Source organism: Lactuca serriola, chromosome 2 (genome assembly GCF_051521515.1).
Source record: "Lactuca serriola cultivar US96UC23 chromosome 2, Lser_US96UC23_V15, whole genome shotgun sequence".
NCBI lineage: Eukaryota > Viridiplantae > Streptophyta > Magnoliopsida > Asterales > Asteraceae > Lactuca > Lactuca serriola.
The window spans coordinates 11,564,862-11,636,950 of record NC_136409.1 but is presented as its reverse complement, the minus strand read 5'-3'; the positions used below and the strand labels follow the sequence as shown (position 1 = coordinate 11,636,950).

Below are 72,089 nucleotides of genomic sequence, written 5' to 3'. Positions count from 1 at the left end.
TGTGAGATAAGCCCGATATTTCTACATAAAGTTGTAGTGGTCGAAACAAGGATTCCGAGGATATAAAGAACACCAAAATCCGAGTTATAACGAAGAAGTTATAGCCCGTCAAAGTTTTACGGCAAAACCGACACGACACCGGGAGACGTAAATAGTGAATTTACGATGAAGGGATTTTTAGCCTTATTGATCTAAACCAAAGTTGTAGTATATGTTAAACCGAGAACATCCATAAAAAGAACGCCCAAATCTGACTTCGTATGAGGAAGTTATGATTTTTCTAAGATTCGGCTTAGCAGTGCACGGCCCGAAACTCGAATTTTAGTTCGAGCGGTTTTTGGCTTACGCGACCTAAATGAGAGTTGAAGATCACATTAATAGGAACTCAACGGTAAAAAGACAGACGAAAACGGAGTCCGTATGACGGAGTTATGAATTCTTTGCGGTCATTTAACAGTCTAAACGCCTCCTACTGTTAAATTTGAGATCGGTTGAGAATTAGCCGACGGAGTCTAAACTAAAGTTGTAGAGAACATCAAAAACGGAGGTCGTATGTGAAAGTTACGGATTTTAGAAGTCGGAAGTTTGCTATGCGAAAATGGGTGATGTGGCACAATCTTGGCCATTGTTTTCTCCCCAAGGCTTGCCACCAGATGGTGACATGTGGCACCAAGTTCAGCCACATTTCACCCTATAAATACCACCTCTCCCACCCTTATTTTCTTTACACCTTTCCCATTCTTTCTTCTCTTTACTCTCTCTCTCTCTCTCTCTAGAACCTCTCTCTAGCTCCGAAATCCCCCGAAAGCCTAGGGAACCTCCCTAGCACGAGGCGGAAGCCCCGGAGTGCTCGACGGCTCCGAGAAGAAGAGTTTTTCGACTCGGAAACGCTTCTCCAAGCAAATCCTGGTTTTCTATAAAACCCGCTGTAAGTGAGCTACGCCTACGCTATTTTTAATATAGCTTTTATTTAATTATAGTAACGTTATTAGGAACTTATAATAAATACTTGGGCTATTATTATGGGTTATATAAGTATTTTTTGACGCTTATATAATAATAATAATAGCTAGACTATTAATTAGTCTCGACGAATAATAAACTAAACTCTAGTGGTAATAATACTAGGTTTCGTCGAAGAAAATTCTTTTTAAGAAGCGAAGCGCTGTTTGAGTTCGGAATCACCACCTTTTCAGGTGAGTGCATAGTTACTTTCAGCTTACACATAGATATGAAGTATTTAATATAAATTACGTGCTATGTGTGAATATTATCTGAATACTTGCTATCTATGCTGGATGAACGTTTTATACATGTTTTCAAAGATTTAAACTGTATATGTATTTTATATCAACAAAATGTGTTGGGTAAAACATGGGTAGATGTAATAGTTGCTGTGTGACAAAATAAAATAATGAGAGGCCTCGTTATAGATGTTATTGATGATCCAGTCATCTAGCGGAGTATAGATGACGACCACAAACTGTTTTAGACAGTCCAGTGGAACACTAGCAGGCTCGCAACCTGTAGGTGTTTATTTGAACTGTGTGTTTATTTGAACTGTGTGCTCACCAGATGTACTCCATCCCCCACATGGTTGCCTATTAGGACATTTATTGCTGAGGAATCCCCTTAGCAGTAGTGTCCGTCCCGATGATGATCCTTAGGCTAGGTCCCTTATGATAGGTGTTTAGGGACGTAACGTGAGGATAACGGGAACGGGTAATCGGGTTATTGTTGATTGATGAAATTAATAAACTTATTTATTGTGGGTTGAAAACCCTATGTGCTCACCAAGCTCCCAAGCATGACCCACTCAGTTTTATGTATTACAGGTAGTGGCGCTTGAGCATATATATGATGTTTGGACGAGGGATTACGGATATAGGCCTGTAGATATGAAATAATGTAGTAAGGCTTGTATTGTACTGTTTATGCTTTTGATCTGTACGAACATGACATCCCGAGTCTTTTAATGAAATACATTTCTATGGAAATGCTTTTGATAAATCTTTATCATGTTATTGTTTTGGGACAAATTCCGCAACACTTTTATTTAAAATGTTACTCTGATTTTTAAACAAAGCATAAAAAAACCGGTCTTTTCTGGCCGTGATTTTGGGGATGTCACAGTTGGTATTAGAGCATTAGTTTAAGAGAACTAGGAATTTGTAGGATTTCTAGACTTAAACTTAGAATGCTAAGCGATGATTGTGAGGTGTGAGCACTAGCTTATTTTAGGAATTGTGCCTAAAATGCTTTTATGTGCTAAATGCTTTATGCATGATATGCTGTTATTTTGTTCGGATCTATGGTCTGTTGCCGACCGGATCTGGAAACCTTATGTGTTTAGGATTCTAAACGTACGCCTACGATATTAGAACCAGCATGTAAACGTTTCGGAGTGATAAGGACGATTTAGAACGTCTCTCCTAAATGAAGATCTAAATTCACCTTATTCGGTGTATAGATCAAGATGGCAAGGACCCGAAGCGGAAACGTGAATGCAAATGGGAACAGAAACCAACCCCCAGTAATTGAGCAGATACCCATTGTGGTAGCCGCTGCTGAGCCAATAACAATGGCCGGAGTGCAAGCAATGATCCAGGCGATGATGGATCGTCAAATGGAGGAAACTAGACTCTTGCTCTAACAAAATTGAGAGGAAGCAAGTATTCAGATCGAACAGCCCGAGTGGAACGAAGGGCAGACTGAGGAGGGAAACTACAGTGGGACCGTTGGTCAAGCCAACCCACCAATAGTTCAACAAAACAACCAAGGTGACGAAGTCGAGAGGAATGGATGCAAGTACAAGGATTTTATGACTTGCAAGCCATCGACTTTCACGGGAAAAGAAGATCCAATCGGGGTCATGGATTGGATCTCGGAGATGGAGTTAGCTTTCATGACGTGCGGTTGCAGAGGAAAGCTACAGACCACGTTTGCAGTACGTCAGTTTCGAGGAGGCGCTGTACGTTGGTGGAATACCTTGGGGAAGACTTTAAGCCCCAACGAGCCCCTGCAACTGACATGGGCAAAATTTCTGATGCAATTCAAACGAAAATATTGCTCGGCTGAAAACCTGCTAGAGTTAGAGAACCAGTTTCTAATCCTGAAGAAGGGAAGCATGTCAATCGAGGAATACACGAACAACTTCATAGAAAAGATGGAGTTTGCCTTGCGTCTTGTTCTGGATGAGCTGACGAAAATTGATAAGTACGCAAAGGGACTTCCATGGGAGTACGCGGTGCCAGTACGTCAGGCACCTACTTTGGAGGCAGCTATCTGGGCTGCCAAGTCTGTAGAGGACATGATTAAGGGAAGAGCTGCCAATAAAATCAAGGTTGGCGAGAAAAGGAAATTTGAAGGGTCTGCTAAACCCAACAAAAAGAAGAGCAAGTTCGGTTCAAAAAAATTCGGGGGAGGAAACAAATTTAAATGGTGCGAGAAGTGCAAGAAGAAGCACTCGGGAAAATGTGTCGATGAAGTAACCTGCTACAAGTGTGGGAAAACGGGGAACTATGCCAATGAGTGCACCACCAACAAGAAGGTGTGCTACGAGTGTCGTGAAGAAGGGCATATTGCTAAGGATTGCCCAAAGAAGAAAGATGCGGGAAGGCCCAACATACCACCAAAGCCAAAGGCGAGAGCCTTTCAGATGACGCTCGAGGCTGCGAAGGAGGCAGCAGACGTCGCTTCAGGTACCTTTCTTGTAAATGGTTTGCCTGCATATATACTATTAGATTCCGGAGCCAATTACTCCTTTGTGTCGCATAAATTTGGTGGAAGATTAGCATTGCCTGTAGAAAAACTAGATAATGCCCTGATTGTAGAAGTTGCCAGTGGCAAATTCGTACCTGTTAGTAATCGTATTAGGAACATCGTCATTGACCTAAACGGAAACGATGAGGAACTATTACCCATAGAGTTAAACGGTTTCGACATCGTTTTGGGTATGGATTGGCTTAGCGCCAACAATGCTGAGATATTATGCCGAAAGAAGATAGTTAGGATAAACCCACCCGGAAAGGAATCATTTATGGTGTACGGGGACAAACACAGAGTGAATTCTAGAATCATCTCCCTGATGAAAGCCAGGAAATGTTTGTCCAAGGGATGTGCATCGTACTTGGCATTCGTAATCGATGCTAAGAAAGAAAAGAAAGAGGTGCAAATATACCGGTTGTGTATGATTATCTGGAAGTCTTTCCAGAAGATCTTCCCAGATTACCACCTGATAGACAAGTGGAGTTTTGTATAGACTTGTTACCAGGAACAACACCGATAGCAAAGGCACCTTACCGATTAGCACCGACGGAGATGAAGGAGCTCATGACGCAACTTCAGGAGCTGTTGGACAGCTGTTTCATTTGACCTAGTTCATCACCCTGGGGAGCTCCGATGTTATTCGTGAAGAAGAAGGACGGAAGCATGAGGATGTGCATAGACTACCGAGAGCTGAATAAGGCAACGGTGAAGAACAAGTATCCATTGCCGAGGATTGATGACCTATTCGATCAGCTGCAAGGTTCGAGCTACTTCTCAAAGATCAATCTTAGGTCAGGATATCATCAGCTGAAGGTGAGAGAGCAGGATATTGAGAAGACTGCATTCAGAACAAGATATGGACACTACGAGTTCTTGGTTATGTCATTCGGACTAACCAATGCTCCCGCGTCATTCATGGATTTGATGAATAGGGTTTGTAAACCATTCCTCGATAAATCTGTGATAGTGTTCATCGACGACATTCTCATTTACTCGAAAAGCCAGGAGGAGCATGGCAAGCATCTACGAGAAGTGTTGGAGGTGTTAAAGAAGGAGAAGCTTTTTGCAAAGTTCTCCAAATGCGACTTTTGGATACGGGAAGTCCAATTCTTGGGTCATGTTGTTAACCAAGAAGGAATAATGGTTGACCCCGCCAAGATCGAGGCTGTAATGAAGTGGGAACGTCCGAAGAGTCCCACGGAGGTTCGAAGCTTTCTAGGATTAGCCGGATATTACCGACGATTTATCCAAGGCTTTTCTTCGATAGCTGCTCCATTAACAGCTTTGACCCATAAAGGAGCTACGTATAGATGGAGTGAGAAACAAGATGAGGCGTTCGAGAAGCTAAAGAAGAAGTTATGTGAAGCACCGATACTTTCTCTACCCGATGGAGTTGAAGATTTCGTAGTTTATAGTGATGCATCTGGAGTCGGGTTGGGTTGTGTTCTGACCCAAAGAGAAAAGGTGATAGCATACGCATCTCGACAATTGAAAGAGCACGAAAAGAACTACCCGACTCATGATCTGGAGTTGGCAGCGGTAGTATTTGCCTTAAAGATATGGAGGAATTACCTCTATGGAACGAAGTGCAAGCTCTTCACTGATCATAAGAGTCTCCAGTATCTCTTTAATCAGAAGGAGTTGAACATGAGGCAACGATGCTGGCTAGAGCTTCTCAAGGACTACGACTGTGAGATACTTTACCACCCAGGTCAAGCAAATATTGTTGTTGATGCTCTCAGTTGGAAAGTCAATCTTGAAAGAAAAAGGCCAAGAGCGTTAAGAATTGAAGTCGTCTCGACGATTGTGGAAAGTATCAGGAAAGCTCAAGAAGAAGCCTTAGAAAAGAATGACCGAAAGGAAGAACGTTTGGGAAAAACGTTAGTGTTCGGTACAAACAGTCGAGGACTGAAGGTAATCCAAGATCGAATCTGGGTACCTAAGACGGGAGGAATAAGAGATCTTCTAATGGAAGAAGCACACAAGACCATGTACTCGATTCATCCCGGTAGCACTAAAATGTATAGGGACCTAAAACCCTACTAGTGGTGGCCGACGATGAAGCTCGATGTTGCGAAGTATGTGGCCGAGTGCGTAACATGCGCGAGGGTTAAGGCACAACATCAGAAAACGTATGGGAGTTTAGAACCTTTACTTGTACCCATGGGTAAATGGGAAGACATCACCATGGATTTTGTGACTAAACTGCCCAGAACGAAGAACGAACACGACATGATTTGGGTAGTCGTGGATCGTTTCACCAAGAGTGCACACTTCATAGCAGCCAACGAGAAGTGGTCTATGGATAAGCTCGCAAATGCTTACGTGAAGGAAATTGTAAGACTTCACGGTGTCCCTCTTTCGATTGTATCAGATCGTGATAGTCGTTTCACATCACGGTTTTGGAGGAGTCTACAAGAGGAGTTGGGTACAAAGTTGTGTTTGAGTACTGCTTACCATCTGCAAACTGATGGTCAGAGTGAAAGAACGATTCAGACGTTGGAAGATATGCTGAGAGCATGTACCCTCAAATTCCAAGGGAATTGGGACGAGCATTACCTCTAGTAGAATTTTCCTACAACAATAGTTTTCACTCGAGCATCAAGATGGCACCTTATCAAGCCTTGTATGGACAGAAGTGTCGTACACCATCTTGTTGGCTCGAAGCCGGAGAGAAGCAGTTTATGGGCCCCGAGATAGTCCATGAGACTGTTGAGAAATTAAAGGTGAATAGGGAAAGAATGTTAGCAGCTCAGGATCGTCAGAAGAGTTATGCCAACAAGAAAAGACGACCAATAACCTTCGAAGTTGGGGATTCCGTTTTGCTTAAAGTCTCACAGTGGAAGGGACTTATACGATTTGGGAAACGAGGAAAGTTGAGTCCAAGGTTTATTGGACCGTTCAAAGTTCTTTAGAAGATTGGGAACCAAGCTTACAAGCTGGAATTGCCCAAAGAACTCAATGGTATTCATAACACCTTCCATGTGTGTTATTTGAGGAAATTCATGGGAGATGTTCCCGACATAATTCCAATCTCAGAGTTAAGGATGGATGAGAATAAAAGGCTGATCGAAGAGCCCGAGGCAATTGTTGACCGTAAGACTAAGAAGTTACGACGCAAGATGGTCGACTTAGTGCTAGTCCGATGGAAACATTCGAATGGGCCGAATCTCACTTAGGAAACAGAGGACGACATAATGAGTCGCTATCCACATCTGTTTGCTGATGCATGATTCTGGGACGGAATCATCCTAAGGGGGAGAGAATTGTAACGCCCGGATTTCAGGGCTAAGAATTTTTGTCAATGTAATAGTCTAGGTCAACTATTGTAACTCTTTTTGAAGTAATAAAGATGAAATATTGAGTATTATGTGATTTTATGTGTGTTTATGTGTTTATTATTTAATTATAAATGTATAATTAATAAAGAATAAAAATAAGCGTCAAAATAAAAGTGTGAGATAAGCCCGATATCTCTACATAAAGTTGTAGTGGTTGAAACAAGGATTCTGAGGATATAAAGAACGCCAAAATCCGAGTTATAACGAAGAAGTTATAGCCCGTCGAAGTTTTACGGCAAAACCGACACGACACCTGGAGACGTAAATAGTGAATTTACGATGAAGGTATTTTTAGCCTTAGTGATCTAAACCAAAGTTTTAGTATATGTTAAACCGAGAACATCCATAAAAAGAACGCCCAAATCTGACTTCGTATGAGGAAGTTATGATTTTTCTAAGATTCGGCTTAGCAGTGCACGGCCCGAAACTCGAATTTTAGTTCGAGCGGTTTTTGGCTTACGCGACCTAAATGAGAGTTGAAGATCACATTAATAGGAACTCAACGGTAAAAAGACAGACGAAAACGGAGTCCGTATGACGGAGTTATGAATTCTTTGCGGTCCTTTAACAGTCTAAACGCCTCCTACTGTTAAATTTGAGATCGGTTGGGAATTAGCCGACGGAGTCTAAACTAAAGTTGTAGATCTTGATTTTACCTAAGCGTGGATATAAAGAACGTCAAAAACGGAGGTCGTATGTGAAAGTTACGGATTTTAGAAGTCAGAAGTGTGCTATGCGAAAATGGGTGATGTGGCACAATCTTGGCCATTGCTTTCTCCCCAAGGCTTGCCACCAGATGGTGACATGTGGCACCAAGTTCAGCCACATTTCACCCTATAAATACCACCTCTCCCACCCTTATTTTCTTCACACCTTTCCCATTCTTTCTTCTCTTTACTCTCTCTCTCTCTCTCTAGAACCTCTCTCTAGCTCCGAAATCCCCCGAAAAGCCTAGGGAACCTCCCTAGTACGAGGCAGAAGCCCCGGAGTGCTCGACGGCTCCGAGAAGAAGAGCTTTTCGACTCAGAAACGCTGCTCCAAGCAAATCCTGGTTTTCTATAAAACCCGCTGTAAGTGAGCTACGCCTACGCTATTTTTAATATAGCTTTTATTTAATTATAGTAACGTTATTAGGAACTTATAATAAATAATTGGGCTATTATTATGGGTTATATAAGTATTTTTTGACGCTTATATAATAATAATAATAGCTAGACTATTAATTAGTCTCGACGAATAATAAACTAAACTCTAGTGGTGATAATACTAGGTTTCGTCGAAGAAAATTCTTTTTAAGAAGCGAAGCGCTGTCTGAGTTCGGAATCACCACCTTTTCAGGTGAGTGCATAGTTACTTTCAGCTTACACATAGATATGAAGTATTTAATATAAATTACGTGCTATGTGTGAATATTATCTGAATACTTGCTATCTATGCTGGATGAACGTTTTATACATGTTTTCAAAGATTTAAACTATATATGTATTTTATATCAACAAAATGTGTTGGGTAAAACATGGGTAGATGTAATAGTTGCCGTGTGACAAAATAAAATAATGAGAGGCCTCGTTATAGATGTTATTGATGATCCAGTCATCTAGCGGAGTATAGATGACGACCACAGACTATTCTAGACAGTCCAGTGGAACACTAGCAGGCTCGCAACCTGTAGGTGTTTATTTGAACTGTGTGTTTATTTGAACTGTGTGCTCACCAGATGTACTCCATCCCCCACATGGTTGCCTATTAGGACATTTATTGCTGAGGAATCCCCTTAGCAGTAGTGTCCGTCCCGATGATGATCCTTAGGCTAGGTCCCTTATGATAGGTGTTTAGGGACGTAACGTGAGGATAACGGGAACGGGTAATCGGGTTATTGTTGATTGATGAAATTAATAAACTTATTTATTGTGGGTTGAAAACCCTATGTGCTCACCAAGCTCTCAAGCCTGACCCACTCAGTTTTATGTATTACAGGTAGTGGCGCTTGAGCATATATATGATGTTTGGACGAGGGATTACGGATATAGGCCTGTAGATATGAAATAATGTAGTAAGGCTTGTATTGTACTGTTTATGCTTTTGATCTGTACGAAGATGACATCCCGAGTCTTTTAATGAAATACATTTCTATGGAAATGCTTTTGATAAATCTTTATCATGTTATTGTTTTGGGACAAATTCCGCAACACTTTTATTTAAAATGTTACTCTGATTTTTAGACAAAGCATAAACAAACCAGTCTTTTATGGCCGTGATTTTGGGGATGTCACATGGCCCAAACCTCCCGTAGTATCCGACTCGACAGTCTCCCTAACATCACTAATTTGCGAAAAACAACTCGATCTATATACAACAAAACATACCTAAATAAATGAATATCAAATGCCGGGTGACCAAAATGTTGGAAAATTTAGTTCAATAATTGAACCGGTCACCCTTCTCAGATTTCTACAGCTAGGAATTTGCCTGCCTTTTTTTTTTCTTTTTCTTTTTTTTTTTTGTTTTTTTTGTTTTTTTTGTTTTTTTTGTTTTTGTTTTTGTTTTTGTTTTTTGTTTTTTGTTTTTTGTTTTTTGTTTTTTGTTTTTTTTTTTTTTTTTGTTTTTTTTGTTTTTTTTTTTGTTTTTTTTTTGTTTTTTGTTTTTTTTTGTTACCATACTTGAAGGTAATGTAGTAACAATCGAAATTTTTAACAAGAAAACCCTTTGACTCAAAATTTGGTTCCTAAGGTGTGTAAGTGGAACCGAAAGGGTAGTAATATAATCCGAATGGTCTAAGCGAGAAAATGACCATGTGTGGAGCATAAAGATGTAATGTAAGCTCCTTTTTCAAACTTGTGATTTTTTTTTTGTTAAGAACAATGAAAATGTCCACATGCGGACTAAAAGACTTCTCTAAAATCCTAAGAAAATCGCAAAAATATATGGTGATAGAAAGAGACCGGATATGGATTCTACTCGGGGACAAGCACTAGTGCTTCATCCTAACGATTCAAACATGATCAAGTGTGATCCTCTCGGCGGTAGTGATCGCAAGGCTAAGACATCCATTGCTATAGTATATCCTACAGTCATTAGTATTGTATGCATAATTCTTCATGAAAACTACCTGGCCATGATCACTTACCCCTTTAAGCTACCAGCATATGATCCCAAGTATGAAATCCCAAGCTGCAGCTAGTGGTCCCGATTCGATGGGTGAGATAGCAACAAGATCCTGGACCAATAATGATACAATAACTCTGAACCTGTTTCATGGAATCCAAGAGAGGTGAGAATAAACAGAAAACAAAAATGCATGAATGTTAATGCCCTAAGCTAAATGTTATGCAAAAATAAAAGATGAAAAAGAAGAAAATAAAATCTTTTTGGGGTTTTATATAAAAAAAAATGAATGCAATTTATACTAAAATGTTATGCAACTTAATTAAAATGCATGATAAATTAAAAAGAAAAAGGAATACCCCACCCCAAGCTTAGAAATAAGCATTGTCCTCAAAGCTCGGAGCGAGGCAAAAGTACCTAAACCGGGGGAACAGGAGGAGGATATGGGTATGGATTAATGGTATCTTGAGGGAGAAAGAATGCATAGAAAGTGGGAAACAACCGGCATGCTAATGAAGGAGAAGGGTTGCATGTCACTTATGTTATTTGGTCAAAAGTTAATGGAAGTCAAAGCTGGTCAACAAATCCACGCGGACAGTTTCTGGAGTACACGCGAACGATTTGTAGTACATGCGGACAAGGCATCGGGTACACGCGGTCCGTTTGTATAAACACGCGGACGACCCCTCGAGTACACTCGGACCGTGTAAAATGTTCTGTAAACCCCGAAATTTTGAAGTTGGACGCGGACATTTTTTGCGACCACACGCGGACCATTTGTTTATTAACACGGACTCATCCCCGAGTACACGCGGACCGCGTGTGTCCTGCTGCAACTTCTTAATTTCACCCTTTGACCAAAATGAATATCGGGGCTTAAAATCCAACACTCTTTTACTGCAAGAAGGAAGAATAAGAAATGTGAAATGCAAAAAGGATTTATCTAAGACATTTATTCAGAATTAGAAAAGACGAAAACACAATGTTTTCCAAAAATGCCCTTCTTTAACGTCTTTGGTGAAACGTACTTCCCTCTTAATTTCAGTATACTGGGGCATCCAAATAGATGACATCTAGGACATTTGCATTAAAACCTTCATAGAAAGGTTTCAAACGATGCCCATTGACTTTGAAGATTTTCCCCATGTCGACATTTTTGAATTCCTACACCTCCATTATGACTCTTTTCTTGTATTTGACTTTCTTTTTACGGGAGAACCATATCGGACTTAGACCTTTGATAATAGAAATCATCCAACCGTATTCTTTCTTGTACTTGTTTAGTAAGGTGACCAACTCTTTCCCCTTTGACATGGTGGTTGAGTAGATGACTGGTTGGGCGTTTTCTTTCTCGGGATACGTATCCTTTGAAAAGTCTGACAAATTTAGCATTTTCGGCTCTTGTGGTTGGTCTATCACTGGCGTTAGTTTCTCAATGATAATGGGTGGTTCAAACTTTCTTTTGTTAATCCCAAACACGTCCTCTATAGTTGCATTGACATGTTTCTCAATTTCCTCTTCCTCCTTGATAACCTCTTCCACTTCTAATTCTTCCTCTTCTCCATATGAAACTCTTGGTCCATCAAAACATTTCTCATCTTTCAAAGGAATGGTACATGTGCTATGCCATTGGATCTCTTCAAATGTTAGTTTGTCTTGAGCTTCCATCATACTTACTGTTTGAGCGAGTTGTGTTATTTTTTGCTCCAAGCTTTTGAGGCTAGCTTGCGTTGTTTCCTGGAAATTTTGGGTAGAAGTGGCAATGCTCTTCACAATCTCCTCTAAGGACATGCTTGGCGGTTTAGGTTGTTGAGGAAGTGGAGGACATGGATGTTGAAATTGTGGAGTTGGTTGGTATTGGTCATTTCTCCAAGCTTCGTATGGGATTTGGTATTTGTTGTATTCCCAAGCTTGGTTGTATTCCCACCATTGATCATGTTGAGGTTGATCATAACTCCATTGGTTTGACCAGTAGTAGCTTCCCTTTTCTTGTACTTCTTCCCATTCTCCTTGTAAATATGGAAACATATCGGAATGATGTCCATTTTGGGCACAATTATTGCGAGGAAGAGTTGTGGGTTGCACACTTTGGTCACTTCCAATCATCATAAATAACTGAGCTAGCTCAGAAAGTTGGTCTTTAATGTAAGGAATTTTCATTTCCAAACCATACGTTTTTTTTTTTTATCAATTTTTGAGTTTTAAACTAGAGTACATGCACAATGAGATCTAGGCATAGAGAAACAAACTGATTAAATATAAACCAATCCCCGGCAACGTCGCCAAAATTTGGTGGTTGTCGAGGCCAACAAAATTAATACACTAAATATTACACACTAAAATAGTGTATAGTGGTAAAGGGATCGAATCTACGAAGATTGGTTCAATTTATAACTCTATGAAAAATCTCTTTGTAAAAATACTTGGAATATGACAATAAATTGAAAATGGGGGTTTTGATGTTTGAAATACTTGAAACAAACTAGAATTAACTATGATTTAAATAGATAATTGAAACAAAAATAAGATTTTGATGTAAAATCAATAAGGGAAAGATGGTTGACTTTAGACTTTCATTTGTAAATAGATAATTGCCCAAAATTATTCCACCAACTTTCCCCATATAGAGGCAAAAGGCTAAAATTCGGATTCTTCACAGTGCGATCCACGCGGACCATTTGTAAATCCACGCGGACCGCGTGGATTCTGCTGAATGGGCTTTTTGGCCCATTTAATTGGCCTTCTAGATTACTCTTCTCATCCATTGTCCAGCCCGTTTGTGCAAGTTCTTGATAGCCCAATTATGCCTTCCAAACTCTTCCAAGATGCTCCAATGCTCCTTTAATCTTCTATAGCTCGAATTCTCGTCGTCCCGCCTGAAATTTAAGTCTGACGCGCTTCTTGCTTATATTGACACCAAGCCCAATTGCACCACTTCAAGTCCATGAACAAATTGCAAGCCTCCAATAGTCCCGCACTCCTTCCAAACCTCCAATAACAAATAGTCTTCAAAAAATCCTGCAAATAAGCTTAAAAGACTAGAAAGCACCCGGTGAAGGAGAAAAATGACAAAAAGAGAAAATATGCATGAAGATTGACTAAAATAAGATGTAATGTGCTAAAAAAAACTATAAAAAGAAGTAAATAAAATGAAGCTATCATGAGCAGACTGTAGGATAGTGGTTGTAGCCGACTTCAAGGATGAAGTCTAATATAAGTGGGGGAGAGTTGTAACACCCCTGATCCAGCAACACCAAGAAAGGAAAGGAAGACCCTAAGACAAGAGTCAACTCGTCGAGTCCTAGGAAGAACTCGACGAGTCGGAGCGAGTTCTGTGTCACAGATTAAGCGGCCGAATCAGCGAGTCGGGGGACTGACTCGGCGAGTCTTGTCTGGGTTGGGAAACCCTAATTTCAGGACTTAGTACACTATTTAAGCATCCTATTATCCTCTTTAGGGTTCCATTTTCCAGGCTCCACTGTCCAGAGCATGAACCACGAAACCCTAGTGTCTCCTTGAGCTTGTGAGCCATTTGTGAGTAATTTTAGATGCTTTTGAAGACTAGAAGAAGGAGAAGGAGTTGGAAGATTCAAGGAGAAGTTGTAGATCTAGAAGTAGCTTCTTATCCTTATCATTTTCTGGTAATCAAGTTCCTACCTTGACCTATGGTTTCTTAGATCTTTTTATGTCCCTTTTATGAGAGTTTTGGTCCATGGAGCTTGACCTTTGGGATAAGGACATCCCAAGTAGATATCTAGGCACTCTTGAGCTTGAGAATCCCAGGGTTGCCAGCTTTATCCAGCTAGTGCTCCATTTTATGGCTTAGACCTTCATTTTGACTTGGATTAAGTGTTCTAGCTTCATATCACCTTGCATGTGTGTAAAGTTAGCAACTTTACGTGTAATGCTAGCCTTAAGGGTCCAGATCTATGAGTTGGAAGCATTGGAATGATTGTAATCGACTGAATGGAGATGTCACAAAGAAGACTCGGTGAGTTGATTCATGGACTCGGTGAGTCAGGTCGTAAACCCTAATCCCTCTTGGATGTGAGTTGAATCAGTGAGTTGAGGTGGTGACTCAGTGGGTTGGACAGGACTAGAACTCAGAGGTTGAAGGACTCGACGATTCATGAGGTGACTTGGCGAGTCGAGTCGCAAGTTGTAGGGTTTTTAAGTTTAAGAACTCGGCGAATCAATTGGCTGACTCGACGAGTAGAGTCAACCTGGAAGGTTGACTATGACTAGGACTTTAACTTTGACCAGAGTTGACTTAGCTTGACTTCTGGAAGGAAGTTTGGGACTAAGTGTTGTGTGTTGGTATTGGTAGCTCGGGGAGCTAAAGTAGCAGTTGTTTGGGAGTTGTCGTATATCAGCTAGAGGAGTTTCAGTGGCATTTCAGCAGTGCAAGGTGAGTCTCCTCACTGTGTGAATGGGTCTAAGGCCACAATGCTAGCCCATGTAGTTATGAGTAGGAAGACCCAGGGGTTAGCCTAGGCACTGTATGCTAGTATGATATTCCGGACCAAGGTCTGATGCCGGTCGGGTTCCCGAGGAAGGTTTGCATGTTAGATTATACTTGTTGTCTTTGTGATACTTGTATGTGCCTGGTAGGGAGGTGAGTGTGGGCGAGGTACCATATCTCACCACTAGCAGAGTGTGGACGGGGTTCCATATCTCATTAGTAGAAGAGCAGGGGCGATGCCCGAGATAGGAGAAAGGTGAGTATGGGCGGGGGCCCGTATCTCACAAATAATAGGAGTTTGGACGGGGTTCCATGACTCACTAGTAGCAGGACAAGGGCGGGGCCCAAGATAGGCGAGGCCTAAGAACAGGAATACAGTAATGTATGTTTACTTTAAGTGCTATGTGCTACGGTTATATTTATTGTATATGTTTAGCAGTCAGGGCCCTAAGACAAACGAGGCCTAAGAGAATCAGGTTGGCTCGAAGCCAGGCGGGGCCTGGGAGCAGGCGAGGCCTGATGCCGGACTCATCCGGAGCCGGGCGGGGCCCGATGTAGCGGGCGAGGCGCAGTGCTTGCAGTATGTGGATATGTGTGGTATGTGGTAGGTTGGGGGAACTCACTAAGCTTCTGCTTACGATTTTCAGTTTTGGTTTTAGGTACTTCCGGTAGCGGAGGGAAGAGTTTGGGATGATCGCATGGCACACACCACTGGTTTTTAGCTTGGGATATTTTACTCTGATAATAGTGTTTTGAAACAATGTGACTTATGTTTTGATGGAATGATTTGATGACTTGTGGTTTAATTATTTGAATTAAAAATGAAATTTTTTGTCAGGATTTTTAGGATGTTATAGATGCACATGGACACACAAACAATTCATAAAAAACATCACCTTAATATACTTATAGTCATTTGTTTTGTTATGTTTAGTAAGTAACTAAACGATACATATGAACACACAAACAATTAATAAAAATGACACCATAAAATACTTGCAATCACATATTTTATTATTTTATCATGACAAATGCTAATTATTAACCACACATAATATAATATAACATGACCATAAATTTCTTACAACCACTTGATTTGTCACGTTTATTATATGTCGCTAAATGATACATATGGTCCTTCAAACAATTAATGTAACCATAAGTATTACCTTTTAGCTACATTAGAACCCATTACACATTATTTCACATAAAGCCAACACAAAGACATGGTAGATGGTCATATTTGGCCACATTATTCGACCGAAGCTAAACAATACCTATGGTCATATTTGGCCACAAACAATTAAAAAAACGCCACCATAATAGACTACATGCTTTGTTATGTTTATTATATGTTGTTACTTTGATACATATGGTCATACAAACAATCTGTATGACTATCGATGTTACTTTTAGCTACATTAGATTTATATATGTGTCGCTAAACGATACATATAGTCATAGAAATAATTCATGTGACCATATGTATTACCTTTTAGCCATGTTAGATTTCTATATGTGACTGTATGTATACTATTCGTCTCATCGAAAACTATTACAATTTTTAAATATGCTGGAAACAATCGATGATTTTACCAATGATAATTTACCACACTTTATAACGAAATTGTCACACTTCAAAAGTGTAGCTATGCTATTTTTAAAAAGTACGGTCGTATGTTAAAATTGTTGTGGTGAATTATTTTCAAAAAAAAAAAAACTTTAATTTTTGTTTAATTATTGCAAAAGCTTAGTGATATTAATTAAACCAACCTCTATTAACGAGTTTATTACAAAACATAACCGTTTTTTTAGTTTTTGAAAACAATCAATTTCTCCCAAACGCCTTTGGACTTGTTTTTCAATTTTTGGAATTTGTTTTTATTTGCACAGTTTCTTTCCAGAAGCTCTCTATTTTTCTCTGAAGTGTTTATTTCAAAGTTTCTAATATCATTGTATTTGTGATTTTAAAATCCTTTATCATATATAGTTTTCAATATACTATATTTCTTAAACTTTTTGTTAGATTTTATAAATTAGAATATATTTTCTCAAAATTCCATAATTTTTAATTGGATTTCGACTTGTTCTGGAAATTTCATAGTTTTTTTTTTCTTTTTTTTTTCCCCGAAATTTGGAATTCCGGACCTAAATCCAAAATGTCATTAAAAAATTACCTTTTATCAAATTTTTTTTTGTGTGGTATCCAAAATGCCGTTTTCCGGACTTGTTAGTTATATTGACAAAAAAGTAGATGGGTAATTTGCTTTAATATTAAATCAAAATACGGTTAGTTTAGTGAATATCCCAAAAACTTAATAGGTTTAGCTGTTTTTGTTTTTTCTTTCTAAATTTTGTTAATTAGTAGTTTGAGATTGTTTACAAACAAATAACAAAACTAATGTACACCTATTTTTTTTATTAAAAGAATAAAAAAAATCAAATCATCATCTGTAATCTCATATATATTCTTTCCGTATCACTACAGATGATGATGTCTATACTTGTAGACCCCTTGGTGATGATGTCTATAGTTGTAGAATGCTTGGTGACGATGTATGTATATCCGTACAACTCTTGAAAGTTTGAGTAGTGGTGTCACCCAAAAAAAAAATTCCCAACAAATCTAAATTAATAGTGACACTCATATTTCAAGAGTTTGCATCTAATAGAAAAACATTTTTTAACATTGATGACCGAAATTGGGGTAGTGGCCCGGGACCCCCCGAGCTCCACATAAGTCTACCAATGCTCGCGTGCTCTTTAATCTTGGTGTCATCGCACCCATATCCGGCCAACATCTCCCCAAATTTGTACACATCTTTGGCATCCCCTTGCTATCATCAACACGGTCTCGCTACTACCCCCTCGTTGTCTCCTATACCCTTCGCTATTACCACCACTCAAATTCTCCATAGACCGTCCATTTTTCCATTGTCTTATTACTGTTTTTTCTCACAAAACAAGACGTCGACTCTCTAGTTTCATTCTTTTCTCACACCATCAATGAACTCCGGCTTTCCCTAACTCAATAGAATTAAGGGAAGAACTTCAACAATCCTTCTTGCTAACAAGTGATACTCATTGGGAAATTCATTAACTAGTGAACCTCACAATTTTTTTTTTTTTTTGTGCAGTCAATACCAGTGAGATCAAATAGACAAATATCGGACCTAGAAATAATAGAGGTTAGGAATGTCGGTCCAAAATTGCAGTCCCAAAAGCTACGCATATATAGACCATTGGGTATTTTAGCCAATTTTGGGTTAATTTGAATATGGACATAGTGATACTTTTGGTCGCAGATTTTGGGTTAATTTTTAAGCAATATAACTGGGCCAATCCATTGGCTATTTTAGCCCAAATATGAAATGGACTGGATTTTTTTATTTTCTTTCTAACATGCACGCACGCGGCACGCACATCTGGAAATCGGTATCACTCTAATTTGAAGACCTAGTCAACTTCATTAGCCTTCAGTCGTTACTTCCAATTACACCAAGTTCAAGTTCCGACTTCCAACGTCTCTTTTTTCTTTCCTAGATTCAGATTCCACTCCGATTCTGCAACAAAGGTGAGCTTGATCAGGGTTGAATCTAGCTGGATTATTTTTGACACTGCTCATCCCGAAATACTGCTTTCCACACTGTTGTATCATCGCCTCTACGAAATTAAATTTCTTTCTTGGCTCTGTTACTGAATCAGTAGCTTTGCAACTTGCTCACTATCAGCTGATACGTGTTTTACATATCTTTTGAAGAATAATAGGTACTCACTGTATTTTACATGTTGTATCATCCCACAAAAGATCTTTTTCCCATTTCCCTCAGTCGCTCAAGATCTATCCACCTTTATATATGTTATTAATGTTGGGATAATCGAGAAAAAAACTGGAGAGATTTAGCCCAGGGGCATTTTAGGAAAGTTTACTTTTTATGCGTTTTATGTGTTTGAGTAAGACTCTTTTAGAATTAGTATAAGTAGGGGTACAAGTTTTTCAGTCAATAATTACTTAGTCTCCAAGTTATAGTTATTCCTTTGCTTACTTCCCCTGTTCGTTCACTTCTGTCATGTTCTTCTGTTTCATTCAACTAAGTTCACAAGGTGTAAATTAGAAGCAGGCTCTAATTCTTCCTGTTAGTACCTTTGTGCCTCTTTTTTATCCCTTTTTTGTTTGAATTTCTTGTGCAAAAGGGCACAAGTTGAACTTGCAAGTTTCCAGTTAAAGTCTTCCATGTATTTTAAAATAATCATATTTTGGTATTTTTTATAATTAATCAATGATAAACCATTTTCCTGATTCCTATTACTATATAATCTAGCGTTATTTTGTTAAAAACTTTATCTTTAAGTTCATTGTAGATTATGGGATGGACTTATATTACGATTACATCATCGGTCTATGGGACAAAGCTAATCAAACCTTACTCAATGCAATGAATCTAGGATGCATTTAAATGCCCAATCCATTACAAATTTTCATCCAATTTCACCTGACAAATTGTTGGTTACTATGTAGATACTTCCACAAAGAAGATTTTCCTGCAATGGATGTTGTCAGTGTCATTCTGAAACCAGTTGTCGAGACACTTATGGAACCTGTTAAGAAGCATCTAGGCTACCTCATTTACAGTACAAAACATGTGAGGGATATGAGTAGCAAAATGAGGGAGTTAAATGCAGCAAGACATGCCGAAGAAGACCACTTGGACACGAACACTAGAACTCGTCTTGAGATTTCATCTCAGGTTAGGAGTTGGTTGGAAGAAGTGGAAAAGATCAATGCAAAAGTACAAACCGTTCCTAGTGATGCCGTTGCTTGTTGCAGTCTCAAGATTAGACACACAGTTGGAAGGGAAGCCTTCAAGCTAATTGAGAAGATTGAAAGTGCCACAAGACAACACTCTTTGATCACATGGACTGATCAGCCCATTCCTTTGGGAAAAGTTGATACCATGAAGGCTTCCTCCTCCACACCATCAAGTGATCACGATGACTTTCAATCAAGAGAAAAAACTTTTATTCAAGCACTGAAAGCACTTGAACCAAACAACACATCCCATATGATAGCGTTATGTGGGATGGGCGGAGTGGGGAAGACCACAATGATGCAAAGGCTGAAAAAGGTTGCCAAAGAAAATAGAATGTTCAGTTACATTGTTGAGGCAGTTATCGGGGAAAAAACAGACCCCATTGCTATTCAACAAGCTGTAGCGGATTACCTTCGTATAGAGTTAAAAGAAAGCACTAAACCAGCAAGAGCTGATAAGCTTCGTGAATGGTTCAAGGCCAACTCTGGAAAAGGTAATAATAAGTTCCTTGTAATTCTTGATGATGTCTGGCAGTCCGTTGATCTGGAAGATATTGGTTTAAGTCCTTTTCCAAATCAAGGTATCGACTTCAAGGTCTTGTTGACTTCGCGAGATGAACATGTTTGCACATTGATGGGGGTTGAAGCTTATTCAATTCTTAATGTGGGACTTCTAATAGAAACAGAAGCACAAAGTTTGTTCCAGCAATTTGTAGAAACTTTTGAGCCAGAGCTCCATAAGATAGGAGAAGATATTGTAAAGAAGTGTTGCGGTCTACCTATTGCCCTAAAAACCATGGCATGTACTCTGAGAAATAAAAGGAAGGATGCATGGGAGGATGCACTTTCACGTATAGAGCACTATGACATTCGTAGTGTTGTGCCTAAAGTCTTTGAAACGAGCTACCATAATCTACAAGACGAGGAGACTAAATCTGTGTTTTTGATGTGTGGTTTGTTTCCCGAAGACTTCGATATTCCTACTGAGGAGTTGATGAGGTATGGATGGGGCTTAAAGTTATTTGATAGAGTTTATACAATTAAAGAAGCAAGAAACAGGCTCAACACCTGCATTGAGCGACTGGTGCAGACAAATTTGTTGCTTGAAAGTGATGATGTTGGGTGTGTCAAGATGCACGATTTGGTCCGTGCTTTTGTTTTGGGTATGTTTTCTGAAGTCGAGCATGCATCAATTGTCAACCATGGTAATAGTAATATGCATGGGTGGACTGATAATGATATGACCGACTCTTGCAAAACAATCTCATTAACATGCGAGAGTATGTCTGAGCTTCCAGGAGACCTCAAGTTTCCAAACCTAATGGTTTTGAAACTTATGCATGGAGATAAGTCGCTAAGGTTTCCTCAAGACTTTTATGAAGGAATGGAAAAGCTCCAGGTTATATCATACGATAAAATGAAGTACCCGATGCTTCCCTTGTCACCTCAATGTTCCAACAACCTTCGAGTGCTTCATCTCCATGAATGTTCATTAAAGATGTTTGATTGCTCTTGTATCGGAAATTTGTTGAATGTGGAAGTGCTTAGCTTTGCTAAATCTAGCATTGAATTGTTACCTTCCACAATCGGAAGTTTGAAGAAGCTAAGGCTACTTGATTTGACAGATTGTCATCGTCTTCATATAAAACAGGGTGTCTTTAAAAATTTGGTCAAACTTGAAGAGTTGTATATGGGATTTTCTGATCGACCTCGAAGTTGGGGTAATATTAGCATGACAGATGTTAGCTACAATGAATTAGCAGAATGTTCAAAAGGCCTTAGTGCATTAGAATTCCAGTTCTTTAAAAACAATGCCCAACCAAAGAATATGTCGTTTGAGAAACTTAAACGATTCACGATCTCAATGGGATGTACTTTATATGGAGGATACTTTAAGAGAACGTACGCTGTCCAAAACACGTTGGAGTTGGTTACTAACAAAGCTGAACTATTGGAATCTAGAATGAACGAGTTGTTTGTCGAAACGGAGATGCTTTGTTTAAGTGTTGATGATATGATTGATCTTGGTGATGTTTGTGTGGATTCCTTACGTTCTCCTCAACCTTCTGCATTCAGAATTCTAAGAGTCTTTGTCGTTTCCAAGTGTGCTAAGTTGAGTTACCTTTTCACAATTGGTGTAGCCGAAGATTTGTTAAATCTTGAACATCTGGAAGTTGTTTCATGTAATAATATGGAACAACTCATATGTACTGAGAATGCTGGAAAAGAGACAATTATGTTCCCCAAGCTGAAATTTTTATCCTTGCGTGATCTACCGAAGCTATTAGGTTTGTGTAATAATGTCAACATAATTAAGCTACCACAACTCGTAGATTTGCAACTTAAGGGCATTCCAGGTTTCACATGCATTTATCCGCAAAAGAAGTTGGAAACACCTAGTTTGTTGAAGGAAGAGGTAGATTTATATGTTTTATGTTAATACAATTAGACAATCTTTTCAACTAAACATTTCAGTATATATCTATATATCTGAAATTTGATTATATGATGTATTATTGTTTGGATGTGGCTGTTAAGGGATGATTATTTTGCAGGTTATGATTCCTAAGTTGGAGACACTTCAAATTGATGACATGGAGAATTTAAATGAAATATGGCCTAGTGAACTTGGTAGTTGTGAGAAAGTTAAGTTGAGAGAGATTGAAGTGAAAAATTGTGATAAACTTGTGAATCTATTTCCGGACAATCCCATGTCTTTGTTGCATCATCTTGAGGAGCTTGTGGTCGAGAAATGTGGTTCCATTGAATCGTTATTTAACATCAACTTGGATTGTATTGGTGCAATTGGAGAAGAAGACAACAGTAGCAGCTTAAAAAACATCAAAGTGGAGAATTCAGGGAAGTTTAGAGATGTGTGGAGGATAAAAGGCACAAATAGCTCCCGTCCGCTTGTCCGTGGCTTTCAAGCTGTTGAAAAGATAAACATTAAGAAATGTGAGAGGTTTAGAAATGTATTCACACCTATCACCGTCATTTTTGATCTGGGGGCACTTCTGGAGATTCTGATACAAGAATGCGGAGAAAACAGGGGAAATGATGATTCGGAAGAGAGTTGCCAAGAGCAAGAGCAAGAGCAAGAGCAAGAGCAAGAGCAGGTATGGATTTCAATTGCACTTTCTTACTTAATTAAGGATTAAGCTCCTATCTTTTGAAGGAGATGACATTTAATAAGATCAATTTTTTTCTAAACATGATTTGGACCAAATATCACCAAAAACTCTTAAGTTCTGGAATTGATTCAGCTTAAAACTCGACCAACATAATCACAGAATTCATAGCTAAAGCTAAATGCCTGTACAAATTCCTTTCATCTTTTTTTTAGATCTTGATTGCAAGTGGAATGATTTCAACTTTAAATTGATAAAAATCCACATTATAGAGAGATTAGCTTGAAAACAAATGGTCCAGGTGGATATGGTTGATGAAGATGGAAGGGAGAGCTGATTTCAAAGACAAACAAACGCATCGTGATTTTAAATGTGTTTTTGGTGTATTTCTTATATTTGCTTTCTTCCCATTTCTTTGTTTCTTGATCTGTTAAAAAGTAGGGTAGAGATAAGAAAACGAGGGTGGGGAGTGGTTCCATGGGATGTGGGGTCGATAATTTATGGAGATTGGTGGTTTGGGGTGCTGGAGAATATGATCGACCGTGGGAAGGTGGGATGGTTTATGGTGGGCCCATTTTCATTTATATAAAACAAGGGGTAAAATGCTCATTTTATATGTATTTAACTGTCCTCTCTTAACGATGAAAGTCTCACAGAACAAAACCACAATGAAACCTTGTCATAACGATGTTTTTTTTATGTTGCAATTTTCATCTTCAAGGACAAGTACCACAGAAAAATGCTCACAAGGACCATTTTTGCAGTTTACTTTAGTATATTTTTTAATTATGATGCCCAAGATTGAACCTTTTCATCCTCTTTCTTTCTTTTTTAATTTAATAAGGGGTACCAGTGTCACCTTCTTATTCTTAACCGGTAAAAAAGGGCGATACTTAAAAGCATAGGGACTAAGGTTGTATGGAAATAGTTCAGTGACTTGGATGGGCAGATAAATTTTGTAAACTTAACCCTTAATTGACTACGTTGCCTATTAATTCAATTTCAAGCCAACTCCATCTCTTGTTTGAAAATAATCCACATCTTAAATTAAATATATTTTATTGTTACATAGGAGCCTATAACATCTTCTAATAATGTATCTGAAGGTGAAGGATCCAACTATTTTTAATCTGTCAACAATTTCAATCATTTGCAAATGTTCCTTAAAAAATTACCTAAAATCAAAATAATCTTATTCAAATCCAAAATTATAAGAGAGAATTGTGAATGGATGTGGAATTATAAATCATTAACACAATTTTGTACTCACGTTACTAATTATATTTCTTGTTGGATATATGTGCCCAGACAGAGGAAGAGACATTACAAGAAGTCACTGATACTAAGATTTCTAATGTTGTATTCCCATCCTATCTCATACACTCTTTTCATGACCTCAATAAACTTGAATTGTTCAATTATGAAGGAGTGGAGGTGGTGTTTGAGATAGAGAGTCCGACAAGTAGAGAATTGGTAGCAACTCACCATAACCAACAACAGCCTATTATACTTCCCAACCTCCAGGAATTAGATCTAAGTTATATGGACAACATGAGTCATGTGTGGAAGTGCGAGAACTGGAATAAATTCTTAACTCTTCCAAAACAACAATCAGAATCCCCATTTCACAACCTCACAACCATACATGTTGAACGTTGCAAAAGTATTAAGTACTTGTTTTCACCTCTCATGGCAAAACTTCTTTCCAACCTAAAGAAAGTTGAGATATATTTTTGTGATGGTATTGACGAAGTTGTTTCAAACATGGATGATGAGGATGAAGAAAACACTACATTTACATCTAAATCTACCCACACAAGCACCCCTTTGTTCCCTAGTCTTGATTCTCTCACTCTATATGTCCTGAAGAATCTGAAGTGTATTGGTGGAGGTGGTGCCAAGCATGGGAGCAATGAAATATCTTTCAACAATACCATTACAACTACCGATCAATTTGAGGTATGTTCTGTACATATTCAATTATTTATTTAATTTCTTTGACAATATCCATTTTTCTTTGGAATTTATCTAAGAAAATATAAAAGATTTAAACTTTTATTGCACACCGGATGCCTACCATGCAAACTCAAGAATGGGATTTGGAGGCATAAAAAGTTCGATTCATATGAACAAGTATTACCTTGTATTTGTTATTTATCATAATTCATATCATTTACTGATAAGATTTCTTTTTTATTTATTCTAATTAGACAATACACACACGTCTACTTAGGTTTGCCATTCTATGTGAATCCTCAGTTGTTTCTGTAACCAAGCATCTTTAGATTATTTTTCCAGTTTCATAAATGTGTTTATTTTTGACAATTTTTTTCCTTTTATTGTTGTAATCCCAACCAGTTATGTAGTTAAATCTTCATGTACATAATAATGCATTTTATACATAGTATACTAAGATAACCCTTACCTAAATGATAAATGCCATGATACATTATATATATATATATATATATATATATATATATATATATATATATATAATCAGTAAACAATCAAATTTAATTTTCAACTAAAAACTAGCGGTGAGCAATGATACATTATATCTTATATATACATTATATGTTATATATATAATCAGTAAATAATCAATTCTCTGGAATGTTGGACCCGGTTTCTAAATTGTAAAAAGAAATTTCATAAAGCAAATTAGCTGTAACCATTACAAACCACAAAGATTAACAATTAACCATCATAATTCAAACATACACATGTAAATACTACTTACTGCATTTCTTTTCTGATATATACTACACTGTCAGCATGCACTACTAGAAACAAGGGTTTTTGCGACAGATAAATCCGTTGCTATTTCGTCACTAAAGGTCTTTTGCGACAGATCTGTGACAGACTTACTGCATAGCCAAATATAACGTGGCTAATGACTTAGCTAGAGATTTAGCGACGGACTTGTTTTTCCTTGCGACGACTTTAGCAACAGAATATCCATCGCAAATTGGTCCATTACTACCTTTATTCAGGACATCAACAACAAAAATATTTCGTCGCTAATCCCTTGCAAACCTCTTTATATGTCTTTTCATATGTCCGTCGCTAATCACTAGCAAATTTTAGATGTGATTTTTTTTGTTTCCGTAGCTGATCCCTTGCAAATATATAGTATTAATTTTTTTTATTACAAATCTAAAACAAAAAAAATACTAAAAACATCAAAAAATTATACAATCCCAAATTAAACAATAACAAATTAATACCAAGGGAATCATATAACTATACAATCCAAAACCAAACACTAATATTAAAATACTAAAATCAAATATCAAAATTTAACAAAACATCCAAAAACATCAAATATCAATGTTTACCAAAATGATCAAAATCATCAAATATCAAAGTTTAATTATTGATTTTTATTTCTAAGTATAATGTACCATAATCTCAATTTTGTCTCATATTTTGAGTTTCCACATACATATTCCCCATTGCTTCATATCTTACATTGCATCCGAATGGACCATAATGGAATTGGATTCCGATTCCAGTTAAACCCCATGGAATTAGGCGAACCAAGTTCTACTTACTTTTTCCTGCAATGGAATAAGGCATGGTATTTGTTGGAAACATGATTTTCTCTTGATGAAGGACATTATGGTCTACTCATTTGAAGCTAAACTAAATACAAGAATAGAATGGAATTGAATTCCGATTTCAACCAAAAAATATATAAAAAAACATGTTGGTGAAAGAAAATACCATGTTTGCATATTAGTCTTCAGAAATTTCTCTTTTGGGATTTTGATCTTTGAGCATTTGTATAGACCATTATGGATCACTGAGAAGGTCTTAACTGATCATAACTGCTGGACACAAGAAACCACAAGAAAAAGTGCAAGACTGATCTTAACTGCTGGACACGACATCTCTCAAATGACAATATAGCCCTCCTGAAACTCCTTTTTGCCAATAAATTCCAGAACCCTAACAATCTGAATAAAAAAACAAAGTTTGGCATAAATCCCTATTAATATTTCTATGTATAATCATCAGTTATTCATCCCTACTAAAATTGAAATTGCAAATACTGATCTGGTCTTCTTTTGGTGCACTTATTTGCACATTAAGACAACGAGAACGAACAGCTTCAGTAAGCTTTGATGAGCTGTCACAGCATAGGATCAAACGACAAATATTTAAAATTAAAACCCTCATCAACACAATAACAAATAACATAAACTAACCAATAAATATACTTTCTGAAAGCTGGATTCTTGCTTGTGCAGTTGCAGCATGAGAATTCTCAATATTTGACCCGATATCATCTGAAAAAACAAACATCATGTAATTTACTTTCCTTAATATAGCATTGCACTTATGTTTCTTTTTTTTTTTTTTTTTTTCATTTCAACACTGTACTTTCAAGCTACTTACCAATCATGGCTCCTTGTTCATGAACCAAAACAGCAAGATCTTTAAAAATCTCATTTACTTCCCCAATTTGATTCTGTATTTCTCTTTCCTCAATAATCGCCTCATTAAATGCAATCTCATTGTCCAATAACAAAACCTCCTGTCTACACAACACAAAGAAAGAACTTATAAAAATAATGATGACATGGCCATAAAAAGGTAAAAACGGAAGAACAACAACACCTCACCTTCTGGATTCCACAAGAAGTGCACATTGTTATGAGTTTTTGTCTGAGCTTATATCGATTTCACTGGCTGCATAATTGCAAATACAACCATAACAATCTGTTAATTCACAAAGTTAATTCAATTTAGTTCCATATGTGAATTGGACATTTACCTTGAAGGAAGAACAGTTTGAGGAACAAAAGGAGTGTAAGCTGTCTCTCTTTCAGCTGAAAGGCATCGAGCTTTATGAAATTCTTTTAGCACTGCTTGAAAATCTTTTGCAAGTTTAGCATCTATAATCTTTTTGCTAGTCTGCATTCCAAAAAAAACAAAAATCAATCACTATTAAAGGAGTGTAAATCTTTTTTGATGTGTTTGTGTATGAGAATTGAGAAGGAATCAATTACTTACACTAACTTCAACACGATGATCTGTTTCACTAGCTTGTTTGAGTTTCTCTGAAGTTTTCAAATGTTCTTCTTAGAAAGTGTTGTGCTTCTCTTGAAGGTTTATCAATCTCATTGAGTACTAATACTGATACAGCATATATAAAACACCATGAGCACATTGGTAGGACGGATGTCACACACACACACACAGATATATATATATATATATATATATATATATATAAGAATACTTGTTTGCAAACCTTTGAAACCCTTCTTTCCTTTAACGTTAATTGGTCTGTTTTTTGCCATTTCTGTAATGATTTCTTGAACAATGTACCGATCCTGGAACCCAGCATCACTTAGGTTCAGCTCCACTAGTGGGTGCTTGAAAGAGTCGTCAGTTCCAAACCAACAGTTCTACTTCCAGCCTGCAAAAGAGCCATGTTTCAATCTTGTTAGCTACCTCTGCATAATCAGGAATAACAAATAATTCAGAAGGGAGATACTTACATCAACTTTCCAGGTTTTTTTCTCCACTTTCACCTGTAAATTAACCAAATTCAGGAAGAACAGACAGTTTCATCATCCGATTAGAGGGACATAAAATTAAACAAAAGAGAGAAGAGACGGAATTTTAAAAAGACCTTCTCGGTACTAGCCCCAAACATCTTCCTGAGAAGGGCCATAACTAGGGTTTTCTTCAATTCCCCAAACATCTGCCTGAGAAGGGCCATGTTTGCAATTAGCCCTAAACATCTACAATTTGATCGCAATTCCCAGACTCTATGTTTTTATCCAAGCAATTATAACAGATGTTGGTGATGCCACCCTTGAACCACCGAGTAGATAGATAGGAATGGCCAATGGCTGATTAGGTGTGTGATACAAAATGAAAGAGGCAGATGTCAGAAAGATAAAAGTATTGTTTACCTCAATTTTGATGTTCCCATTTGTAACATCAAGATTCTCTGAGTAAACCTATTGACCCCATTTCTCTTTCCAATAGAATTCTGATGCGCCATATCATACCAAAAGCCACCAGGATCTTCAATTGATCTTTTGTATATCTCCAACTCCAAGTACTGAAATGGTGCCCCAAATCATCGATTATATGATGAAAATGTTTATTAAAAAGAACAGCGAATAGGTCATTTTCCTTCTTGTGATTAAAGTTCACTTCGTATTTTGAAAATCCAAAGTAGAAGACTTCAAATTAAAATAGGAATTTTGTCCTCTTTGTTCTTATTAGGTCAAAATATATCCTCATTGAAATAACAGATCTATATGTATATGTAGCCATCAATCCTTTCTCAATAATCAAAACTAGAGTATCGCCTTTAGCAAGAACTTATGTATTTGACTCGACATCGACTCTATTTTTTCGACGAAATGAAACAATATATGTAGATGATCTGCTATTGATCAATTTTGAGGATGATACCTTTTGAGGAGAGGGTACGTATGCCTGTTGGGAGAAATCGTGACCGGGAAATACGAGATCGTCCTCCTCGGATGCAAGAGACTCACCGAGTATCACGACATTTAGCTTTCGTATCTTGCCGGCACCCGACGGGCGAGTCGCCATTGACTCCAAATGACGGAGGTGATTAGTTGTGGTCAGATTTTTCCTAGTTGCCATGATCGGAAACGTGACTCGAACGGATTTGAGAGTCAACTCTCCTTCCTCTTCGATTGGAGATTGTTGAGCAGTTATACTAAGAGCTCTGAAGAGACAATAGAGGATTGAACGGCACTGGCACGGAAACGATGAGTCAATGAGGAATGGAGACGAATCGATAGGGAAGCCAAAGAGGATGTGAGAGGGATTTGAGTCGACATAAGGCCAATTAGGGATTTGGGAAAGATATCTGTTGGAATGAAAATAAACCAAGGAACCAGAAAAGAAGAAAAGTGGGGAATGAAAAAACGAGGCGTCAATTTTCTGCGAGCGTTTTTAGCAATCCATCGTTATTCCCTCGCTAAAGGTTTTAATCTGAGACGGATTAACGATGAAATGTTTTTGTCTAGATATTATTAGCAGTCAGTCGATGATCCCTCGTTAGCGCCTCTCTAAAGTATGTTAGTCAACATTTTCGTGCATTCCATCGTTGATCCCTTGCTAAGTCGTCGTTGACTAGCTACGGATAGAATCCGTAGCTGATTTTGTTGCTAAAGGTCAAGTTTCTAGTAGTGATGGATGACAAATTGACCACAAATCCTAGCATGTCTATGATTGAAGTGCTAAACCCACAAATCCCTGCATTAATTGTAGATGTGTTTAAACTAAAAGAACTTAAAAACACAATGAATCTCCACACAAAAGTAACTTGTTCATACCTGATGCTGAATACATGTACTAAAATCATCTTCTTGTGATTTTGCCACTGATGCTCTTCAATAATGACAAGAATCGAACCAAATCTTGAGAGACTAAGGTTAGTCATTAACACATTATGACCAAATCATCACATTATGAGATATCATTTAATTCTCACATTATAACCAATTTAATGGTTACAGCTCCTACGACTAAAGGCCAATCATTAAAATTTGAGGGTCATGCATGTAACACATAACTTCACAACCTGTTGTAAACCATAGTAATGAAGTATGATACTATGATGTAAGAGTCAGAAACTTACCCTAGAAATAAAAAACAAGATATGTGCTCTAATCTAGAGAGTAAGAAACAAAAAAGGCAATAAGTATTTAGTTAAATGTAACTTATTTTAGATAATATAATATTACCCAGGTATTGAAGGATAGAATTCAATAATTTATAATTCTACCCCAAAACTAATTTTTCTAAGCTTGTATTAAACATGTGCTTTCTTGATTTCATTGAATTTGCATTCCTATATTTTAGGTTGTAAAGTAAATCCTGACACTAATTTAAGATTTTTTTTTTTTTTTTTTTTTAAGAAAACTACATTTTTGATGTGGAGAGCACTCGTGTCATTTAGTATAAAAAAACTAGATTTTGAATTAAATTTCATTTACAAAAGCTATGTCTATAGTTTAATTTTACATTAATTTTCCATCTGTTGTGGCAGTTGTCTGATGCAGGTGGTGTTTCTTGGAGTTTATGCCAATACGTTAGAGAGATAGAGATATATATGTGTGATGTACTGTCATGTGGGATTCCATGTTACGCAGCAGGACAAATGCAAAAACTTCAAGTGCTGACAGTAAGGTTTTGTGATGGGATGAAGGAGGTATTTGAAAATAGTGGTTGTGATGAAGGAATTACAAGAGTAAATCATAGTGTTTATATGCTTCCCAATCTAAAGATATTGAAAATCTACAAGTGTGGGGGTTTGGAACATATATTCACATTCTCTGCACTTAAAAGCCTGAGACAGCTCCAAGAGTTAAAGATATCATATTGCAAGGCCTTGAAAGTGATTGTGAAGAAGGAAGATAAAGATGCATTATTCAATCTACCATCAAAGGAGGTTGTGGTCTTTCCTCGTCTCAAGTCCATTGAACTAGAAGATCTACCAGAGCTGGTGGGTTTCTTCTTGGGGAAGAATGAGTTCCATTTGCCTTCATTAGATAAACTTATCATCAAGAAATGCCCAAAAATGATGGTGTTTGCAGCTGGTGGGTCCACAGCTCCCCATCTCAAGTATATGCACACAGAATTAGGCAAACATACTCTTGATCAAGAATCTGACCTTAACTTTCATCAGGTATATATATTTCTTTAATTGGCATCATCTAATTAAGAAAGATATCATTGCATGATTGCCAACTAAAATATATTAAACACATTCACACTAGTTTCCGTCTAAGTTTATGTATGTTGTCACTTGAATCAAACTTTTCCATTTTGAACAAGGGCAAAAAGGTCCAAAATAACCTTACATATCTAACTTACTTTATGAGATCAAAATAGTAACCCATTAATTGGATAACTTTTAGTTGGAGTTATAAGTACCATGCATTGTGATTAATAATTATAAATCCCTTGTATTTCATTAAATTTAGTACAACATACATACCACATTTTAAATGTTTTTTTTTAACATATATTATCATCTGGCAATTTCTTTATTGGACTTGCAGATCCCATTCCCGCGTTTACACAGTGCAACCTTGTGCCCTGCTACTTCAGAAGGGATACTTTTGTCTTTTCATAACTTGATCAATTTACATGTCGTATGTAATAATGTTAAAAAGATTATTCCATCCAGTCAGTTGCTCCAACTACAAAAGCTGGAAACGATTTCTGTAATCTCGTGTTATAAGGTAGAGGAGGTATTTGAAGAAGCATTGGAAGTAGAAGGGAGAAATAGAAATAGAAATAGTAGTAGCGAAAGTGAAAGTGGAAGTGGTTTTGATGAATCGTCACAAACTACTACTACTACTCTTGTCAATCTTCCAAACCTTACACAAGTATGCTTATATGATGTACGAAGTCTGAGGTATATATGGAAGAGCAATCAGTGGTCAGCATTTGAGTTTCCAAACCTAACAAGATTATCCATTAATAGTTGCGATAGGTTAGAGCATGTTTTTAGTAGTTCCATGGTTGGTAGTCTATTGCAACTCCAAGAGCTACATATAAGTTACTGCAAGCGTATGGAGGAGGTGATTGTTAAGGATGCAGATGTTTCTGTAGAAGAAGACAAAGAGAAAGAATATGATGGCAAGACGAATGAGATACTTGTGTTACCTCGTCTAAAGTCCATATCACTTAGTAATCTTGCATGTCTTAAGGGGTTTAGCATGGGAAAGGAGGATTTTTCATTCCCATTATTGGATACTTTGATAATCAATCAATGCCCAGCAATAACGACTTTCACCAAGGGAAATTCCGCTACTCCACAGCTAAAAGAAATAGAAACAAGTCTTGGCCCGTGTTATGCTGCAGGGGAAAAAGACATCAACTCCGCTATCATAAAAGATCAAACAAGAGGTAAACAAGATCTTTCTTTCTTTAATAATTCTTAAACCACATTTGAAAAGTTTTATGTAAGTTTTTTTGTTATTGTCAGAACCTATTGCCTATATTTTAAATTTCATGTTGTTGGAACATGCTCTACACAAGATCAAACATGCACTAATATTCACAGTAAAAGAAAGAACATGCAATCTGAAGATAGGAAAATTTTCTGTGTATTGCTCATTCATGGAAAACAGAAAATACATACATACACGTCCTACTCCAATTAGAAGATAAACCCTACTCTATTTATAATAATAATCATGCTAAGAAAAAGGAAAACTATTAGCTAAAACCACAAAGATAGGACTACTAAGTCCACATTTATTGAAGCTCCACCAAACCACCTGTGCATAAAGAACCTGGACTGACCCATTCAAACACGCAACCGACTTGACCCGTACTCTACCTGAACCATCAAGATTAACCCAACACATGTTTATGTACTTACTGCAGGAATTCAAAAAAAGACTGATTATTGATTAATGTGAAGTAATTACTAAAGGAAAATTCTATTTTCATGTATCCTGATTGGCTATTTGGCCTTTTACTTCATGATTTTCAGATGTATTCTTCATGATGATGTGAATGTTATTAATTAATTGTTAGGTTGAAAGGTGATGACCATCTAAACCAACGGACTATTTGGTACGTAGTATTCAAGGAGAGAATTTTTGATCATATGAAAAGGATACTAAATAAAGAACATGATTGCTATGAAGACGTTCAAGAACGAGGAGAGAACGTATGAATCAAATAACAAGCTGAAGCTGCTCATTTATCTAACTTTGTTGTTTAAGATGCTAATTTTGATATTTAAAATCCGTTGGTATCATTATCTGGGTTTATTAGCAAATTTTATATATATTCAAAACAAAAAAAAATTTAAAATATACATCAAATCCATATTTTATAATCAATAAATATAAAAGTAAAAAGTTTCAATATTCAATACATTAAAACCATAAATTTTAAATACATATCAACGGTATAAAAATAATTTACATATTTATACAAAATAACAAAACCCATAAGGTGTCCCCAACATGATGACATCTTTTCCATTTCATGAGCTTCCATACACTTACACCTGCAACCAAACACACAAACACACCTTAAATCATACGTGTAACTTAGTGTATGAGAGAGAGAGAGAGAGAGAGAGAGAGAGAGAGAGAGAGAGAGAGAGAGAGAGAGAGAGAGAGAGAGAATTCTTACTAGATGGACCATTTTAAATGATGGATTAGATCTTCAACTTGATCTCGTTCATTCCTCAACAATATAAGATGCTGCACAAAACAAAATATGTTATTGATATGATTATAAAATTAGACTTTATCTAGAAGAGGCTACAACTCAACCTCCATCATATCTCCATTGGTATAACATCAGAAGCAAGAAGCAAACACAAGAGTCTCACCAAGGTATAACTAAAAAAGACTTTTTTATATTAAATCCAACAAATGAGGTTCAGGGTTAATTAAATACCACTTAATAAATAAATTCCTCCCAATAATTTGTAACAAAGCAAGATCAGTCACTTCATATTGTCCATGATCAGACCAACAACCCCGTTGATCCTAGTGATGATCTTTGTGAATAATGAATAATGATATCATCACATATACATGAAATAAGGATAAAAAAGTCAAAATTAACTGTAAACAAGCACACTAGAAAGAATGATATAAATAATTAAGGGTAATTAAGTAAATACATACCTCCATCTTTAGCAACACCATAAATTAATTTGATGGTCTTCTGGACTAGCAAAAATGCAATGGCAAGATGAATCATAAATTATTAGATTAGGACACCAAGTTTTGCAAAAAATCAGTCATCCTAATTAAGCCATTATAGTTGTTAATGGGCATAAAATGCTAGGAACAATAGGACAAGTTATTCCAATTTGGCGACTATCATTCACGAAATTTAGAAAATTATAAACCTGCAACACAAAATGCCATTTGTAAGTTAGCAATCAACATAAGGAATAGGGTTATGCTAGTGACCGGTTAGGTCGGTGTCCTAGCCATGTATGCTGTATGATCTGTTAAGATCGGTTTGGTTAGTTGTGGATTGTTATATGATTATATATTTTATGTGCACATGGTTGTTGGATTGGGGTTGGGCTGAGGCGGGTCCTGCTTTGTACTGTAGGCCAACATACCCAGGGCGGACGAGATAGACCGAAGGCCCGTCGAGCAGTCCAGATAGGCTGAAGACCCAAGAGGGCGGATCAGACGTGTCGATGCTGACCAAACAGACTGAAGTCCTGGAGCGGGCGGACGAGTCATACTGTAGACTCAGAGAGTGGACCACGTGGAATGAAGGCCCGGAGCGGGCGGACCAGTCATACTGTAAACTCGGAGAGAGAGTGGACTGGGTGGACTGAAGGCCTGGTACAGGCGGACCAGTCACACTGTAGACTCGATATGCATGACTGTTCTGTATTGTGATATGATATGATATGTGTATGGTTATGTGGTTGGTATCTTGCGGGTAACTCACTAAGCTTTCGAGCTTACAGTTTCAATTGATTGTTTCAGGTACTTCAGAAGATCGTGGCAAGGCGAAGGTGTGATCGTACCGCTCCTCATTTTAATGATAATGTTTCTGGGACACTCTGATGTGAAACTAATTGGAAACTTTTTTGTAATAATTTAATGAATGTGGGTTGTTTTGAAAAGTTTAAATTGGTTGGAAAATTTTGGATGTTACAAGTTGGTATCAGAGCCTTGGTTTGAGTGAATTGGAGGAACATTCGTGTGAATCCAGTCTCAAATCAGGGGGAGTTTTCAAAATGAAATTTAAAAATGGTTTTCAAAAATAAGTGAAGGAGGAAGCGGAGGTACGATCAGCCAGAGCTAGTAAGTAGACCCCAAAATACCATACAAGTTATTTGATTATGTGATATGTTAGAACAGCATGCTAGTACTAGGCTAGAGATCTTCAGGAATTGCATGATAAAATTACCTGATTATATGATGCATGTTAGCCTAGGGTTCTCTTGTTATGCGTGGGGTGAGTTATGTGGGACCAGTAGGTCAGTTATGAGATATTTAGTGCTCCTTTAGGAGTTTGGGGTGAGCGCTCGTTATGTCGGTTTATGTTATTGTTAGGGTGTTGTGGTGATACTTGGTACAAATATGGGTAGGTGTGGAAGGTAGTATGGGCCCGTACTACAGAAAGCACATCATCCTAGGGTATTTCTGCATTATCTCCTGAGCTTGTGGATGGTACATCTTCAAAGTTTATAACCTTATCTCTTTCTTTTTGGCTATAATGTATCCACCTTTCTTCTTCATTAAACTCAACATTCCTGCTTATTATCACTTTGCCACTAAGAGGGTTATATAAACGATATGCTTTGGATTGAGGACTATACCCAATGAAAATACATTTTAGAGATTTTTCATCAAGTTTTGAACAAGAATTTACCAAAGCTTATGCTAAACAACCAAAGACTTTTAAGTGGCTTAATGTGGGTTTTCTACCTGTCCAAGCTTCATATGGTGTGTGATTCATTACAGCTATAGTTGGAGAGATATTAAGAATATACACGATAGTTGCAACAGCCTCTCCCCAAAACTGATCAGACAATCCCTTCGTTTTCAGCATGCTTCTTGCCATTTCTTCTACTGTTCTATTTTTCCTCTCTGCTACCCCGTTTTATTAGGGTGTTTCTGGTGCTGTTAATTGCCTGTAAATGCCATTTTTTTTCACAAAAATCATTAAATTCATTAGATAAAAACTCGCCACCACGATCAGTTCTAAGAGCCTTGATGTTCTTGCCACTTTGTTTCTCCACAAGTGCTTTGAAATTCTTGAAACACTCAAAGGCTTTTGACTTGAGTTTTAGTAAATAAACCCAACTCATACGACTGAAATCATCAATATGCAAGAAAAAATACCAACTTCCGCTAAATGTCTCAGCTTTCATAGGACCACACAAGTCAGCATGTACAAGTTCTAGGCAATCTGAAGCTCTCCAAGAACTTGCAACTTGAAACGACTTTCTGCTTTGTTTTCCATAAACACACCCCTCACAAAAACCAACTTCACCAATATTTGGCAGCCCGAAAACCATCTCTTTTTTGCTTAGCAATCTCAGCCCATTTACATTCAAATGTCCATATCTTAGATGCCAAAGCCTGGCCTCATTATCACAACTAACTGTTAAGGCTTTATAATCTTTTGTAACATCGAGAGGGAACACTTGATTTTGAGTCATTTGGACAATAGCCATAAGCTACCCAGATTTCTTGTTAATTATAGAACACGTGTCATCATCAAATACCACACGATGTCCACTTCTCATTAGCTGTCCAACACTCAGTAAGTTGTATGCTAAATTTGGTACTAATTGAACATCATGAAGAACTTTAGTATTACCTTGCATGGTTTCGATAGTAATTGTACCTTCGCCTTTAACTTCAATCTTTCGGTCATTCCCAAGTTGGACTTCACTTTTCTTTGTTTCATCAAGATCTCGGACTGAAGATCTTGAACCAGACATGTGATTCAAGCATCCACTGTCTATATACCACACATGATCTGAAACATTAGTAGTTGTAGACATAGTCATAAATAACCTACCTTCTTCTTCCACCTTTTCAGTAAAGTTAGCTTTATTTTCATCTTTTTTCTTGGTCCAACAATCAGCTTCAACATGTCCAGACCTATTACAATACCGACATTGTAGGTTGCTCTTTTGGTAACATTGATCTGCAAAGTTTCCTCTTCCTCTTCTACGACCACAACCTCGAAAAGTGCCTCTTCCTTGCCCACGACCACCGGAAGAACCACCAGATTTTTCTGGCCTCCCTTTAGAAGAATTGCCTCTTACTTGGAATGCTTTCTCATCACCTTTTTCGCTGCCCCTGTTTAACCTTTCTTCGTGTGCAATCAAAGAACTCATCAACTCATCAAAAGTGTAAGTTGATAGGGCCTTAGATTCTTCAATCGCGACACCAACTTGATTAAATTCCTTGGTCAGGCTTCGTAGGACTTTGCTTACTATTGTTTCTTCACTAGCATTTTCACCATAAGTTTTCATGTGAATGACAAGTCCAGATACTCTAGAAAGAAATACTTGCACATATTCCTTTTCTTTCATAACCGAAGTTTCAAATTCACGACGAAGTGATTGAAGTTTCACAGTGATTACCTTTTTATCACCCATATATTCTTGCTTCAAAATTTCCCATGCCTCCGTGGATGTTGATGCTGCAGCATACGAGGAAATATTTCATCATCCAACGCCGATTGAATGTATAGAAGAGCCTTTGCATCCTTCTTATGAGTGTCCCACAACGGTTGATCTGGTTGAGCCGGTGTTGGAGTTGGCTCTGTTTATCCATTCTCCACCAATTCCCAAAGCTCCTGGGATTTGAACAAAGTCTTCATTTTTAGACTCCACAAATGATATTTTTCTCCTTTGAAGACTGGAATCAGAGGCTGAGTTGCAGAATTATTGTTGTTGCTTGCCATTACAATCTCTCTTAGGTGTTTCGCTCAATTACTCCTTTTTTTTGCTTGATAAAGAAAGAAGTAGATCAGAACCTGGAAGAGCTGTGATACCACTGTTGTATGTAAATAGGAGAAGAGGAAAAATAGATAATATTTCACTGCCATTTGAAACTGAGAACTTACAGAGCTTAAATAGGAAACAAAAACATGAACCGATCAAGATAAAAAGACAGACTAGGACTCTTGACTTTTGTAACTGAAAAACAACTTTTAAGACTCTACTAATGCAGTAATTAAAGACACATGGCAGTGATTATTTGAATCAATCTGGTGGATATGGTAGATGAAGTTGGAAGGGAGAGCTGATTTCAAAGACAGACAAACGCATCTTGATGTTGAATTTGTGTTTGTCGTCTTGCTCATATTCTGATAAGCCCCGGACTATACTGGTCTATAGCAGAAGGGCAAAAAGGGCAATTGAGTAATTCCTTCTTGTTATGTTGCTGATATTTGGATATGGGGTATTTTAGTCTTTTATTTTAATTTGTCAATTAGTGAGTCTAGCCAATCATGGTGGAAACTTTTGCTATGGGAGACCAACAATAGTGGTACTATGGTTTGTTGTCTGCCTTTGTGGTCCACTGTCCAGTCCTTGAGAGTATAAGTAGAATGTTCTTCCATTAGTTTTGGTAGCTAAGAATTATTACGAATTGAATTTGTTCTTTCTGATGCCCACATCTTGAATGATGGGAAATTACCTTAATATTATCAAGTATTTCTATTAGTCTGTGTTAGAATGTCTGAGATATAGGATAGATTCAACAAGGGTCTATCATATTCGCTTTCTTGATCTGTTCACTTAACAGTAGGGGCCGAGATAAGAAAAGAAGGGTTGGGAGTGGATTGTTGGTGGATACGATCGGTTCACATGGGATGTGGGATAGAAGGGGTGTGAGATTAACTGATGAAGTCGGATGGCTATGGTGGGCCCATTTTCATTTATATAAAACTATGGGTAAAATGGTCATTTTATACGTATTTAACCGTGTTCTCTTAATGGTGTAAGTCTTGCAGACCATAATCACAATGAAACATTGTCATAAGGACTTTTTTGCAATTTTGATCTTTCGGGGACAAGAACCAGAAAAATGCTTATCACAGGGACCATTTTTGTTGTTTCCTCTATTGTTTTTAATAGTGATGCCCAAGCTCGAACCCATTCATCATTTATATATATATATATATATATATATATATATATATATATATATATATATATATATATATATATATATATATATATATATATATATTAATAAGGGGTACCTGTGTCAGCTTCATATTTTTAACCAGTCAAAAAGGGTGATACATAAAAGCATAGGGACTTAGATTGTATGGAAACAGTTTGGACTTTGGAGACTTGGATGGGCAGATAAATTTTGTAAACTTAACTCTTTAATTAACTACCATTGCTTATTAACTCAATATCAAGCTAAACTCCGTCTCTAGTTGAAAATAATCCACATCTTAATTAAGATATCTTTTATTTTTGCATAGGAGCCCATAGCATCTTTTTATAATTTATCTGAAGGTAGGAATGAGCATATGACCCGTTGAACTAGACCGGACTGGAAAAAAACCGGTATCGAACCTGGACCAGACCGGAAATGCATTTAGTTGGGCTAGTTTTCGGTTTTTATTTTTTGCAAAAATCGGGTTTCGGGTTTGGACCGGACCATACCTGGAATAAACGTTCTTACCCGGACCGGACCGGAAACTAAGGTTATTTAATTTTTAATCGATGTAATCCCTATTCCCTACTCCATTAAGTTTGTCGATTTTTTTTTCGGGTCCAGCTCCTGTTTCTAGTTTGATCGCATTCTACGAGTACAAAAAAACCCTACTAAAATCTTATAGTCTATATTATTGATGACATACTTCTCTCTCTTTTTCAATGGTGATTGAAAATTAGATTGGTTCTGTGGAAGACAATCAAACTCAGTCCAATATGTTTTTGATGTTGTAATCATGTAATGTATTTTGCCATAACAGGACTTTGGAATGTTAATATATGTTGCCCTAAGAAAAACAAGGTAAAAATCAAATCATATAAATCGTCCTTAGTAAAGGAGCACTAGATAACATGTTGCGTGACTGCATGTGTCATTAATTACGATTTCTTAGTCAAAAAGACATTGAGTAAATAATAGTGAGCTTCATCATTTAATATATTTTCGTTACACGTATTTGGTATTCATAAGTCAGATACAAGAATTGTATAGAATTATATGTACGATTGCTTTAGGTAATGTCAAATGCTTTATGTTAATTTGCTTAGAATTACAACCCAATCAAGAGTTCAAGACCATATATTTATTTGTACTTTGCAAGTTGCAACTTATAACTATAAGTCTATAACTAGTCACAAAGAAAGATTTATGTATGTATGTCATATATGCGGTCCACAACCCAAAACCCAAATAAGTACCCGAAACCGGACCGAACCGCACCCGAACCCAATACACCTAAAATGGTCCGGTTTTCGGGTAAGGTAATTCAGTATTTTTGGTCTTCGGGTTTTTGGTCTTCGGGCCGGTTCGGTCTGGGTTCGGCCCGTTGCTCATCCCTATCTGAAGGTGAAAGATCCAACTATTTTAAATCAGTAAATGTTCCTTGAAAAAGTTATCTAAAATCAAAATAATCTTCTTCAAATCCAAAATTATAAGAGAGAAATGTGAATGGATGTGGAATTATAAATCATTAAAACAATTCAGTACTGACGTTACTAATTACATTTCTTGTTGGGATATATGTGTGCAGACTTATATTCAGGAAGAGACGTTACAAGAAGTCACTTGTACTAATATTTCTAGTGTTGTATTCCCATCCAGCCTCCTACACTCTTTTCATAACCTTTGTAATCTCAAATTGTGGAAATACGAAGGAGTGAAGGTGGTGTTTGAGATAGGGAGTGAGAGTCCAACAAGTAGAGAATTGGTAACAACTCACCATAACCAACAACAACCTATTATACTTCCCAACCTCGAGAAGTTGGATCTAAGGGATACGGACAGCTTGTATCATGTGTGGAAGTGCAGCAACTGGAATAAATTCTTCACTCATCCAAAACATCAATCAAAATCCCCATTCCACAACATCACAACCATATACATGGTCCGTTGCAGAAGCATTAAGTACTTGTTTTCTCCTCTCATGGCAGAACTTCTTTCCAGCCTAAAGAAAGTCTGGATAGAAAATTGTGATGGTATTGAAGAAGTTGTTTCAAACAGAGATGATGAGGATGAAGAAATGACTACATCTACCCACACATCCATCTTGTTCCCTCTGCTTGAGTCTCTCACTCTAGATAGACTGTACAATCTGAAGTGTATTGGTGGAGGTGGTGCCAAGGATGGGAACAATGAAATATCTTTCAACAATACCATTACAACTACCACTTTTCGTGATCAATTTGAGGTAAGCTTTTTACATATTCAATTATCTATTTAATTTCTTTGTTAATATCCATTTTTCTTTGTAATATGCTAAGAAAATCACCAAATCACATATAAAAGAGTTTAAACCCGTTACCTACCATGCAAACACAAGAATATGATTTGGAGGCATAAAAGGTTCCATTCATTTGAACATGTATTACCTTGTATTTGTTATCATAATTCATATCATTTACTTATATGATTTAGGGCATTCACAATGCATTTAACTCCATAGAGTTCAATGGATTGCCACATCATTTTTTATTCTCCATACAACTCTATCATTTTTTCCTACAATGCAATGAACCCTACAAAGTTCAATAGGAAGTTACAAAAACTAATTTTTAGTATATATTTTAGATTAAAAACTTTCATTTTTCCCATTAAAGAGTTCAATGGCCATTGAACTCCAAATCCATTGAATGCCAAGGTGGCATCTCACTATGGTAGAGTTTCATCCATTGATTGACAACTAGACATGCCACCTCATTAAACCCTCTCATTGAACTCATCATTGTGGATGCTCTTACTTTTTTATTTTTCTAATTAGAAAATGCACACACATCTAATTAGGTTTGCCATTCTATGTGAAATCCTCTATTGTTTATGTAACCAAGCATCTGAGATTGTTTTTCCATTTTCATAATTGTGTTTATTTTGGACAATATTTCCTTTTATAGTTGTAATTCCAACCAGTTATATCTTCAAGTCTTAATGTACATAATAATGCATTATATGTTACATATAATCATTAAACAATCAAATTTATTTTTCAACAAAATAGCTATTACCCAAACAGGTAATAGTTTTAAAAAAGAAATTTCACAAAGTAAATAAGCTAACCATAAACCATTACAAACCACAAAGATTAACCATTAACCATCATAATTTAAACATACACATGAAAATACAGATAATCAAGTCGCAAAAAATCTGTGTTGTGGGTTAATCCCACAAATCCCAGCATTGTACATACTACTTACTACATTTCTTTTCTGATATATACTACACTGTCAGCATGGATGACAAGTTGACCACAAATCCTAGCATGTCTATGATTGAAGTGCTAAATACACAAATCCCTGCATTAATTGTAGATGTACTTAAACTAAAAGAACATAAAAACACGCAAGTAACTTTTTCATACCGGATGCTGAATACATGTATTGAAATCATCTTCTTGTGACAATTTTGCTAATGTTGTTCTCCAATAATGACAAAAATCAAACCAAATCTTGAAAGACAAAGGTTAGTCATTAACAAATTATGACCAATTCATCACATTATGAAATATCATTTAATTCTCACATTATAACCAATTTAATGGTTACAGCTCCTACGACTAAAGGCTTGTCATTAAAATGTGAGGATCATGCAAGTATCCAGTTAAGTTTAGATAATAGGGACCATTAGGCGACAAGTATTGTAGGATAGAATAAAATAATTTATAATATTACCCAAAATTAATTTTTCTAATCATTTTTTTGTAAACATATGCTTTCTTGATTTGATTGAATTAGCATACCTATATTTTATTTGTATACTGGTATGTCTTTTATGGTCTCTTCAATAAATCCGACATTAATTATTAAACAAAAGAACAATTTTTGATGTGGAGAGCGGTCGTGTCATTTAGTATGATAAAAAAGCTAGATTTTGAATTAAATTTCTTATACAAAGGTTGTGCCTATAGTTTAATTTTACATTAAACTTTTCTATGTGTGTTGCAGTTGTCTGAAGCAGGTGGTGTTTCTTGGAGCTTATGCCAACACTCTAGAGAGATACATATATTTGGATGCAATGCATTGTCAAGTGTGATTCCATGTTATGCAGCAGGACAAATGCAAAAGCTTCAAGTGCTGAGAGTAGTGGCTTGCAATGGGATGAAGGAGGTATTTGAAACTCAATTAGGGACGAGCAGCAACAAAAACAACAAGAGTGGTGGTGATGAAGGAAATGGTGGAATTCCTAGAGTAAAAAACAATGTCATTATGCTTCCCAATATAAAGATATTGAAAATCAGATATTGCAATCATTTGGAACATATATTCACATTCTCTGCACTTGAAAGCCTGAGACAGCTGGAAGAGTTAATGATAGAGGATTGCAAGGCAATGAAAGTGATTGTGAAGAAGGAAGAAGATGCATCTTCTAAGAAGGTTGTGGTCTTTCCTCGTCTAACATCCATTGTATTGGTCAAACTACCAGAGCTGGAGGGTTTCTTCTTGGGGATGAATGAGTTCCGGTGGCCTTCATTTGATGAAGTTACCATCAAGAATTGCCCAAAAATGATGGTGTTTGCAGCTGGTGGGTCCACAGCTCCCCAACTCAATTATATACACACAGGATTAGGCAAACATACTCTTGATCAATCTGGCCTTAACTTTCATCAGGTATATATATTTCTTTAATTGGCATCATCTAATTAAGAAAGATATCATGCCAAGTAAATTTACTTTAACACATTCACACTAGTTTCAGTCCAAGTTTTTGTTTGACACATATAATATGCCTCTGGCTGGCGTTTTCTTTACTGGACTTGCAGACCACATCCCCGAGTTCACACGGTGCAACCTCGTGCCCTGCTACTTCAGAAGGGACAATTTGGTCTTTTCATAACATGATTGAATTATATGTGGAACGGAATTACGATGTTAAAAAGATTATTCCATCCAGTGAGTTGCTGCAACTGCAAAAGCTGGAAAAGGTTCATGTATGCAGCTGTGATGGGGTAGATGAGGTATTTGAAGCACTGGAAGCAGCAGGGAGAAATAGAAATAGAAATAGAAATAGCAGTAGTGGAAGTGCTTTTGATGAATCGTCACAAACTACTACTCTTTTCAATCTTCCAAACCTAACACAAGTAAAGTGGGAATATCTATGTGGTCTGAGGTATATATGGAAGAACAATCTGAGGTATATATGGAAGAACAATCAGTGGACAGCATTTGAGTTTCCAAACCTAACAAGAGTTCATATTAGTACTTGTAAAAGGTTAGAACATGTATTTACTAGTTCCATGGGTGGTAGTCTATTGCAACTCCAAGAGCTATGCATATGGAACTGCAGTCAGATGGAGGAGGTGATTGTTAAGGATGCAGATGCTGTTGAAGAAGACAAAGAGAAAGAATCTGATGGCAAGACGAATAAGGAGATACTTGTGTTACCTCGTCTAAAGTCCTTGATATTAAGTGGCCTTCCATGTCTTAAGGGGTTTAGCTTGGGGAAGGAGGATTTTTCATTCCCATTATTGGATACTTTGGAAATCTTCAACTGCCCAGCAATAACGACTTTCACCAAGGGAAATTCAGCTACTCCACAGCTAAAAGAAATAGTATTAGATTTGTGCTCATTTTATGCTGCAGGGGAAAAAGACATCAATTCCTCTATTATAAAGATCAAACAAGAGGTAAACTAGATCTTTCTTCCTTTAATAATTCTTAAACTACATTTGAAAAACTTCATGTAAATTTTTTTGTTATTCTCAAAAGCCGCAACCTATATTTTCAACTTTATATTTATGTACTTTATGCAGGAATTCAAACAAGACTCTGATTAATGTGAAGTAAATACTAGAGGTAAATTCTATTTACACGTCTCCTGATTGCCTATTAATTAATGCCCTTTTAGTTCATGATTTTTGGATGTATTCTTCATGATGATGTGAATGTTCTAATACCCCATTCATTGTTTGGTTGAATATTGATGACCAAAGGACTATATGTCAGGAAGAATAATCAAGGAAAAATTGTTCAACATATGAAGGACATTAAAGAAGAATAACATGGATGCTACGAAGATGTTGGGAAAACATATTAATCAAATAGCAAGCTACTCACTAATCTAAGTTTGTTGGTTGAGGATGTTGATTTTAATATTTTAAATTCGTTGGTATCATTATATGGGTTTATCAGTAGTGTTGATGGGATAATGAGCAACTTAACCTAAATTATGTTGTTGGTAAATGTTGGACTCAAGTAAGGAAAATTAGGAATGACTTGTGAAAAACATACGCAAAAGCAGGATTGAGATTTTCAATGAAAATATTATGAAACTGTAGTATATAAATAATTGCAACATAGATTTGTAGGGTTTCCTTGTGAGAGATTTGTAGTGTTCCTTTAGTAGTGAGGATAGAGCGTTGTTATTTGTGTTTTCTCTAGGGTGTTGTGATAGTACTTCATACAAATATGTGTAGGTGTGGAATGTAGTATGGGCCCGTACTACTGAAAGCACAGGACCCATACGCGTATCAGGGAAATCATGACCTCTAGGGTTGGGTTGAGAGTTGGTTCCCGGGATAGTGGGAAGTGTCTGAGAGTTTGGTGGTTTCTTTTCAGTATGTAGATTTTAGGGCATGTTGGGAGTGGATCCGAGTCAGGATCTGGTGCAGGAGAAGGAGTTGCGGACGGGTCAGTACCGCCTGAGGTTATCGGTCAGATGAGTACGCACGAGTTGGATGCGAGGATTAAGGAAATCCTGCATGATGAGGTTGCTGCATTGTTCCGGGCCGAGCTGCCGGAACTGTTTGGGTCGATCAAGACCGCCTTGGTGGAGTATTTTGATGAGCGCTATGCGGCTCTCATGGAGACGGCTGCCGCGGCGGCTATAGCAGCGGTAGGGGGAGGAGCTAATAGAGGTTTTCAGTATCGGGACTTCGATAATACTAAGCCTCCCACATTTGATGGAATCCAGGATCCGATCGTTGCTATGAGATGGTTATCAGACGTGAAGGGGTGGTTCTTCACATGTTCGTGCCCTGCTGATCAGAGGGTGAGGTGTGCTCTGAACCTGTTGAGGCTCGGGGCAAAGGATTGGTGGAGATTGACCATGGGGTCATACTCAGATGCGCAGAGGGCTGCGATTTCATGGGATCGGTTCAGAGAGATGTTCAGCACTCGTTATGTTCCGCAGGTCGAGGAGAGGTTGGCTCAGGAGTTCCTGGAGCTGAAGCAGGATACGGAGTCGGTGACGGAAATCACCAGGACGTTTACTGAGAGGGCGATGTTTTGCCCTGAGTTCGCTTCAGAGCAGGCTCAGATGTCCCGATATCTGAGTATGCTAAAGAGGGACATCAGGCAGTTTGTGTCTGCGCAGAGGTGTGAGACCTTGTTAGAGTTGCAGGAGGCCGCCAGGCGGCGTGAGTTAGAGATTGAGTTGCAGATGCATGAGCTGAGGCAAGCTCCGGTTCAGTCGGAGCTGGTGACGAAACGGTCTAAGACCGTTGATTCCAGGATGGGAGATCAGGGTAGCCACGTCTGTGGAAAGTGCGGAAGGGGTCACGTCGGAGTTTGTCGGTCCGGTGGTGCATGCCGCAAGTGCGGAAAGGAGGGGAATTATGCGAGGGATTGTTGGTAGTCAGTGCCGGTTCGGGATTTGAGGATCTGTTATCATTGTCATCAGGTTGGACACTTGAGGGTCAACTGTCCACAGCTTGCTGTAGGACCGGTGCAGGCTCCAGCACCGGCCACATTGAGGATCACAGGTGGAGGTCAGGGTGGAGCAGAGCCCCCAAGGGCTTATGGTCGTGCTTTTCAGTTTGCAGCGGAGGAGGTTAGAGCAGTGTCGGATGCTGCTACGGGTATGTTTCTTCCTTGTTGTCTTGTTTATGATTATTGTGGAGTATCGTTTATCGGCTAGTCTCGATGGATGGTTATGGATTTGCATCGGGTTTTCGTGTGGGATCCGTTGTTCCTTGAGGGTTTGGCGAGTTGTGTTTCGGGTTTTCGTTTTGGTATCCGTTGTTCCCTGAAGGTTTGATATGGTTATGGATTAGTGCTTCGGGCTATCGTTGACCAACTTTGTGAGGTTTAGTGGCGGATGCGGTGTTGGTTTGATTGTCGGGTAGCTTCTGCAGTTTGAGTAATGGATGTTTGAAGATTGGGTTCCTTTCGAGCGGAATGTTCAGTGTGGAAAAATGATTTTGATGAAGGTTGCTAGTGCTGGTGGGAAGCAATCTGTGTGTAAGTGTTGGGTTTCTGCAAGGTTGTTTTGGGAGGGCGGTGATGGCGACCGGTGGTTGATAGTTAGTGCCGAAGTGGGGGAGAATTGAAGAATTCTCCGGGAGATCGATGAGTATTTGAGGGTGCTTAGCTGTTGGGAATCATCGGTGTTCTGTCAGTCCAAAGTATAGGCTGATAGGAGCGAGTTTCGGGCATGCGGGGCGGGATACAGACCTAGGGCATTTGATTGTGGAGGGCCAGGGAGCAGGCCGGGATCCGGTATGTATGATGGAGTTAGAGTTTGGAACCCCTAGAGGGCTAGAACGGTATGCATGGGAGGATTTCCCGGAGAGATAGCTCGGAATGATGAATGCTAGTTGAGCGGTCCGGATAGACTAAAGGCCGGTAGGCGTACCAGTTAGGCCGAAGGCTCGGAGGACGGTCCAGCTAGACTGAAGGCACTGAGAGCGGTCCAGATTGGCTGAAGGTTCTGAGAGTGGTCCAGATTGGTTGAAGGCCTGGTGAGGCGGTCCAGTCATGCTGAAGACTCTGCGAGTATTGTTGGATCGGTTCGAGGATATGTGTTGTGTATGTTGCAGTGTGATTGCATTAGAAGGTCTGGCCCCGGGTAGTGATCTTGATTAGTTGAGATAGTGCATGGGCTTGAGAGTCCCTGCGATGAGAGTCAGAGTATGTGTGTTGGATGGATAGCGGATACGCTATATAAAGGGTGGTGTAGCGTTGGGCGAGCACCGGGACACTTGTCGGAGTGACAATGTGGCCAAGTGGATTCCTTGGTAAAGGAAAAGAGAGAGGTGTGTAACTCCGGGAGGGAGTGCAAGTTCACGGAAGTGAAAGCGGCAGAGCAGAGTTATGATTTGAGTAATTTGAGTATGGTTATTGAGCAGTGTGTTTGCGGCAGTGGGATAAAAGCTCATCCGATTGGGATGTCTGCTGAGGTTGCGGAGGGAATTCCGCAGGTGTAGAGCCAAGAGGCTCGGAAGGGATGCAGGGAGAGAGTCTTGGGCTCTCAGTGTGATTCTGATCAGGGTATTGGGTATGTATTAGTGGTTCATCCGGGGGGATGTTTGAGGATATCATCAGTGTATCGGGTTTTCCCAACCTGAGGGTGCTAGAGCTAGTTCAACATGTGTGTGTGATTGCAAGAGGAGAACTCGTGGGAGTTGCTCCGGGATTGAAGAATGGGTCTTTCTGTCGTCATGGATTGGATAGAGTGGGATTCGGATCGGGAATCGGGTGGTGCATGGTTATTTATAGCTCATATGGGTCGAGTAATGGTTGTGATTTGGAGCAGTGTTGCATCATGAGTGGTACTCAGTTGTTGTGTGTGGTTACTAGAAGGTAAAGCTGGTGCCCGGTTTAAGACGGTGGTCAAGACACTGTAAGGAAAGAGAAAGTGAGTTTGAGTTTTGTTGGGTATGCCTTGAGGGACCTGGTCCGGTTAAGGCTAGGTGGCGCGTCGTGGGAGTATTTTGGAGTTGAGTTGTCGTAGGCTTCGAGGATGAAGCCTAATTTAAGTGGGGGAGAATTGTAACATCCCGAAATATCAAGAGTAGAGTTGAAGGGCTAAAAGAGTAAATTGGGAAAGAGTGACTCGGCGAGTCCATGGGTGGACTCGGCGAGTAGAGTCACGACTTGGTCGCGTGTTAAGTAGCCGACTCGGCGAGTCAATGAGATGGACTCGGCGAGTAGGCGCTGAGTGGAGAAAACCCTAATTCTCGGGGTTGAGCCCTATATAAAGAACATTATGTTTTCTCCCCAACCTCCTTATCACCCCCTTGAGTCCCAGAAACCCTAATTTCGTGGAGAAACCCCATTGTTGAGCAAATTGGAGCTTAGAGAGGTGGTTGTTGAAGAGATTCTAAAGAAGAAAAGGCTTGGATCAAAGGTCTTTGCAAAGATTAGGGGTAATCTTCTCTTGGAGCTTCCTTTTGAGGCATCTTTCCATTGTTTGAGCTGCTATTGTCTAGATTCTTCATTTTTGGGGGTGTTGAGATCATATCTTTTGGTGTTTTGGAGTTTAGAGGTTAGATCTGAGGTTGCTACCTCAGATCTGGAATGGAGAAGGTTTGGAATGCCTGAAAGTCCCTGTGTTTGAGTATGTAGTAGCGCTATCTTGTCCCAAACCCCAAACCCTAGAGTAAAATGCCTAGATCTTCATGGATTCACGTAAAGATTGCCACTTTACGTGATGGATGGCCTTAGGAGAAGTAGATCTATGTTTTGGATCAATTGCATGGCCTGGAGTGCTTCTGTATGGATTCAGACCGATGGTACTCGGCGAGTCACATAGGTGGACTCGACGAGTTGCTTGAAGAAAGTCTGGAACTCGACGAGTTAGAAGAACAACTCGGCGAGTTTGATGAAGATGGCCTGGAACTCGGCGAGTTGGAAGAACAACTCGGCGAGTAGGTTGAAGATAGCCTTAGGCTCGGCGAGTCTGTTCTTGGACTCGGCGAATCTTGTCGAAGAGTCCCAATATCTTCTGGTTGAGTCGAGAATCGGCGAGTCAAGGGATGACTCGGTGAGTTGTGAGCGAGTGGACTCAGAGTTGTTGGACTCGACGAGTCTCGGGGTGACTCGGCGAGTTAGGTCGCGGATTGAGGGAAGTTCTGAGTTTGGGGACTCGGCGAGTCATCGGGTTGACTCGGCGAGTAGAGTCAGTCAGGGGTTGACTTTGACCATTGTCCAAAGGGTTGACCAGTTGTCTTCCAGGGGTATTTTGGTAATTAAGGGTATTTATTGAGTTGAGTGTTTTGTTGTTTAGTGGAGGAGTTCGTGTCAGAGTTGGAGCAGCGGGATCTTATCCTTTCAGTCGGCAGTTTTGAGGTGAGTTATCCTCACTATATTAACAGGGTCTAAGGCACCAAGGCCGACCCTTTTATCGGATTGAGATCCGGGTATCTGTTGTTATGTTATTACTTGATATGTTAGCATCCTGGTATTTAGGATGGTATTCGATAGAGACCTGGTTAAGGTCGGTATCCTGGTATGTAGGGTGAGGTTATGCTAGTGACCGGTTAGGTCGATATCCTGTTAGAGTATGTTGTGTTATGTGATCTGCTAGATCGGTTTGCCTGAATATGAATTGTTATGTGATTGTATGTTTATGTGCACATGGTTGTTGGACTGGAGTTGGGTTGAGGCGGGTCCTGCTTCGTGCTATAGGCTAAGATACCCAAGGCGGACCGGTTATTTCGAAGGCCCAGCGAGCGGTCCGGATATGTTGTAGGCCCCACGAGGGCTGACCAGACGTGCCGAGGCTCGGAGAGTGGACCAGGCCGACTGAAGGCCCGATGCGGGCGGACCAGTCATACTGTAGACTCAGACTCGAGGGCGGACCAACCACACTGCAGACTCGAGGTACATGATTGGACACGGAGGGTGGACCAGGTGGACTGAAGGCCCAACAAGGCGGACCAGTCCCACAGTAGACCCGATATGCATGACTGTTCTATGATTCGTTATGAGATAGCATGTTATGTGTATGGTATATGTGGTTGGTATTTTGGGGGTATCTCACTAAGCTTTCGGGCTTACAGTTGTGGTTTAATGTTTTTCAGGTTCTTCAGGAGACTGTGGCAAGGCAAAGGCGTGATCGTACCGTTCCTCGCGTTTATGTATTATGAAATGAACCTGGGAATACTCTGATAAATAATGTATTGAAAACCTTTTTGTAATAATGTTATTAAAATGGATTGTTTTGAAAAATTTTAATTGGTTAGATTTTTCGGTCGTTACACAACTTCTATTGCTTGTGTCGCAAGAATGATTGCCTCTTCATCATACTCACATATCATTCTTCCTTCATTTTCGATAATCATATTATGCAATATTATACATGCATACATGACTTCATGCATTTTTTTCTTGCTGAAATAAGTTGTTGGTTTGTTCAATATAAACCAACGTTTCTTGAGAGCTCCAAAAACCCGCTCGACATCCTTCCTGGCTCTTTCTTGAGCTGTCTTGAATTTTTACCGACGAATATCATTCGGACACGTAAACGGTTTAACAAAAACTGCATACTCAGGATAGATCCCATAAACTAGATAATAACCATATTTATATGGTATTCCACGCAATTGGAAAGAAGAATTTGTTGCAGATCCATCATATATGTTGTTAAATATAGGTGAACGATTAAGAACGTTAATATCGTTGAGGGATCCAAGGAACTAAAAAAAGCATGCCAAATCCATTGATCTTGTGATGCCACCGCTTCAAGTATGACCGTTGGATGCCCATGATCACCTCGGGTAAGTTGACCATGGTGTGAGGCATGACAATTTTGTCATGCCCAATGTAGACAATCTAATCTTCCTAACATTCAAGGAAAGCCATGAACGCTTGGTGACGATGTCTATACTTGTAGAATGCTTGGTGACGATGTCTGTGTATCCATACAACGCTTGTCTCCCATGCAGTAGCGGACGTAGAAAGTTTGAGAAGTGGTGATACCCAAAAAAATTCCAAACAAATCTAAAATAATAGTGACACTCATATTTCAAGACGTTGAACCTAATCGAATTTTTTTTTTTTTTTTACATTGACGACCGGAATCGGGATTGTGACCAGGGACCCCTCCGAGCTCCACATAAATCTGCCAATGCTCCCATGCTCTTTAATCTTGGTGTCATCGCACCCATATCTGGCCAACATCATGTTCATGTTGTTGCTAACTCCCCAAATGTGTACCCATCTTTGACATCCCCTTGCTACCATCAACATGTTCTCGCTGCTGCCCCTCGTTGTCACCCATCCCTTTTGCTATTACCACCACTCACTCCATAGACCGTCCATTTGTGTAGTGTGTTATTACTGTTTTTCTCACAAAACAAGATGTCGATTCTCTAGGTGGCATTTTTGTCTCACACTGACAATGAACTCCGTCTTTCCCTAACTTAATAGAATTAGGGGAAGAACTTCAACAATCCTTCTTGCTAACAAGTAATACTCATTGGGCAATTCATTAACTAGTGGACCTCATTTTTTTTTTTTGTTGCACAGTCAATACTAGTGAGATAAAATAGACAAATATCATATAGGTTAGGAATGTAGGTCCAAAATAGCAGTCCCAAAAGCTACGCATATATAGACCGAAATATCTTCTGACATTTGAATATGGATATATATGGTGATACTTTTCGTTGCAGATTTTAGGTCAATTTTTAAGCAATATAACTGGGCTAACCCATTGGCTATTTTAGTCCAAAAATATGAAATGGATTCCTTTCTAATAGGCACGCACGCACATCTGGCAATCGGTATCACTCTAATTTGAAGACCTAGTCAACTTCATTACCGTTCAGTCGTTACTTCTGAGTACACCAAGTTCAAGTTCCAACTTCCAACGTCACTTTTTTCTTTCCTAGATTCAGATTCCACTCTGATTCTGCAACAAAGGTGAGCTTGATCAGGGGGCTGTAGCTCTTGAATCTAGCTGGATTATTTTTGACACACCATACACGTATCAGGCTGCTCATCCTGAAATACTGCTTTCCACACTGTTGTATCATCGCCTCTAGGAAATTAAGTTTCTTTCTTGGCTCTGTTACTGAATCAGTACCTTTGCAACTTGCTCATTATCAGCTGATCCGTATTTTACATTTCTTTTGAAGAATAATAGGTACTCAGTGTAACTTTCTGATGAGATTGATGTTACAGATGCCTCATTAAAATCCATATTTGTGAAGGGATCCGGGCTAGTTTTTAAGGGATTTGCTACAGCAGCATCCCACAAAAGATCTTTTTCCCATTTCCCTCAGTCGCTCAAGATCTATCCACCTTTATATATGTTATTAATGTTGGGATAATCGAGAAAAAAACTGGAGAGATTTAGCCCAGGGGCATTTTAGGAAAGTTTACTTTTTATGCGTTTTATGTGTTTGAGTAAGACTCTTTTAGAATTAGTATAAGTAGGGGTATTACGTGCTTTGTTTTATTATTCCAGAACAAGTTTTTCAGTCAATAATTACTTAGTCTCCAAGTTATAGTTGTTCCTTTGCTTACTTCCCCTGTTCGTTCACTTCTGTCATGTTCTTCTGTTTCATTCAACTAAGTTCACAAGGTGTAAATTAGAAGCAGCCTCTATTTCTTCCTGTTAGTACCTTTGTGAATAAGTTACAGAAGACATGAAGCAGGTCCTTTTGATTACTTAAACAATAACCTCTCTCCTGTTATCTTTGTGCCTCTATTCAGATCTGTTTTTTATCCTTCTTTTGTTTGAATTTCTTGTGCAAAAGGGCACAAGTTGAACTTGCAAGTTTCCAGTTAAAGTCTTCCATGCATTTTAAAATAATCATATTTTGGTATTTTTTATAATTAATCAATGATAAACCATTTTCTTGATTCCTATTACTATATAATCTAGCTTTATTTTTTAAAAAACTTTATCTTTAAGTTCATTGTAGATTATGGGATGGACTTATATTACGATTACATCATCGGTCTATCGGACAACGCTAATCAAACCTTACTCAATGCAATGAATCTAGGATGCATTTGAATGCTCAATCCATTACAAATTTTCATCCAATTTCATCTGACAAATTGTTGGTTACTATGTAGACACTTCCGCAAAGAAGAATTTCCTGCAATGGATGTTGTCAGTGCCATTCTTAAACCAGTTGCCGAGACACTTATGGAACCTGTTAAGAAGCATCTAGGCTACCTCATTTACAGCACAAAACATGTGAGGGATATGAGTAGCAAAATGAGGGAGTTAAATGCAGCAAGACATGCCGAAGAAGACCACTTGGAGAGGAACACTAGAACTCGTCTTGAGATTTCATCTCAGGTTAGGAGTTGGTTGGAAGAAGTAGAAAACATCGATGGAAAAGTACAAACCGTTCCTAGTGATGTGGTTGCTTGTTGCAGTCTCAAGATTAGACACACAGTTGGAAGGGAAGCCTTCAAGCTAATTGAGAAGATTGATAGTGCCACAAGACAACACTTTTTGATCGCATGGACTGATCAGCCCATTCCTTTGGGAAAAATTGATACCATGAAGGCATCCACCTCCACACAAAGAGAAAAAACATTTACACAAGCACTGAAAGCACTTGAATCAATCAACACATCCCACATGATAGCGTTATGTGGGATGGGCGGAGTGGGTAAGACCACAATGATGCAAAGGTTGAAGAAGGTTGCTAAAGAAAATAGAATGTTCAATTATAGGTTGAGGCAGTTATAGGGGAAAAGACGGACCCAATTGCTATTCAACAAGCTGTAGCGGATTACCTTTGTATAGAGTTAAAAGAAAGCACTAAACCGGCAAGAGTTGATAAGCTTCGTGAATGGTTCAAGGCCAACTCTGGAGAAGGTAAGAATAAGTTCCTTATAATACTTGATGATGTTTGGCAGTCCGTTGATCTGGAAGATATTGGTTTAAGTCCTTTTCCAAATCAAGGTGTCGACTTCAAGGTCTTGTTGACATCCCGAGACAGGCATGTTTGCATAGTGATGGGGGTTGAACATAATTCGATTCTTAATGTGGGACTTCTAATAGAAGCAGAAGCACAAAGTTTGTTCCAGCAATTTGAGCCCGAGCTCCATAAGATAGGGGAAGATATTGTAAGGAAATGTTGCGGTCTACCTATTGCCATCAAAACCATGGCATGTACTCTTAGAAATAAAAGAAAGGATGCATGGAAGGATGCAGTTTCACGTTTAGAGTACCATGACATTCATAGTGTTGCGCCTAAAGCCTTTGAAACAAGATACCATAATCTCCACGACAAGGAGACTAAATCCGTGTTTTTGATGTGTGGTTTGTTTCCTGAAGACTTCGATATTCCTACCGAGGAGTTGATGAGGTATGCATGGAGCTTAAAGATATTTGATAGAGTTTATACGATTAGACAAGCAAGAAACAGGCTCAACACCTGTATCGAGCGACTGGTACAAACAAATTTGTTAATTGAAAGTGATGATGGTATGCACGTCAAGATGCATGATCTTGTTCGTGCTTTTGTTTTGGGTATGTTTTCTGCAACCGAGCATGCTTCATTTCTGCAACGGCATAGGATTGCATGGGAATAGATTCACAAGATTATCACAACCTATCAGTTTAATGATTCTTAAAAGATTGTTGCTTTCTTCATTTCTACGAACAAAATCTGTGTCAGTCTTGATTGAACTTTAGCCTTATTCCTAATCTTTGCCACCCAAGAGAAAAGATCTGATTGAACTTAAGCCTTATTCCTAGTCTTTGCCACCCAAGAGAAAAGATAAGAAAGTGAATACATCTCAATAGTCTTCAACAAGTAATTTTAAAAGTTTTGAAAGAGTTTCAAACCCAACGAACTAAAATTGCATTATCATAAATCAAACTATTCAAGTTGAGTTCATCTTTGCATCGAGGATAGACAAATTCACAGGTTTTGCTTCTCTGATTTGAGGTATTAAGTTGTTGACCTAACTTTCTATATATCGAGTACAAGTGGATGAACGTGGTATTTTGTTGCATAAAAGGGTGAGGGCTTAATGCATTCATGATGGTGCACTTGTTTTCAAGTATTTATGTGTACATTAGTGACTTGTTTATGCATTTGTGGTGATAAATGGGTGAAAAAGGGATCTCATGGAAAATGCTGTTAAAGGAGGCTTGGAATGATCTATAACAATGATGTTTAGGGTCTATTTTGAATATAGGATTAGTGTTTATCATCTGTTGGATATAAGATTAGTGTTTTAATGAAACTGGATTTCCACCTTGGATGATAAAAGTGTTGAATGCAAAGTGTTAATCTGTAATATGACAAAAGTTAATTTTCATTCATCATGAAAATTAAATGCAAAAAGAATAACAAATTTAGTCCATATTATCTAAATAAAAATTGATTCTTGTTTTCTCGAATATGTTCATTCAGGCATAAAATCAAACATCTAATGTGCGTCAAACAAAGGGTGGGTTGTTACTTGTTACTCGTTCACTCACCTGCTTTACTTTACTGAGACATTACATCAAACACCTGGTGTGAGTGAATCAAGGGGTAGGAATCTGATACATCGAGATTTCTCTACTTCTTGTTATGATCATCAGCTTCAAAACCAAAAAAAACCATCAGTTAGTGATAACTGCAACCAGAAGAATCAATTTTAGAAAAATGATCCTTGAAATTAAGAGAGAACAGAAAGATTAGAGTGAAAAAAGATACGTATTTATTAGTATATCTTCTCTTGCAACACTGCAATATCAATAATATCATAACCAACTGCATAACTTACCAAGGGTAAGATAACAAAACGAATACATCTCAACAGACACTGCTGGCTATTTGTATAAACAGAAAGGATGAAAGGATTATGGAATCAGGCCTTGTGATGAGGGTATGCTTCCTAAATAAAAAGGGCTACTTTTGGGAAGTCAAAAATCCTTCTCGAATTAAATTATTTTTTGAGAGTTTATGAATTTATAAGTTTATTACCAAATAAAGAAACAGGTTACATAAAATAAAAATAGACAATTGGATCTTGATTATAAACTTATAATAAAAGTCTATGAATGTTCATTTTGAAAATCATGCTTTTCAAGTTAAAAAAGTGATTAAGAGCATTTTCTTCTACCAACAATTTACACTTTCCTTATAATCTAAAGATTGTTGCTAAGATTTATAATTTTGATTTTAACATTTCAAATACCCTAACTTTCCCTGCAGTTGAATATTATAAGATCTCTTCCATCAGTTCAGATCAAATGAAAAAAGTTTCCTGTGTGCCTGATACTGATTTGTGGTGTAGGCATTCGCTGCATGAATCATTTGATCAATAAATTATAAGTGATATGGTTTGATCTGCTTTGTTTGATTCAATTACACATAAAATTCACCAAAAAAAGGGGAAATCTTTTGAAGAAGGAAAAACTGTGAATTTGGGAAATGTACTTTACTTTACTTTTTTACCAACATATAACAGCAACGTACTTATAGTTTTTTACCATGATAACAACATACTCACATTAGCTATTAATAGCAATGTGCTTTAATTTTTTACCGATAATTACAACATATTACAAAGGAGTAGGATCAAATGAGAACGCCTAAAAGGTTGAAAACGCGAGAACAGATCTGGATAATCTAAATACTAAGATCTATGGTTACTATTAAATGGGGGATTTATGAAAAATTCTAAAAGTACTGGCATTTAAGTGTAACATTTGAATGGTCAGAAGGGCATAATAAGAATTGCAAATTTACCTAATTCCTATAATTTCTCACCCTCACCTCTTACCTTTCTTATTCTCATATCTATATCCTCTCTCTCTCTAGGGTTTCATAAGATGCACCGACTGTGACAACCATAGCTGACCCTCCCCTGAGTCTAAACAACATCACTTGCAAGAGGATTCAGAGAAAGAGAAAGAGAGATCGAGAAGGAAAAAATGTCTGCCGATTTGGGTTGTTAGTGGCGAATAACACACTAGGATTCAAAGAGATATTGAGAAGGGGAAGTAAAAAGTCGTTTGTGTTCCCCCATTTGTGCGCTGCTGATGACGACGATTAATCCACAAGGGTCACCGGAGAATCGACGCCCTTCCTTCCCCTCTTCGCTCTGTCTCTTCAACCTCTTCGAACCCCGGAGACGATTGCAATTGGACACAACATCTTGAATATCGGACAACACACCTGTGATGCAAGCCTTTCTTCCCTTCCTGTCGCCCTATTGCTGTCGTCGCTGGTGAGCCTTCACACTCTCTGCCCCTTTGACTTCCACCATCGCCAATTCCATCGAAGGCCAAGAGACCGCCTCGATTTCTCGTAAGCCCCAGGACTTGCAATCCCGATTCAGGGCTTGAAGAATGACAGCAAAAATCATGATTGGTAATTGCAATCATGAAGAAGGGGGGGGGGGGGGTTGCGTGATTGGCACCTCAACTACCGTGACAACCCACGACAATCATGGGTTCTGCGATCGAAATCCATAGAGATTTCAGGTCAATAGACGATGCCATTAGATCACACGAAGGTATATTTGTCTCCGATTACTCAAAACCTAAACCGATTGCACATACAGTCCACTTGCTTGGAATGGATTCCTCCTTCGCACCTTTTTCATTGATTCCCGATGTTCCGATTCGATTTTATTTTGATTTATCCTCTATAGAACAATAATTGTGTTGTAACTATTTCTGATTTTTTTTTGTTTGTCTCCAAAAATCGAATTCTAGAAAAAGGCTCAGATGATTAGGCTTTTGTTTTGAGTAATATTCTTGAAGAACCGAATGAAGAGAAGTCTACCACATATCTCATCCTTCTATGAAACAAATGGTGATGGTGATGAACAGAGTTTGGCTATGTCTTTGTTTTCCATATTTCATGCAGGTCAAACAAAAGAGCAAAAACATGTGTATTCAAATGTATTCATAAGATTAGATGTATATTCATTACAGATTGAAGTGTATTCATTAGTGATTAAATGTGTATTCAAATGTATTCATAAGATTAGATGTATATTCATTAGTGAATGAAGTGTATTCATTAGTGATTAAATGTGTATTCAATGTTTTCTATTCAAAAGCAATCCATATTTAGCTATGTTCATTCATTTGTGTTTTATTCATTTATGAATATAACTTAATCCATCTATTCATTCAAGATTATTACCGGGTTCATATATGATTACAAATATATTTTATTCATGTATGATTACAAATATTCGGATAAAATGATTAATGCGTCAGTATTTTTGATGTTGTTAGTAAAAATAAACTTAAAAAAAGTTTTTTTTTTTTTTAAATTATGGTAAAAACATATTTTAAAATCATTTTATTGATTCTGTTAATTAAAAATAAATTATACAAATTCCTAATATTTTGGTAAAAAAATCTATTAATCAGATTAAATCCCATGATTTTAGGAATTAATTAATTATAGTGTAAAATTCTTTTTATGCTCTTATAAAATGATTGGTTCGTAATTGTTCTCGCGTTCTCAACCTTTTAGACGTTCTCAATTGATCCTTTCCCATATTACAAATATCAGTGGTTTCCTTTATTTGTTTCAAATGCCATTATAATAATGTAAATACAATACAATTCCTACTGCTATTGTTGGGTAAATAAATTGATTAAAATATTAGTAATCACTCTCATCAGTTAGAATTTAAAGTAAATCATGGTCTATTCTACCTCAATTGGCCAGTAGATGACACTTTTCAGCCTTTGGTATTTTAAACGAAAAATTAAAAATTTGATGTCATCACTAAATTAGTTATAATAGTTTTTATGCTAAGCATTTTAACATAAATAAAAAATCAAATACAACAAGGAAGGTTAAACATACAAGTTATATATAAAAATATTTACATAGAAATGATTAATAATGTTGCACAGAGAGTTTTTACACTGACACTACTTCCCTGCTCTATGAATTGTCCTTACACAAAGCAGATTAGTACCTTTGTTACTTACACGCACTACTCTGATTAAATAAGACATAAGCAGCAACAAGATGATCAATTAGTGGATTAAAGTGGCACATAAACAAACCTCTACTTGAATTCAACAAAATTTTGAACCTAAGTAAGAATAATAGAATATAGAGCGAGTGACAGGGGTATGCAAAAGAATCAGTTTTTATAGAAAGCTTGTGCAATACAAGTTTTGCGGATACCATCACAATTTTAGCACCTCTATACCCATGCATCAAAAGCTTGTACATTTAATGTTTCTCTCAATAAAACCAAGTTACAACAAAAAGCTTTAGAAAGACAATATATGTGGAATTTCCACATATTTAAAGTGATGGTGGAAGGATGACGAAAAGAATGACTGGTAAGATAGAACAACAAAACACCACTGACCACAGGTAAGAAAAATCCCTGTTCTTTAATTGGTCACAAATGAATATAATTTCTCTAAAACAAACTAATCCTAAAAGCTACAAATATTATTGTGCATGAAAAGACTAAAACTAATCCTAATCCAATAAGGACTAAAAAGTAATCTGGAACGGTGAAGAGATTCATGAGCCTGATCTCTCACTTTTATGAAATTGATGTTCAAGCATAGCCTCTTCCCCCATCCAATGGGTTTGTTAATGTTAATAAATTGGCACATTACTAGACAATGAGTACAAATCAACTAGACTTCCCACTTCACTTGTTTATCCATACTAACAAAATGTAGCAGCACAGCAGCTCTAACTTAATGAAGAAATAAAAAAAAACAGAGCAACAATACGGGTAAAGACATGTTACATGTCCTTGATACCGGGAAAAGATCTTACCTATATTTACAAGATGACCAATCATCAAAACATGTTACATGTGTGTTTTTAGTAACCAACCCGCAAGAGTAAATATTCATCACACAGGTGTCCCTCATAAATCAAATTACCACAAAATAGTCTAACTCATGAATGCAGAGTTCATCTCGAGTCTTTAGATTCATCCATATAATCATGAAAATCATTTAGTCTTTACCCCCTTTATATATGTAGCTAAATAAATGAAGTCGAAAGTTTGTGTTGTATTCCCTCCATTTGGAAAATTATGATAAGAGTTTTGTGGTCAACCCTTTACTTTGATCTTAAATTCGATATTCAAATGAGTTTAATACTCTGGGCAACCTATGAACATTGTAACTTGTGACTTCGTACACAGTTTAATACATTTTCCCACTTTTTTGTTAACTGTCTTGTCGTCTTGATGACCAATGACATAAAATCAAAGGAATCGTGCACACCACAACTTGTAATGCGCAAAGAGGTAAATGTCTCTTGAAAGTTTTCCTCGTATTGTAAATTTTATGGGATAAATCAAAGGGTAAAAACAGAAAGCACTTTCCTCATTTTATCGAGTTAGGAGTTTAACTATTAGTCTTTATTAATTTAGCCACCAAACTATTCTTATAACAATCATAAAATAAAATTCAGTAGCTAAAACAATAACCTGTAAAATGGTTTTTTTAAACCTTTTTCAAGATCGGGTAACTAGGAAAATGGTTCTTTAAACGGTCAAAATAATGCAATGGTTTAATAGAAAGTAGTCAAGACATGTTGCATCGGTTTTTTTAATAGAAAATAGTCAAGCATTGTAAAGTGCAATGGTTCTTTTACTAATTTTTTACATGGAGAATTGTAAAGTTGTTAGGCCAGTAGACTTAGAAAACATATTTATAATATTATGCAACCATGGAAAATTAATGATCAAGATGAACAAGAGAAAAAGAGGCCACACAATATAATTAGGGATGAACATAGATGGGTACCCGACCAATTTTAGTGGAATTGGAACTGCCAGTTTATAGGATGAACCATGGAACCTGGTTCCGGGTACCCACATGCTAAAAGACTTTCAAACTATTTTAACCCGAAGTTATATAATTCTAAACAACTGTCTATTTAGAGTTGCTCATAATCATTGCATTGAACAAGCATTCAAGTTTTGTTGCACCAAGTGATGTGGGATAACCCGCCTACACACAACCTCATTTGTGAGCATTGAGCAACATGTGGATTGAACAACAAACTCAATAATCATGCAGTTCAGTTCTTTTCCCTCAATCTGGATTGAAATTTCCTTTATTCTATAAACATTTGACCTCCAAATTCGATGAGATACAAAACAAAATTTAAAAGACAAATGATAAAAAAAAAGTGTTATCTTTGGAAAAACCGATGTATAAAACAGTATATCACCAAATTGATATCTCAAAACAGTAATCAAATTTTTAATCCAGAATTTCAATACTATGTCAAATTTTTAATCCAGATGTATAATTCCGAAGAATCCGACTACTATGGCTTAGTGGATGAGATACTAGAGCTTAAGTATTTTGGCCGTGGGTGTTCAACTATTGTAATGTTTAAATGTACTTGGTTTGATAATGAAAACGGTGTAGTAGTTAATAAAAATAAGATGGTTGATGTCAAACCCAAGTCACGACTTCAAACTAACGACCCATTTTGTTTGGCATCTCAAGCGGAACAAGTGTTTTACGTACCATACCCTACGGTGACAAGGGAATTAAAAGATTTATGGGCGGTTGTCAAGATAAAACCACGAGGGGTATATGAAGTCACTGAAGCTCAAACTGAAGATGCAAGCAATGATGACATGAGAGAAGGGATCTTTCAGATTGATGAACGGTTTGAGTCACCATATGAAATAACTAGTAGTGAACGCCTATGCCTAGTTACAAATACCAATGCAACTCAGCAAGTGACAATGAGGATGAAGAATCTGAACCTGGAGAATCTGAAGCTGAAGAAGAGGAAGAAGAAAAAATGATGAAAATGAAGTGGTTTATTATAATCTTTTAGATTTAGATCAAGACGACTCTGATTCTTAGGAACACTGTTTGATGTACTATTTAAACTATTTGTGATTGTTCATATGGTATGATCATTATTATTTTATCAATCTTAATATTTTAAGTTATTTATCTGACCATTATTGTTTTATGAAACACAGGGCACATATCGATGTCGAACCGTGGAGTTCGATGTCGAATCGTGGAGTTGTCTGTAAACCTAGCCGTCAGGGTTCTAAGGGCAGTCAACAGCAACATTCTGGGGGAAAACAGACATCTCATCGTGCAGATTGCATATATGCACCGTATGAATCTACTCCTAGTTGTGGAGACGCTAGAGCTCGATCAAATGAGTCCACTCCCACTAGTAGTGGAGGCTCTAGACGGACATTACATGAGTCTCCTAATACCAACCATGGAGGAACTAGACTGGCGTTACATGATTCTCCTACTAGTCACGAAGGTAGCATACCTATATCACAAGACTTCATTCCTACTATTCCCAGACATAGTACAATGACACCATTGGCTGATGTAGATCCTGTTCATGTAGAACCAGTGGGTGGTTATCTTGGGTTATTACAACAGATGAACCCATATGGGGGACTTTACAGTGACGAGGATATCGATGAGGGAGATGGCCACACTACGCCACATGGTTCAAATAACACGGACATACCTGCTTATGGTACCTTTTATGGTACCTCTCGGAGACAATTTATCTCTTGCGTAGGAAAAAGTATGTCTTTAGATTAATTAAATTTACAACTAAATTTATGTTAATTTTATGTTATATTTATACTTACTGGACTATTTCAACATTGTAGGTTTGGGAGATTTGTTGTGATCCGGGTGATCAGGTGGCTGATAGATCAATATATAGAAGGCTCTTGGATAAGTTTTAAAGAAATCCCTAAAGAAGTGATCGAACATATTTGGATTAAATTCAAGGTACTATATTAAGTCGATTGTTTTTAATTTTAACATGGATTAATTATTTGTATATCTTATCGTCATTTGTTTTAAATTTACACTTTTAACTTATAATTTTTCATTTTTACAAACACTTTATGATTGGGATTCGAATGAGGATGAACAAATCAGGGAAAACTTTGAGAATGTCATCCAAAGATCGATATAAAGACATCATGGGTACGTTTAGGAATAGATCAACAGATATGGCCAGAGCTGCTGGACATGATATCCTAAAGCATAAGAAAAACTTTGATATCATGCAGAATTTTGTACCCAATGGGATGCAATCTGAGAGGTGGAAGGATTTGTGTAGGGTAAGCAGGCTAATCCTTTTTTTATTGTTTATTTCTTTTCATATTATTATACATATACCACTCTTTAAAGGAATGGAACACGGATGTGTGGTTGAAAAGATCTGCAAGCGGGAAGAGTAACCACAATACCGCTGATAGTGGTGGGAAAATAGCAAGACATATTGGGGGTAGTATTAGTTATGATGAGCACCGCATTAGATTCGTAAGTATTCATATTATATAAATTTTAGTAATGTTTTTTTTTTTGTTTAACATAAATTACATCATTTATACTTGTAGATAGCAGAAAAGGGACGACCACCCATATTTTTGGAGTAGTTCTTGATCACTCATCTAGATAAAACATCAAAGAAGAAATATTTTGATGGAGATGTTCTAGATAAAACATCCAAGAAGAAATATTTTGATGGAGATGTTGAGGGAAAGCAGTTTTACACCGAGAGAGCAAGGGAAGCTTATGTAAGATATCTTTATCATTTTTAGATTTTTTGTCCCAACTTTTATTACAATAATAATTGTGTTTTATTTCCTTGTAGGAAGCGTACTCTCGAGCCTTGCTTGAGAAGTATGGGGATGATTTGGTTGATCACCCGATTGATGATGCTGAATTGTGGGCGAAAACCCAAACGGAGATAAGTGGTGCTTCGAGGAGTAGTTATATCTATGGAGTTGGATCCTCGGATATAAACTCTTTTGTAGCGCCTGGTTCCTGGTATGTAAATCTTAATTGAGTATTTTTCCTTTTTAAGCCTTGGACTCGGCGAGTCATAGGTCCGACTCGCCGAGTAGGGACGAGACCCGGGACACGTTTAAGTTGGCGACTCAGCGAGTCCATATCCTGGACTCGGCGAGTCACCGCTGTTGGATGAAACCCTAAGTTTCAGGGGTTTGCACCCTATTTAAGCAACATATCCTCCCCAAGCCAGCCCCCATTCACCCCCCAGAGCTCCCAACCCTCGTTTAAGCTTGTTCTTTGAAGAGTTGAAGCAATTTTTGTGTGCTTTTGAAGGTTTTGAAGAAGAAGGGAAGTAGATCCAGAAGAAGGGAAGCCATCCAAGCACCATTGTGTTCTCTCAGCGGTTCCATTGAGGTATATCCCGTTTTTCCCCTGTTTCTATGCTTATTGCTTCATTTAAGACATTCTTGACCCATTCCCCAAGCTTATATGTGCATAATATTCCGAAATAAGTCGATAGGTCTCTAGATCCAAGCATAGTTGAGCTCCAGGAGCTCAGATCCACTACCTTTATGAGCCCATATTGCATATAAACCTTAGTTCTACTCTTTTGATGCATTTTAAACCCTAAAAACCCCATAGATGGATATTTACACGTAAAGTTGGAAACTTTATGTGTTTTTCATGCTCTAGGAGCCCAGATCTACGAATGACATGGATTGGATTCGAGCAAAATCGCATTTTTAGCTCTTGCATGGAGCGGACTCGGCGAGTCGCTCATCTGACTCGGCGAGTCCAGTCGCGAGTCTCCGGGTTTGCCCCTTTTTGTTATGTTGAGTCGTGAGGTGAGTCCAGGAGGGACTCGGTGAGTTGGAAGCCAGAAAGCACCCATAATGGAACTCGGCGAGTCGATGCCCAGGCTCAGCGAGTTCAAGGCAATCTCATTAGATCAAGATCAGACTCGGCGAGTTGTTCATACAACTCGGCGAGTCGCAGCATAAGTGTTCATCGGATGAAGATGAACTCGCCGAGTTGTTCATACAACTCAGCGAGTAGGATGAAGGACTTGAACATCAGTTTGGACGGAGAACTCGTCGAGTCAACGCCTAACTCGACGAGTAGAAACAAAATCCTGGATAGTCGTTTGGACATGGACTCGACGAGTTGGAGAGCCAACTCGGAGAGTCGGGTCAACTAGAAGTTGACTCTGACTTTGACTTAGGGCATGGTCGGGGGTAAAAGGGTCATTTCACCCAAAGGACAGTTAACAGTGATTGATTGAGTATGTTGTGGGAATTACAGCCGGAGGATTTCCGGAGTAGCAGCAACAGCAGACAGTCAGTTCCCACAGAGACCAGCAGCTATTTCGAGGTGAGTTTCCTTTCAGTAGTAACGGGTCTAAGGCACCAAGGCTGGACCATATAGACGAAACGTTAGTATTAGAGTGTGGGCCGAGCCCGTATCTCTTAATTGAGTTGATTACGATATATGCTAGTATGATAGAGTTGTCTATACTTGTTGTATGTGTGATACTTGTATGATATGAGTTGGCGGATGAGTATGGGCAAGGCCCGTATCTCTCCGAGAGTGGAGTGTGGGCTAGGCCCGTATCTCCCAAATAGCGAAGTGTGGGTAGGGCCCGTATCTTCACGAGTGTGGGCATGGCCCGTATCTCCCAGAAAGCGAAGTGTGGGCAGGGCCCGTATCTTCACGAGTGTGGGTAGGGCCCATATCTCATAGTTGATTGTTGTTTGTTATATGCTTGCATGGTATGAGGTATTATGGGGGAACTCACTAAGCTTTGTGCTTACGGTTTGCAGTTTTGTTTTCAGGTACCTCTTCAGCTAGGGGAAAGGAGTCAGCGCGGTAGCAGTATATCACACATACGCTTTTGTTCTTCTGCATTATATATTTTATGGGATGTACTTTGAATTCTGATTATGACGTCACCGGTTTTTCAGACATGGATTTTTATCATGAATGTTTTGTAATGATGTTTACGTTTTAATCTAAATTAAAAATGAAATTTTTAACCGGTAATTTTGCGGTGTTACAAGTTGGTATCAGAGCCCTGGTTTGAGGGATTCAGACACACCTTCGGGGGTGTTTGAACTAAAATCGAGGGATTAAAAGATTTTGGAAAGAGAAAATGTTTTCTAAAAGGGTTAAGTAGAGGGTTTTAAGAAAGAATAATATGTGTGATGTGCGCAACCGGCCGAGCTCAAGTAAGTATTCCCCAAAATACCCATACAAGTTTACGTTATGATTATCAGTTTCAGTTTCAGTAGAACAACATGCTAGAATAGGATTAAGGATCTAGGAGGATGCCTTATGTGATTGCTTTATATGTTCCAGCTTTATGAGAATTGCATGCTAGTATTGAGTAGAGAGTAGTAGGATAGCCTGTTTAGGTTATGCCTGATAGTATGAACTTAGCATTATATGCTAGTACAATTTCTTGTCATGAGAATAAAATTGCTTGAGTGGTTTCCTGTGTCTGAATGTTGCTTGCTTTGTGCTTTGTGGGACTCTGAGTGATGGGAGTTAGCCGTTAGGTGAATACTTCACGTCACATGTGATCAGGGTTGAATAATCTCAGAGTGTTGGATTTGGATCTATTACGCAACTCTTGTTTCAGTCTAACCGATGTAGGGACGAGTCTTTTACTCGAAGGATTATCCGAGCCTCGTCACATGTGATGGTATTCAGGTAATGGCTAATTGGCATTACAAGGAGGCCTTCAGCAACTGAGGACTGCTTTAGGTGGAGTCAGAGATTTCCCTAGGGCAAGCCTAGGGAAAGAGTAGCAGAGATCAGTAGCAGTAGTAGTGACCTGGTGGAGTTAAGGCAGTCCTTGAAGAAGGTACGGATAGATGTGGAAGGTAGTATGGGCCCGTACTACTGAAAGCAGAGGATCCGTACCCGAACCAAGGAAGGCCAAGATAAGACCAGGGAACTTGTAGTGAGTGGGATCCCTCCAGGGGTATTAGTATCGCTAACAATTGTTATTTCTTGTATTTCAGAATGGTGGTACTACGCCCGAGGCCAGCGGTTGGCAGTTCAGGAGAGGGGTCGGGTTCGGGATTAGGTTCCAAGCCAGTAGATGAGAGGCTGCGCGAGTTCATCGCGTCTGAGATCACCAGGGGTATCCTTGAGTCGACCCCCATTATCTCCGGGTCGATCAAGGAAGGGATCATCGAGTTGATGGAAGATCGCCTCAGGGCGTTCAGGAGTGACATGGCATCTGGCCAGTCGGGATCTTGCACACTGTTCTTTAAGGACTTCAGGGGCAGTGGTGCACTGGATTTCCACAGGGTGAAAGACCCCCATTGCCGCCAGACGATGGATTGCAGACATCGAGTCTGCACAACTGACTAGCTTCTGCCCCGAGGGGTCGAAGGTGAGGTATGCAACAGGGTGTTTACGGGACCGAGCTCGAGACTGGTGGGAGTCAGTGGGTGACTCGTTGGGAGCCTCAGCTATCGAGGCTATGACCTGGTCGGACTTTGTGACCAGGTTCAGGGCAGAGTTTGCACCAGCTGTCGAGTTTCAGCAGCTGGCCAGGGAGTTTCTGGATATGAGGCAGAAGACTGAGACTGTGGCGGAGATCACCGCCAAGTTCCGGGAGAGGGCCTTGTTGGTGCCCCAGTATACAGGTGACGAGTATATGAGGAGGACCCGTTATCATGATATGCTTCGGGCTGACATCCAGGAGCATGTTAGCTTTTCAGCTTGCCCTACCCTGGAGTCCATGATCGCCAGGGCGAGGGAAAGGGAGATTGATTTAGAGCACATTCGGAAGAGGAAAGCAGAGGCGGGTCAGGTGATTGGGACTTCAGGGAAGAAGTCTCGGGGATTAGATGGGAGGCCGAAAGGCCAAGGGGGACCAGGCCGCTGCGGGAAATGCGGCAGGACGCATGAGGGAGCATGTCAATGGGGATCAGAAGGCTGCTACAAGTGTGGCAAGGAAGGGCACTTTAGAAGGGATTGTACTACTCCCGTTTTGGCGATAAAGACATCTGAGTTGTTGTGTTTCCACTGCAGCCAGAGGGGCCACAAGAAGGCCAATTGCCCCCAGTTGACAAGTTCAGCGCCGGTAAAGGCGCCAGCTCCAGCAACCCTGCGGATCACAGATGGCCGACAGGGCAAGGCAGAGGCTCCAGTGGTGAGGAGCCGAGCATTCCAACTGACCACCGAGGAGGCACGCGCAGCACTCGATGTGGTGACAGGTATGATTCTTTTCCTTCTCGTTTATTTATATGATGTTATGATATTGAGATGTGCCCGGTAAATGTATGTGTTAGGATCATTCCATGTGAATGGTATCCCAGTCCAAGTGTTGTTCGACTCGGGTGCATCCCGATCGTTTGTGTCCCTTGCGCTTAGCAAGAAGTTTCCTGAGTCTTCGGGCATGCTGGATTGCCCTTTGGAAGTAGAGATTGCTGATGATCGATCGGTGCGAGCATCAATGGTATTTCAGGACTGCGTAATGCGTTTGTTCGAGGAGCGCTACTTGGTGGATTTGGTTCCCATTCCGTTGCGTGGGAACAAGGTGATCATAGGCATGGACTGGTTGAGCCCTAATGGGACGGTGATAGATTGCGCGCAGCAGCTAGTGCGAGTTAGGACCCCAGGTGGGGGAGAGTTAGTGATTCATGGCGAGAGGCCACAACGCGGACCCGCTGTATGTTCAGCAGCAAGGGCTAGACGTTACCTTCAGCACGGATGTGTAGGATACGTTGCATACGTGATGGATACCCGGGAGGCGGGTAATTCGACCGTGAGCGAGGTTCCGGTGGTGCGAGATTTCGCAGATGTTTTCCCAGAGGAGCTTCCTGGGATACCTCCTGAGCGACAGGTGGAGTTCAGGATTGACCTCGTTCCTGGTGCGGCCCCGATAGCCAAGGCACCATATCGGATGACTCCTCCTGAGATGTAGGAGTTGTCTACGTAGTTGCAGGAGCTGCTAGACAAGGGATTCATTAGGCCGAGCAGTTCACCCTGGGAGCCCCGATTCTGTTTGTGAAAAAGAAGGACGGGTCGCACTGGATGTGTATAGATTATCGAGAGTTGAATAAGGTAACGGTGAAGAACCGTTACCCACTCCCGAGGATTGATGACCTTTTTGACCAGCTTCAGGGAGCATCTTGGTTCTCCAAGATTGATTTGCGTTCGGGTTATCATCAGATGAGGGTCAGGGAGGAGGATACGCAGAAGACCGCATTTCGGACGTGCTATGGCCACTATGAGTTCGTGGTGATGCCATTTGGGCTCACCAATGCTCCTGTCGCGTTCATGGACCTCATGAACCGCGTATGCAGACCGATGTTGGATCGGTCTATGATAGTCTTTATCGATGACATCTTGGTTTATTCCAAGACGCAGGAGGAGCATGAGGAGCATCTGAGAGAGGTTTTGGAGACCCTGAGGAGGGAGAGCTTGTATGCCAAGTTCTCCAAGTGTGAGTTTTGGTTGCGCGAGGTGCAATTTCTCGGACACCTTGTCAACCAGAACAGGATTCTGGTCGATCCGGCCAAGGTCGAGGCCGTGATGAGATGGGAAGTTCCGAAGTCTCCATCTGAGATTCGGAGTTTCCTAGGATTGGCGGGCTATTATCGGAGGTTCATTCAGGATTTCTCCAAAATAGCTGTACCCCTGACGCGGTTGACGAAGAAAGCCGTGGTCTTTCGGTGGGGACCCGAGCAGCAGGCAACATTTGAGACACTGAGACAGAGATTGTGCGAGGCACCAATCTTAGCCCTGCTAGAGGGCGTAGGGAATTTTGTGGTTTATTGTGATGCGTCTATTTCAGGGTTGGGCGCGGTGTTGATGCAGAGGGGACATGTCATTGCCTACGCTTCGAGGCAGCTCAAGCCTCACGAGGCGAACTACCCGACGTATGATTTGGAGTTGGGGGTAGTGGTTTTCGCCCTCAAGATTTGGCGGCATTACCTCTACGGGGTTCGGTGTACCATTTACACGGACCACAAGAGTTTGAGGTACCTCATGGACCAGCTGAATCTAAACATGAGTCAGCGTCGATGGTTGGACGTGGTGAAGGATTATGATTCTGAGATCCTTTACCACCCGGGAAAGGCCAACGTGGTGGCTGATGTGCTTAGCCGCAAGGCGGCGCCGATCAGCGATATGTGCATGAGGATGACTGTGGTGACTCCCCTGTTGGAGCAGATCCGGGAGGCTCAACAGGAGGCTATCAAGGAGGAACATCGGAAGAGCGAACGTGTGGTGGGTCAGGTTTCCTCCTTCGATTATGATAGTCGAGGACTATTGACACTACACCGCAGGGTGTGGGTGCCGTATCACGGAGGCGTGCGTCAGATCTTGATGGAGGAGGCGCACAAGTCCCGATTCTCTATTCATCCTGGGGCGACAAAGATGTATAGGGATCTTCGTCTAGACTATTGGTGGCCCTGCATGAAGCGGGATGTGGCATGGTACGTCGAGCGGTGCTTAACCTGCAGGAAGGTCAAGGCCGAACATCAGAGACCGCATGGGAAGATGCAGCCGTTGGACATCCTGTTGTGGAAATGGGAAGACATCACGATGGATTTTATCACAAAACTTCCCAGGACTGCGCGCAGAGTGGATTCGATTTGGGTCATCGTGGATCGATTGACCAAGAGCGCCCATTTTATTCCGATCCAGGAGAGCATCTCGCCCGAGAAGTTGGCCGATATCTACATCAGAGAGATAGTATCGCGGCACGGAGTGCCGATGTCAGTGATATCGGACCGAGATGTGCGATTCACTTCCAGATTTTGGAAGAAGTTTCATGACGAGTTGGGCACTCGTTTGCATTTTAGCACCGCCTTTCACCCACATACGGATGGTCAGAGCGAGCGGACCATCCAGACTTTGGAGGATATGTTGCGGGCATGTGTGTTAGATTTCGGTGGTAGCTGGGATACCTATCTTACCTTGGCTGAGTTCTCATACAACAACAACTACCACGCGAGTATTGACCGTCCCCCATTCGAGATGTTGTACGGGCGCAGGTGCAGAACCCCGATATGCTGGGGTGAAGTTGGCCAGAGGGTCATGGGGAGCACCGAGGTGGTGCTCGAGACGACCGAGAGGATCCAACAGGTTCGGAGCAGGCTTCAGACTGCTCAGAGTCGGCAGAAAAGTTACGCCGACAAGCGTCGATCCGACATGGAGTTCCAAGTCGGGGATATGGTTCTCCTGAAGGTGTCGCCTTGGAAAGGCGTCATTCGATTCAGGAAGCGGGGCAAATTGGGCCCGAGATTTATCGGACCGTTCAGGGTTGTAGCTCGGGTGGGCAAGGTGGTGTATAGATTGGATCTACCAGTCGAGCTCAGCCAGATCCACAACACTTTCCATGTCTCT

At 38.9% G+C, this 72,089-nt stretch overlaps 4 protein-coding genes, 1 long non-coding RNA gene and 1 pseudogene across 5 annotated transcripts; 3 read left to right on the top strand and 3 right to left on the bottom strand.

Annotated features, from left to right (window-relative positions):
- The first annotated feature begins 18,179 nt into the window (after window positions 1-18,179).
- On the top strand, window positions 18,180-33,421 carry LOC145085975 (uncharacterized). Its single transcript, XM_079023682.1, has 7 exons — window positions 18,180-18,444; window positions 19,196-21,902; window positions 22,042-22,602; window positions 23,923-24,573; window positions 30,671-31,309; window positions 31,686-32,538; window positions 33,175-33,421. The coding sequence occupies exons 2-7, from the start codon at window positions 19,224-19,226 to the stop codon at window positions 33,177-33,179; spliced, it is 5,388 nt and encodes a 1,795-aa protein (XP_078879808.1). The 5' UTR covers window positions 18,180-18,444; window positions 19,196-19,223; the 3' UTR covers window positions 33,180-33,421.
- Window positions 26,675-27,272, bottom strand: LOC145090341 (syntaxin-21-like). Its single transcript, XM_079028608.1, has 4 exons — window positions 27,246-27,272; window positions 27,019-27,157; window positions 26,841-26,909; window positions 26,675-26,749 (listed from the first exon to the last, which is right to left on the bottom strand). Exons 1-4 carry the CDS (start codon window positions 27,270-27,272, stop codon window positions 26,697-26,699), a joined length of 288 nt encoding a protein of 95 aa, XP_078884734.1. The 3' UTR covers window positions 26,675-26,696.
- Window positions 27,884-29,633, bottom strand: LOC145090235 (uncharacterized). The gene is made up of 4 exons (XR_013701452.1): window positions 29,059-29,633; window positions 28,548-28,673; window positions 28,128-28,337; window positions 27,884-28,045 (listed from the first exon to the last, which is right to left on the bottom strand). It is a non-coding gene; the product is annotated as an uncharacterized LOC145090235 (long non-coding RNA).
- Window positions 33,422-36,817: 3,396 nt separating the features above from the next.
- On the bottom strand, window positions 36,818-37,750 carry LOC145089024 (uncharacterized). Its single transcript, XM_079027525.1, has one exon. It carries the CDS (start codon window positions 37,748-37,750, stop codon window positions 36,818-36,820), a length of 933 nt encoding a protein of 310 aa, XP_078883651.1.
- Window positions 37,751-40,567: 2,817 nt separating this feature from the next.
- Window positions 40,568-45,093, top strand: LOC145089023 (uncharacterized). Its single transcript, XM_079027524.1, has 5 exons — window positions 40,568-40,588; window positions 40,858-41,514; window positions 43,265-43,927; window positions 44,080-44,943; window positions 45,070-45,093. Exons 1-5 carry the CDS (start codon window positions 40,568-40,570, stop codon window positions 45,091-45,093), a joined length of 2,229 nt encoding a protein of 742 aa, XP_078883650.1.
- A 9,533-nt stretch (window positions 45,094-54,626) lies between these two features.
- LOC145089022 (putative disease resistance protein At4g27220) lies at window positions 54,627-55,543 on the top strand (annotated as a pseudogene).
- The last annotated feature ends 16,546 nt before the right edge of the window (window positions 55,544-72,089 follow it).

What these genes read in the sequence shown, in the direction of transcription:
- LOC145085975 (XM_079023682.1), top strand. Translation starts at nt 19,224, where the DNA reads ATGGATGTTGTCAGTGTCATTCTGAAACCAGTTGTCGAGACACTTATG. An exon ending in CTAGTTTGTTGAAGGAAGAG is followed by an intron (nt 21,903 to 22,041) that starts GTAGATTTATAT and finishes ATTATTTTGCAG; the next exon opens with GTTATGATTCCTAAGTTGGA. An exon ending in CTGACCTTAACTTTCATCAG is followed by an intron (nt 31,310 to 31,685) that starts GTATATATATTT and finishes TTGGACTTGCAG; the next exon opens with ATCCCATTCCCGCGTTTACA.
- LOC145090341 (XM_079028608.1), bottom strand. Translation starts at nt 27,272, where the DNA reads ATGTGCACTTCTTGTGGAATCCAGAAG. An exon ending in CTTCTTGTGGAATCCAGAAG is followed by an intron (nt 27,158 to 27,245) that starts GTGAGGTGTTGT and finishes TTGTGTAGACAG; the next exon opens with GAGGTTTTGTTATTGGACAA. An exon ending in TGAACAAGGAGCCATGATTG is followed by an intron (nt 26,910 to 27,018) that starts GTAAGTAGCTTG and finishes TTGTTTTTTCAG; the next exon opens with ATGATATCGGGTCAAATATT.
- LOC145089024 (XM_079027525.1), bottom strand. Translation starts at nt 37,750, where the DNA reads ATGGGTGATAAAAAGGTAATCACTGTGAAACTTCAATCACTTCGTCGT.
- LOC145089023 (XM_079027524.1), top strand. Translation starts at nt 40,568, where the DNA reads ATGGTCCGGTTTTCGGGTAAG. An exon ending in TGGTCCGGTTTTCGGGTAAG is followed by an intron (nt 40,589 to 40,857) that starts GTAATTCAGTAT and finishes ATATGTGTGCAG; the next exon opens with ACTTATATTCAGGAAGAGAC. An exon ending in CTGGCCTTAACTTTCATCAG is followed by an intron (nt 43,928 to 44,079) that starts GTATATATATTT and finishes CTGGACTTGCAG; the next exon opens with ACCACATCCCCGAGTTCACA.